Consider the following 72,089-nt stretch of genomic DNA (forward strand, 5'->3'; position numbering starts at 1 on the left):
ACAAGCTTTTGTTTACATCCAAACAATACTTAAACACATATTTTAGCAGCAACTCACATAACAATCATAAAATTCTGAGCAAGCATTTTTCACATATATGCCATTTTAACATCCTACCCATTCATTGGCCACTGTTTGCCACATATATCTATATATAGATCAAAATGTAATCAAAATATCAACCAACATATCCCCCAAATTCATGTGAGGTAACTTATCAATTACATATCACTCAACTCATTTTATCATTCTGGACATGGAATGTTTGCATTAAGATTCCACAGCTTCAAACAAACCTCTTAGTCAGACAGGGCTGGCAACATTTGCTTGCTTGAGCACCTTAAGATCTCTGAAATATACAATTAAAATATACTCATCTTTAAGTTCTATCACACAGTGGTTGTCCACTCTTTGAGGTCCCTATTTCAGTCCCTAAGTGTGGAACAATTATAAGCACTTCTTTCTCCTTCCTATATGCAAGGAAGGGGTTAATAGCTTCTGAGCAATTTATCTTAAGGCTGCTTGACTCATTTTAGATTTTATTACTTAACAGCCTTGTCCCGTCCTTCTTTAAACAATGAGCTTACTATAATTTAAAATGCTAAATGCATCAAACCTCCTTGATAATAATTTACTCTCAGTAGATTTCATTTTGAACTCCACACTTCAAAATAACTTTTGATTAAGTTCTTTAGCAATGTTTCAGTGCATAACCAAACTGAAGTCAAAGCATTTCCCTATACTCCTCTCACACTTGTCTAAAGTAGAATAGAACCTCCAATTTAGTCTTCTTTTAGCTCAAAATTTTGCTATATACCTGATTAAATTCCATCAACACCATTCCAATTTAGTATTTGTAAAGTTATTTCCTCTTTTGCAAAATACCAATTTCTTGGTACTTGTATTATTAAACCCCATGCACAGATTAACCACTTTAAAAACTTCTTGTGTGTCATATGATTTCTTATTGCTAGTTCTGACAGCACATGCATTAAAATAACATCCTATTTGAAAAAATCCCAAGTTTAAATTCTAGAATAAATTCTTCTCAACAACATAACAACCTTTTCTGGATGACTTTTACATCTATAAAGTAGCCAATACAATTTCTGTCCTTATAGAATAAACATTCCTCTCTGTGTCAGGCTGGCTATCAATAACATTTAGACAATTCTCAACTTCATTGAAACCATTATGCATTGCAAGGTCTAACAAAACAAACCTCTAACCATGAGTTTTGTGCTCAATAAGATCTGGCTAACATTTCACATTTAACTAACAACCAGTAACCACAATACATGAAATTAAATTTGTACCATATCAAAATCATTAGCAATCCTCCCAAGTTGCATACATCAACCCTTAGAATCAATTTTAAGTGAAAATTGCTAGATGTGGAGTAAAAACCTCCCTTTTCTGCTCTGAATCTTTCTTTCTCTTTTTCACTCTTTTGGGGGCCCAACCAAAGGAAGAAAGAGGAAAAAAATCATTGAACAGGTCATTGTTTTTGTCCTCTATTAAGGATTTTTCACTGTGGGAAGTTTAAGCTTGCAACTCCTACCTTTTTACATAGAGATGAGACTGTGACAAAGACAATGACAAACAGAAACATACAACTTTGTGGCAAGCATGCTTTGAGAGGAAACCCATAGGACATACTCTCTCACACATTCACACACCGTTGAACCCAAAGGTTACCCAGAAGTCACTGAAATATGTCTCTTTAATGACCTGGCTGAGGGACTAAAGCTGCGTCCAGGAACCCAACAGCCTCCACTGAATCTGGATTTATAGAACAGAATAGAACTCCATGGCAAAACGGTACACCAGGGAAAAACAGAACTCTAGGGCCCAAACAGAACTTCAAGACAGAATCTTCAAGCAAACAGACTTCTAGAGTAAGACAGGCCCTGGGGCAAAACAAAACAGGACTCCAGAGAAACAGAATTAACTTACAGAACAGAACAGAATAGATGGTTCCAAAATCAGCCTAAATTTTGCTCTAAATCTCAAATGCCAGAACCAGGGGCGGGCTCCGGAGAGGACACCATTCACTTCTGTCGATTTCTGACCCAATCCCTCCTGGAATTGGGAACTGCATACTCTCCAAGTCCGCACTCAGAAACACCCCCGAAGGGGACAAAGGTTCAAGTCTCCTTCACAGGCTCTGGCTTAGCAAAAGCTGTCCAAGTAGGCTTTGGGTTACTACCCAAGCCGTTTAGTCGTATGCCACGGGCCTAGAGAACTCTCCCACACACAAGCACACACACACACACACACACACACACACACACGCACACACACACACAGGCACTCTTACAGCAGCCCTCTCCGAAGTCCTTACCTCCTGGTCCTTGGGCTCGAGATCTTGCTGGGCGTCTCCAACTGAAGTGGTGCACTTCACAAGTGAGTTCAAGCACCCAGAATTTCAATTATTGGAACCATGATTTATTAATGAAAGAACAAAAAAAAATCTACCAGCTGGTAGATCTACTACCTTCCCTTGTGGAAGGGTGCATCAGACTGGCATTATATGATAGCTTATATATGTTACAAGATACAAAGTTATTTCTTTTTACACATAGACTTAATCAAACAAACCTTATCACTGACACAGGAATGTGGGGTCAGAGATGAGGAGACAATCCTCAGATTTATGTGGGAGCTGTTATATAGGAGCTGTTTATTTTAGTTACTTAGCCCTAGTCAGCCATATGTTATCTTGCTTCCATCCTGATCTCTTTGATAGTCCTGAAATTCCTTTGTCTCCTGCCCCTTTCTAATTCACATCCCCCCAGATGAGTAGAAACTGATCTGCTGTCTGCATAAACAGCTCGACTTCCTGGGGAAGGGAAGCCAGGTCTGTTCCCTAAAAAATGCTGGCAGGGGTCTATCTGCTTTGTCTACTTTTAATTTTTCCATCTTGCCCCTTTTTGGACTTCTTCATATACATATGTACATACACATATTGATTATCTCATTTGATCCTGAAAACAACCTTGGGAGATATAGATTAGATGAGTCTCTGAATACTAGGAGGCTTTGGTTTGAAGTATAGTAATAATGTAAGAGCTAGGTAAAAAACAGGTTGAATGTAAAGAAATTAGTTAAGGGTGTTTTCTAACAGGATGACTTCAGCTGCTATAAACTTGCTAAATGGAAAAGATTTATTTGTTTATTTTTGAAAGGTTGGAAGATCATTGGAAGAGTGAATCCTACCACTGGTCCAATGATCATCCTCTAGTGCAATCTATAACTTGAAACCTGGGAAGCCTATCAATGATTCCTGGCCTTCCTCTATTGCTTTCTCTGGTCTGCAAAACAAAAACAGAAAGAAAAGAAAGATTTTCTCAGGAATTCAGATGCTTTGCTAAGACAAGAGAGCTGGTTGAAAGCAGATTTGACAAATAAAAATCTGTTAGAAATCAGTTGGGTGGGAACTGTTTATATTGACCAGAGTCAATGCTGAGAAATTTTTCTATGAACTCTGCTGTGCTGGGAGAAGAATCTTGGAGTCGATTGGACAAAGCAGAACCCTTGATATATTCAGATTTGAGGAATTTGGGAGTTTTCCATCTGGAAGGTGAACTGCTATTACTGTAAAGGTCTAGATCTTATTTCAGTCCCTTGTTGAAGGTAACTGAACAAAAAGAGCTGGTCATTGCTTCTTTAGCTTAAGGACAGAAGAGGAGGGTATTTGTCTAGCAGGAATCCCAAGGGTCCCAGTTCAGAATTATGTCTTGAACCCCTTTATTAGAGTCTTTTTTTAACCCTCACTTTCTGTCTTAGAATTGATACTAAATATTGGTTTTAAGGCAAATGAATGGTAAGGACTAGGCAATTGGGGTTAAGTTACTTGCCAAGGGTTCATATAGCTAAGAAGTATCCCAGGCTATATTTGAACTCAGAGCTTCCTCTCTCTCTCTCTCAAGTGTGTGTTCACTCTCTACCTGGAGATTATATGCTGACTCAATAAAAGTGTGACTCAGGTCTTTGGATTGATCATTATATTCTGACATTTGCCTTACAGAGAGTAGCTATCATGATTATTCTTGTTTTTACTGGATCATTAAGCACATATTTTGTGTTTAGGAATAATGGAGTTATATGTCAATATATGTTCTAAAGACAAATACACATCTGACACAAAGAAGTAGGGGGGTTACTTTTTACAACTCTGGTTAGGGGAAGCTTTTATTACCAAATAAGGGGGAAGTGGAATGGACTATTTTGATTGCATAATCTAAAATATTTTTTTTTCATCAATAAAACTACTGAAGTTGAAGTTAGAGGGGAAACAGTTAACAGGAAGGGGAAATTTTTATCAGAAAGTTTTTCTGATAAAGATTTCATAGCCAAGGAACTTACTCAGATTTGTAAGAGAATTTGTAGAGAAAAGACTAAAGGTTAAATAATTCAAGCAGTTTTCTTTTTTAAATATTGTTTCTTTTTTAAACATTATTTACTTTTTATCCTTTGAATTCCAAATTCTCTTCCTCCCTCCAACCTCTTCCTCAGTCACTGAGAAGGAAAGTAATACGACATCAATTATATGTGTGAAATCATGCAAAATATATTTCCACATTAGCCATGTTACAAAAAATAAAAATAGAAAAAGCAAGAAACATAAAGAAAGTGAAAAAATACATCAATCTATACTCAGAATTTGTCTGGTTTCCTTCTGGAAGAGAATAGTATTTATTTGGATCATGAATCCTTTTTTTGTACATATAAATTCTTATCTTCTTTCTTTGTTCTCTTTGAGATATAGACCTCTAAGTGGTATTGCTGGGTCAAAGGGTAAGCACAGGTTTTGTTACTATTGTTGTTTTTTTGTCTGCACAGTTTGATAGTCCTTTGGGCACAATTCTAAATTGCTTTCCAGGATGGTTGAACCATTTCACTGTACTAGTAGTTCATTAGTGTACTTATTTTTCTCATCCCCTCAATACAGATGGCTCAGGATTGCTTTAATTTGCATTTCTCTATACTCAGTAGTGACTTAGATCATTTTTCATGACTCTTTCTGAAAACTATCAATTGAAGAATGGCTCTTATTTTACAAAATTGACTAAGTTCTATACTCAATGTGAATTTCAGAAATGAGACCTTTATCTGAGAAACTGGATATAATTTTTTATATTGCTTTATTATCTAAGATTCTTTTGTCAGAAGTAGTTTCCCTGATTATCTCTTTCAATTTGGTCTATTTTTGCTTTTTCTTTAGCTGAAATCATGATTGCTCTTCCTACTTATTTTTTTCTTCTACTGAAACATATTAAATTATGCTATAGATTTTTATTTTAACCCTGTATTTTCTTTCTGTTTCAAGTATGTCTCTTATAAATAACATATTGTTGAATTCTTCAGTGGACAGAGTACCAAGCCTGAAGTCAAGAAGACTCATCTTCCTGAGTCCGAATTTGGCCTCAAACACTAGTGTCTGTGTGACTCTGGGCAAGTTACTTAACCTTGCTTGCCTCAGTTACTCATTTATAAAATGATCTGGAGAAGGAAATGGCAAACCATATATTTGCTAAGAAAAATCCAAATGGGAACACAGAGTTGGACATACCTCTAGTGACTTAGGATAACAACAAATTCTATCTCCAGCGCTCAGTACATGGCATATAGTAAGCAATTAATAATGTTATATTCATTTGCAAGATTGTAAGTCAGATGGTATGAAGTATCAGGTCATGGGAAATAAAGAGATTGAAGAACTGGAAGGCCAAAGGGTTCAAAGTAGTTGATGTTTCCAAAGCATATGCTGAATTCCTCTGGTATAAAGGATAAAAAGAAAGACTGTGATACTTTCTAATTTTTTTTAAAGAATGGGGATTATGTTTTCTAATGAGTTTTTTCTGATTCTATTGAAATAACCATATGATTTTTGTTGGTTTTTTTTGTAATTAACATAGTGAATTTTGTTTATTGTTTTCTTAATATTGAGTTGTTTGGATTTCTAGTATTAATACAGGATGGTTATAAGGTATGATCTTTAATATGTTATAAACTATTATAGTTTTATGGTCTATTTTCTCCTCTGTCATGTAACTTTTCCTTTAAGAATTTAGATGAACTTTTTGGTTTACTATTGATATTAATTAATTTTCTATGGTATTTTTAGAAAAAAGTAATTTCTCTGTTTATCTCTTTTAATTAGATCTAATTTTGCTATTGTATTATCTGACATCAAGATTGCTACCTCTGATTTTTTAAAAAATCCATACAAGTTTTACAGATTCAGCCCTTATTTTAAATTTCTTTGTACTTTTCTGTTTGAAATACGTTTCTTGTAAATTTCTTGTAAATAGATTGTTGGATTTTGGTTTCTAACCTATTCTGTTATCTTCTTCCATTTAATATATGAGTTCACCCCATTCGTTTTCACAGTTAAACTATATACTATATAGTAGATGTGAATTTTCCTCAATCTTACTCCTTTATACTTTTCCATGTCTTTTTTCCCTATCCCCTCTTTAAAAGCCTGTTTTATTTCTATCTTCCTTTAAACTACTCTCCATCTTATTCCCCCCTCATCCTTTTTACTAACTCTCTTTCCCTCCTATTTCCTTATACATATTTTATATCCAACTGGTATGCCTGTATATTCCCTCTTTTAACTGATTCAAATGGGAGTGAGGTTCTAGTGTCATCTACTCCCCCTACCCTCACTCTTCCCACTTTTGCAGTAAACTCCTTGCAATTCCATTGGAGAAACATTAAAAACTTTCCCTATGAAATAAGAATGAGCACAAAATGTCTATACCATTATTTGATATAGTATTAGGATAGGTATACACAATTTAGATTTCTGAGAAAAAAAAAATTCAATTACCAAAGATATCACCTTAAAGGGAGATTCCTGAGACTGAACCTAGTTCATGTAACTCTAGAACTTCCTAATAATGCACCAAAAAGTTAAATTGACTACTTTCAGCATAGCATGGTTCACATAAACTGGAGGGCTTCAGTACTTGAGAATGCTGTGGGGAAGTTCTTGAGCTCTGTCTCAGATGATCTTTTCCAACTGTGAAATGCCGCAATTTTAAAATTTGAATGAAAATTATAGCAAAATCCTCCTTTGTTACTCAATTTAAAGAACATTGAACAGAAGCTAAAAATGGAGGACATAATAAAACTGACCATTTATATGCCTGTAAAATTGACAAGAGGCAGTGAGCTGAAATGGCAGCAATCAGTTATATTTAGAATCAAAGGTTTGAGATTATTAGAAACTTAAAGGTCATGCCTGACTGGGTATTTTATACACACACACACAGTTATAGATATGTTTCTAAGGATAGATATAGAAGATGTATCCACATATCTATATTGATCTAGATCAGATGATATAGATGGATGATATAGAGATATAGATAAGTGATGTTGATATATAATCTATATGTTTCTTTGTCTCTGTCTCGTTCTCTGACTCTTTAACTGAGACCCAAAGATAATATGCTTATTGCCACCTAAATAGTAGACACCAAAACCTAGATTCTAGTCCAGTTGTTTTGACTTCAAATTTAGGTTATTTTAAACTATGCAACAGAAATACATTCTTAACATCAAGTAAGGGATAGTAAACACTATGATGGGTGATCCAGAGAATTTATAATATAGGGACAATAGAGTAAAACTGATACACTGGGTTTTAGTTTCATCTGTAAAATGAATATAGCAATCTCTGTCACACCTACTTCAGAGTTCTTGTGAAAAGCAAATGAAATAATGAAGAGTGCTTTGTAAATGCTTTGTAAAATAACTACTAGTTATTGCTATAACCACTCATTCATTTTTCAGCACTTGCTTTCATTTTTCCCATTGTCCCTGGATTTCTTCCAGCGTTCCTAGACCATCACAGATTACCACTGAGAAGTCTCTTATTCCTCAGAGAGAAAGACAAAAACTATCCATATCATCATCTTAGTTATCCAAACAAACAGCCTGCTATTAATTACTCCTTTGAGGTCCATTTTAAGGTAGCTGTCAAGGGTTCCATTTGGGATGCTATCCCTTGTGGGGCTCTTGCATCTGTCAGGAAATCTGCTTTGCATAAACCAAAACTATTTAGCACCCTGTACTTAATATGCAGAGTCCACCATTCAATTTAGGCCAATAGATTCAAAAGGGAAAAAAAAAAAGTCTTTTTTTGGTACATTTTTCTTCTTCTTCTTTTTTTTTTTTGCTTCAAAACAGATTAAATGCAATGGTAAATAGAGTGAGTATTTCTGGACCTTTTGCTTTATTTATATAGTTTTTATAAGGCTTGTTAATAGTCAAGGAGATGGATTAGCTAAAATTGGAAGTTTTTTTCAACCCATACTCCAAATTAAATCCCACTCCATAATCCTTGACAAGAGGTTATTTGATCTGAAGACCTCTAATTATGAAAAATCCTCTGCTCAGATAAGTAGATGGCACAATATGTAGTACATACAATAGACAGGTTCAGAAAGATTTGGACTTAAATCTTATCTTGAACATCCACTAGTTTTATGACTCCAGGTCAGTCACTTTATCTCTATCAGACTCAATTATGTCTTCTGCACAATGGGGGCAATAGCAGCTTTTGCAGGATAGGGTTGTTGTAAAGATCAAAAGAGAAAAAAAAACTTAAAATGTTACATAAATATTAGCAGTTTCTATTACTACTACTACTACTTCCTGAAGCAGTTAGTTGAATTTTTGTATGGTTTTAGTGTTAGGAAATTTCCCTCGATTGAGCCTAAAATTCCTTCTGCAACTTTCATTTATGGTTCTTTTTCTTCTTTCTGAGGTCAAACAGAGAAAATTTAATCAGACAAATTATTGTCTAACTCTTTTTCTTCTATCTTATACTTAAAAGTCATTTTTAAACCTATGGGTAACTGCTGTCTTTTTTTTTTTACTTTTAGATTTAATCTTAGTTTCAAGCTTAGTTGCTTGGGATCCTGATTCTGTCATCAATTATATAGATTATCCCTACCAAGTTAGTGCCCTGTCCAGATTTGACAAGTTTCACATAATTGATAAAAATATTAAATAGCACCATGGCCAAGCACAATATCTCCATTGGAGATCTCCTGACTAAATGACAATCTAACAATTAACAACTACTTTTTGAGTCTGGCTATTCAGCAGTTCCAAAATCATTCCAATTGTATTATGAACTATTGTCCATTTCTCTTTTTTCTCCCACAAGAATATTTTGTCAAATATTATCAAATATAAATAACAAGATGTATTTTGTTAAATGTTTTGCTAAAATCTAGGCAAAATATTTAGTGTTCCCTCAAATTATAAGTTTAGTATAATCCTATTGAAAATGGAACTGTTTAGTGTGACATTACCTGTGTGACAGGAAACACATTACAGGACTGGAAAAAGGCTAATGTTCTGATATTCAAAAAAAGAGAGTGGAAGTGGCTATGCATTACAGGCTTGATTATAGCTTGCTTGACTGTTTCTCTGTACATTGGAATTCCTCCAGTTCATCATTCCTTTCAGCACAATAGTATTCCATCACCATTAGATACCACAATTTGTTCAGTCATTCTCCAATCAATGGACACCCCTTCATTTTCTAATTTTTTTGCCACCACAAAGAGCTCAGCTATAAATATTCTTGTACAAGTGTTTTTTTTTTTTTCTAAAAACCCTTACCTTCCATCTTGGAATCAATATTGTATATTGGTTCCAAGGCAGAAGAGTAGTAAGGGCTAGGCAATGGGAGTCAAATGACCTGCCCAGGGTCACACTGCTGGGAAGTGTCTGAGGCCAGATTTGAACCTGGGACCTCCCATCTCTAGGCCTGGCTCTCAATCCACTGAGCTACCCAGCTGCCCCCTACAAGTATTTTTCCTCATTATCTCTTTGGGGTACAAACCCAGCAATGGTATGGCTGGATCAAAGGACAAGCATTCTTTGTAAATGTATGTTCTCATTATCAATATTTTGGTCCTCAAACTTTACCCTAAACTTCCTACTCAAGCCATTTTAGTCATCAAATAAACAAGCAAAAAGACATTTAAATAGAGTTTTTAAGTTATATCTTATGATAGCCTTTTTAAAAAATTTCTTACCAGGACTCTTAATTGCTATAATTTTGATTGAATTCATTTATCACTAATTGATTACTAGAGTGTTTTTAACTGATTTTATCAGATTTTTTTTTAATGTGAGAAACTATTATAATATCCTTCAGAGAGGGAGAATTTAAAATCATTCATCAACCATTTCACTCATGACCAGAAAGTTCTTCTCACCCTTTCTTTCTTTTCACATGAATTTCCTTTTCAGAGGATGAAGAACTGATATGCATTTTTTATATGTTAGCCTTTAATAAATTTACAGACTGTTAGAAGCTAAGCAGAGAGAAAGCATAAATCTATTCCTTGCTAATCTGTTCTGGTTTTATTTCACTGACATAGTCCAAGCTTATTAATTTATATAATATACATATTATATAAATATATATGTAATAAATTATAAACATGTAAATTGGAGTCATTATTGATCAAGTAAAATAGAAATATTAAGAGCAATCCATTTCCATTCCTAGTTACAAATCATTCATCCTATTGATTGTAGACAAAGAAAAGTCATAGGATTTAGTGATATAAATTACTTTAGATGTTGTTGAGTATAATCCCTCATTTTACAAATGAGAAAACTAAGGACTATTTGAACCTTGGTACTTTGACCAAGCATTTTTTCTGCTATAATATTGTGCCTTCTGTGTTATAAACTATTCAAATATTGTTAGTTTGTTTTCCTATCCAGTCACCTGCTAATCTTTCCCAAAGTTTACTTTTTTCAGAATCAAATGGATAAATCCTGAAATGGATCCTAGATTTGCTAATAGTTGGCATTTCAATTTAAGAATATATGTCTATATTAATTACCACAGTATAAGATGTAAAGTACCCCTTCATTAGTCAACCTTAATTTTGATTTGGTCATTACCTTTCTATAATGTTTTAGGTTTAAATCTTGTCCAGAAAGGGAAATGAAATTAATCAGTATTTCCTAACTGATGTCAGGATGAATTGGCCTTTCTTGACATGTGAAGGTGAGTAAATCAATTATATTTCAATCCTCTATACTCCCTATATTCAATTGCCCATATACCAAGTTTCTTATTACTCTGCTAACTAGACTGAGCCCAGGACCAGATCCTCAGGGGTCCATTCCCCTGCTCTCCTGGACAGTGAAAGTAGGGAGAAAAGGAGGAAGGGAATAAGAATTTATATATATATATAAGAATTTATATAAGTGCCAGGCATTGTGCTAAATGCTCTATAGACATTATCTCACTTGATCTTCTCAAAAACCACTGGGTGATAGGTGATTTATTATTTCTTGGATTTTGCTTTGTTTGGTAATTTTTTAATTTATCTGACTCTGTGACCATATTTGGGTTTTTCTTGGCAAAGATATTTGAAGGGCTTGACATTTCCTTCTCTAGCTCATTTTACAGATGAGGAAACTGAGGCAAACAGAGTCAAATGACTTTCCCAAAGTCACATAGCTAGTGTCTGAAGCCAGATTTGGGCTCAGTAAAATGAGTTTTCCTGATTCCAGGTTCTAGCCACTAAGTCACCTAGCTGCCCAGGAACTGGATTTTGTTATTATACAGAAAAATTATTCATTTTGATGGTTTATTTTCTAGTCTGTGATTTTACTAAAGTAATTTATTCTCTCAATTAGTATAATCATTGATTATGAATTCCAAAGAAGCATTTTATTTTCTCTTTGCTTATTTTTATCATTTTAATTTTTCTTTGAATTTTTACCACTGCTCCAATTTTCAAAACTATGCCAATAATAGTAGGAAGAAAAGAAAATTCTTGCTTTATTCCTGTATTTAACTAAAAAAGTCTCTAATATATGTTCATTGAATCCAATTCTTGCTTTTCGTTTTAGATGAATGCTTTTTTTCATGATATTAAGAAAAGGTGCCTGTGTAACTGTACTTTGTAGGGATTTTAGCATAAATTGGTGTTAGTCTTTGTCAAAGACTTTTCTAACTCATAGAAAGATAATATAGTTGAAGATTTTAAGTTTTTAATATGACTAATTATGTTTCTTGTTTTACTAATCTTGAACCATCCAACTTAGTCATGATTTCTTGAATGAATCACTATATTTTATTTAATAGGGATTTTATTTTTAAAATTTTAATTAATTTTCTTTAGTGATATTGATTCTTCCATGATTTAGTCTTCCCTAGTTTAGGTATTGTCATAAAATGAATGCAGAAGGCTTTCTTAGTTTTTGAGAATAATTTATGTAGTATAGGTATTAATTTTTCTTTGAAAGTTTGAATTTGTCTTTTGAATCTATCAGTAATAAGAAGTTCTCTCTACTTTTGTACTTACTTTCTAGCTGTTTCTTTTTTCTGAGATAGCAGTATTTAAGATTTCTTAGCTTTCAGTTAATATTTTTATATTTGAATTTTTTAAGGTATTCCTCTATTTTTTTTCTTTTCTCAGACTTGTTAGCATGTAACTGCATATGGTAAGCTCAGTTTTTCCTGTTTTTGAAGTGATTTAACATCTTTTTAATTAGATTGACTAAATATCTCTCAACTTTATTAGTCTTTGAAAAGAAGTAGCTTTTATTTTAATTTATCATTTTGATAGTTTGTAGTTTCTAATTCCAGTTTATCTATTCCTATTCTATTATGGATAACTCTTCTGTTGCATTATTTTGTTTATTGGTTTTCTGCTCTAAAATGGATATTTAATTCCTTTATCTTTTTCCTATATTGTTAACATATATTTGTAGGAATGTAACTTCTCACCTGAGGACTGCTTTACTGTATCTGAGAAATTTTGGTATGTTGTTTCATCATTATAATTTTCTTTTATATAGTATTAGTTGTTTATATTACTTGTACTTTCACCCACTCATCATTTAGTATTTCATTGTGGGAGTGTTATTTGTTTGTGTGCCTTAAATAATTTACAACTTTTATTGTATTATACTCTAAGGAATATATTTTCTCTTCCTTTCTTTTTATATTCATTTGCAATATCTCTGTACCTTAATACATGGTAAATTTTTGTAAAAGTTCCATATGGTGCTGAGAAATATATACATATATATGTATATATGTATTAGCAAACTCATTTAGAGGACACAATGAATCCTTTAGCACTAATTTATCCAGCATTTTGGTCAATTTAGTATTTTCTTTTATTTATACTTTTTAGTAGATTTGTCCAAAACTAAAAGAGTAACATTAAAGTCTTTTGTTATTGTGGCATTATTGTCTATATAGTACCATCATTCATTTAAATTTTTCTTTATATGTTTAGAAGCTAAGACAATAGGAATATTATATTGATATTGGTTTGCAATCTATTGTTCCATTCAGCATAATGTAATTTCCTTGTCTCTTTTTATATTGAAAAGATTGTAAATCCTACTTTTGGGGATTCATCTAATACAAAATGGATTTTATTCTAGACCCTCCTTTTTTCCCATGTCTTTGTTTTGTAGGTACATTTCTTATAATAGATTTTTTTTTCTTTGTGATTGAATCTGTCACTATTTTTCTTTTATTAGATTATTTAATCCACTGTTATTTGAAGTTATGAGAGTTAGGTCATTTCCGAACATTATTCATTGGAAAAAAAGATCATTTTCTTTTCCTCACCCCCCCCTCCCACCACCTATCCCATAGCCGATGCACGATTCTACTGGGTATCACATGTGTTCTGATTCAAACCCATTTCCATGTTGTTGGTATTTGCATTAGAGTGTTCATTTAGATCTTTCCTCAGACATGTCCCCTTAACCCCTATAGTCAAGCAGTTGCTTTTCCTCAGTGTTTTTACTCCCACAGTTTATCCTCTGCTTGTGTATAGTGTTTTTTCTCTTAGATCCCTGCAGATTGTTCAGGGACATTGCATTGACACTAATGGAGAAGTCCATTACATTCGATTGTACCACAGTGTATCAGTCTCTGTGTACAATGTTTTCCTGGTTCTGCTCCTTTCACTCTGCATCACTTCCTGGAGGTTGTTCCAGTCTCCATGGAATTCCTCCACTTTATTATTCCTTTGAGCACAATATTATTCCATCACCAACATATACCAAAATTTGTCTCATTTTCCAATTTTTTTGCCACCACAAAGAGCGCAGCTATGAATATTCTTGTACAAGTCTTTTTCCTTATTATCTCTTTGGGGTACAAACCCAGCAGTGCTATGGCTGGATCAAAGGGCTGACAGTCTTTTATCGCCCTTTGGGCATAGTTCCAAATTGCGCTCCAGAATGGCTGGATCAATTCACAACCTCACCAGCAGTGAATTAATGTCTCTACTTTGCCACATCCCCTCCAGAATTCATTACTTTCCAAAGCTGTCATGTTAGCCAATCTGCTAGGTGTGAGGTGGTACCTCAGAGTTATTTTGATTTGCATCTCTCTGATTATAAGAGCTTTAGAACACTTTTTCATGTGCCTATTAATAGTTTTGATTTCTTTATCTGAAAACTGCCTATTCATGTCCCTTGCCCATTTATCAATTGGAGAATGGCTTGATTTTTTGTAAAATTGATTTTGCTCTTTGTAAATTTGAGTAATTAAACTTTTGTCAGAAGTTTTTATGAAGATTGTTTCCCAATTTGTTCCTTCCCTTCTGATTTTAGTTACATTGGTTTTGTTTGTACAAAAACTTTTTAATTTGATGTAGTCAAAATTATTTATTTTACATTTTGTGATTCTTTCTATGTCTTGCTTGGTTTTAAAATCTTTCCCCTCCCAAAGGTCTGACGTATACTATTCTGTGTTTACCTAATTTACTTATAGTTTCCTTCTTTATGTTCATGTCAGTCACCCATTTTGAATTTATCTTGGTGTAGGGTGTGAGGTGTTGATCTAATCCTAATCTCTCTCACACAAAACTTCCAATTTTCCCAGCAGTTTTTTATCAAACAGTGGATTTTTGTCCCAAAAGCTGGGATCTTTGGGATTATCATATACTGTCTTGCTGAGGTCACTTGCCCCTAGTGTATTCCACTGATCCTCCTTTCGATCTCTTAGCCAGTACCAAATTGTTTTGATGGCTGCTGCTTTATAATATAATTTAAGATCTGGGACTGCAAGGCTCCCTTCCTTTGTATTTTTTTCCCATTATTTCCCTGGATATCGTTGATCCTTTGTTCTTCCAAATGAACTTTGTTATATTTTTTTCTAAATCAGTAAAAAAAAATTTTTGGAAGTTCAATGGGTATGGCACTAAATAGATAAATAAGTTTAGGTAGAATGGTCATTTTTATTATATTGGCTCATCCTACCCATGAGCAGTTAATGTTTTTCCAATTGCTCAAGTCTAGTTTTAGTTGTGTGGAGAGTGTTTTGTAGTTGTGTTCATGTAGTTCCTGTGTTTGTCTCAGGAGATAGATTCCTAAGTATTTTATTTTGTCTAAGGTGATTTTGAATAGGATTTCTCTTTCTAGTTCTTGCTGCTGAGCTGTGTTGGAAATATATAGAAATGCTGATGACTTATGCGGGTTTATTTTGTATCCTGCAACTTTGCCAAAGTTTTTTATTATTTCAGTTAGCTTTTTGGTTGAATCTCTAGGATTCTTTGACTAGACCATCATGTCATCCACAAAGAGTGATAACTTGGTCTCCTCCTTGCCTATTTTAATGCCTTCAATTTCTTTTTCTTCTCTAATTGCTACTGCTAGTGTTTCTAGTATGTCAAATAATAGAGGTGATAGTGGGCATCCTTGTTTCACTCCTGATCTTATTGGGAATACATCTAGTTTATCCCCATTGAAGATGATATTAGCTGATGGTTTCAGATATATAGTGTTTATTATTTTTAGGAACGACCCTTCTATTCCTATGCTTTCTAGTGTTTTTAATAGGAATGGGTGTTATATTTTATCAAAGGCTTTTTCTGCGTCTGTTGAAATAATCATGTGATTTTTGTTGGTTGGCTTGTTGATATGGTCAATTATGTGGATGGTTTTCCTAATATTGAACCAGCCCTGCATCCCTGGTATATATCCTACTTGATCATGGTGGATGACCCTTCTGATCACTTGCTGGAGTCTAAAAGTATCCTATTTAAGATTTTTGCATCTATATTCAATAGGGAGATTGGTCTATAATTTCCTTTCTCTGTTTTTGACCTGCCTGGTTTTGGAATCAGTACCATGTTTGTGTCATAAAAGGAATTTGGTAGAACTCCCTCTTTGCTTATTATGTCAAATAGTTTGTATAGTATTGGGATTAGCTGTTCTTTGAATGTTTGATAGAATTCACTTGTGAATCTATCAGGCCCTGGGGATTTTTTCTTGGGGAGTCCTTTGATGGCCTGTTGGATTTCTTTTTCTGATATGGGATTATTTAAGAAATCTATTTCTTCTTCTATTAGTCTAGGCAGTTTATATTTTTGTTAATATTCATCCATATTACCTAGATTGGTATATTTATTGCCAAATAATTGGGTAAAGTAGTTTTTAATGATTACCTTAATTTCCTCTTCATTGGAGGTGACGTCCCCCTTTTCATCTTTGATGCTCTTAATTTGCTTTTCTTCTTTCCTTTTTTTATTAGATTTTTAATTAGATTGACCAGTACTATGTCTATTTTGTTTGTTTTTTCAAAGTACCAGCTTCTAGTCTTATTTATTAGTTTAATAGTTCTATCATTTTCGATTTTATTAATTTTTCCCTTAATTTTTATGATTTCTAGTTTGGTTTTCTTCTGGGGGGTTTTAATTTGTTCACTTTCAAGTTTTTTTATTTGCATTTCCAATTCATTGATCTCTGCCCTCCCTAGTTTGTTAATTTATGCACTCAGGGATATGAATTTTCCTCTGATTATGGCTTTGGCTGCATCCCATAAGGTTTGAAAGGATGTCTCACCATTGTCATTTTCCTCCTTGAAATTATTAATTGTTTCTATGATTTATTCTCTAACTAACCAATTTTGGTGTTAAATCATATCATTTAATTTCCAATTAATTTTTGATTTGGTTCTCCATGTACCCTTACTGATCATTATTTTTATTGCCTTATGATCTAAAAAGGCTGCATTTATTATTTCTGCTTTTTTGCATTTGTTTGCCATGTTTCTGTGCTAGTGTATGGTCAATCTTTGTGAATGTGCCATGTGGTACTGAGAAGAAGATGTATTCCTTTTTATCCCTATTTATTTTTTTCCATATGTCTATCAACTCTAATTTTTCTAAGATTTCATTCACTTCTTTTACCTCTTTCTTATTTATATTTTTATTTGATTTATCTAAATTTGATATTGGTTGGTTCAAATCTCCCACTAATATGTTTTTACTGTCTATTTCCTCCTTCAATTCTCCTAGTTTCTCCATTAGAAATTTGGGTGCTATACTATTTGGTGCATATATGTTGATTAGAGATATTTCCTCATGATCTATAGTCCCTTTTAACAAAATATATTTATATATATATATATATATATATATATATATATATATATATATATATATATATAAAATAACTTCCCTATCCCTTTTAATCAGGTCTATTTTTGCTTTGGATTTGTCAAGATATCATGACTGCAACTCCTGCCTTCTTTCTATCAGTTGAGGCCCAGAAGGTCTTACTCCATCCTTTAATTCTGACCTTGTGAGTGTCTACCCACCTCATGTGTGTTTCTTGAGGACAACATATGGTAGGGTTTTGGATTCTAATCCATTCTGCTATTCGTCTACGTTTTATGGGTGAGTTCATCCCATTCACGTTCAAAGTTATGATTGTCACTTGTGGACTCCCTGGCATTTTGATATCCTCCCCTAATTCTGACCTTTCTTCTTTAGCTGTAACCTTTTAATCCAGTGATTTACTTTAAATCAGTAGCCCTAGTCCCCTCCCTTGATATGTTTCCCTCTCTAGCCCCTCCATTTTTGTTCCCTCCCTTCCCCCTCTTCTTCCCTCCCTTTTTGTGTTCCCTTCCCCCCCCCCATCCCTCTTGGTTTTCCCTTCTCCCTTACCCTGCTGGATAAGATAAAATTCAAGATCCCAATGGATCTGGATGCTCTTCCCTCTCAGAGTTGATTTCACTGAGAGTAAGGTTTAAGTAAAAACTCTCTTCCTCTCCTTCTTATAGGAGAATTCTTCCCCTCATCTTCCCATGTGTATCTTTGTGTTAGAAAATTATTCTATTTAGTTTTTTTCTATTTCTTGGAGTATATCTTAGTACCATCAAAGATTCTCCCCCTCCCTTTTTCTTTCTATCCCCCCCTTTCTCCATATCATCTTGATGCCCCAAACCTACCCTATGCGTGATTCTTCTTACTACTCTAATGATGCATACAATTTTTGAGAGTTGCACATTACATTTTCCCCACATCTTAATATATATAATTTGATATAAATGTAGTCCTTATAGAAGAGAGTTTGAATAAAAGAAAAAGATAACATTTTTCTCCTTTTCCCTTTCCTTCATATTTACCTTTTCATGTTTTTCTTGGTCTTTGTGTTTGGATATCAAACTTTCCACAGAGCTCTGGGCTTTTCTTTACAAACACTTGGAAATCTTGTATTTTGTTGAATGCCCATACTTTCCCCTAGAAGTATATAGTCAGTTTTGATGGATAGCTGATTCTTGGTTGAAGACCTACCTCTCTTGCTTTTCTGAATATCATGTTACATACCTTTTGGTCATTCAGAGTGGAAATTGCTAGGTCATCTGTGACCCTGATTGGTGTTCCTTTATATCTAAATTATCTTTTTCTGGCTTCTTGTAAGATTTTTTCTTTTGCTTGGAAGCTTTGGAATTTGGCAATTACATTCCTGGGAGTTTTCTTTTGGGGATTTAGTGTAGAGTGTGTTCTGTGGACTCTTTCAATGTATATTTTGTCCCCTTGTTCTATAATCTCTGGGCAGTTTTCTTTGATGATATCATGTATTATGATATCAAGATTACTGTTTATTTCTGGCTTTTCTGGTAGACCAATGATTCTCAGATTGTCTCTCCTTCCTCTGTTTTCCAGGTCTGTCACCTTTTCAGTGAGATATTTTATGTTATCTTCTAATTCTTTAGTCCTTTGACTTTGCTTTATTAATTCTTGCTCTTTTGCAAGATCATTGTCTTCCAGTTGCCTGATTCTGACCTTTAAAGATTGGTTTTCCTTTTCAGTTTGGTCTGACCTGTTTTTTGAGGCTTCAAGCTGTTTCTGCATTTGCATGTTTTGGTCTCTGAGATTGCTGAGTTCCTTTTGCATTGTTTCCCATTTTTCCTACCAGAAGAAGGCTTCCATCTTTTTGATAATTTCCGATTTGAATTCTTCAAGAGTTTGTGGGAAATTTCCATTTCTTTTGGTAGGTTTTGGAGCGTTTGTGTGTGTTTCCTCTTCTATCTACTCTGTGTTTTGTATTTTTGCTCCATAAAATGTGTCCAAAGTCACCCCCTTCTTCTTGCTTTTCTTGGTGTTTGGAGGCTTTTGCACTTCTGTACCTTTTGCCATCTCTATCGTTTTTCTTCACATTTTTAGTCAGAAATATTTTAATTTGAGCCCAGGAGGGTTACCTGGCTCTGTTCTGTTGTTAAGTTTGAATTTTAGTCCCCTGGGAGCAGTCAGTTTGTGATCGATAAGGAAGGGTTTTCAGAGGTCTGAACTTTTGCTGCTTCTAAGCCGCCATCTTGACCAGAAGTCCAGGTTTATATTTTTTACAAATTTCATCAGTCCTCCTAAATTGCTGGTTTGCTTGTTTGTTTGTTTGTTTTTTCAAATTACAACCTTTTCTCTTATTTCAGACAATTCTACTCCAAAAAAATTCCCTTCCCCCACTTCTTATTACTTCTTTCCCTAATTTTGAAGTTTTGTTTAACTTACCAGTTCTTTGATCTTTCTATTTTTTTACCTAGTTATTTTAATCTCTCCTTTCTGCCCCCTCTTTCATTTCTACCCTTCCATTTCCTTTGTTTAAATTTTTTTAAAGTTCTACACTATTTTTTAAAACAAAAGATTTCTCTCTCCTCATTTTCTTCAATATTGTCTTCCCTTTCTCTTTACTCAAGACTTAGTCTTTTATAAGTGTTGTCCCAAGGTAGGAATTTTCAGGTGTCCCTGATTACTTTTGCCCTCCTTCAAGGTAATTTTTTCATTTGCCATTTTGTTTCTGGTTTTATGGTGTTTCACTTTTCTGGATGTCAATTGCTCACAGGACCTTGGGTTTTCCTTCTGAGGTGTCATTATTGTTCTAATTATGAAATTCTTGCAAATAATTTTCAATGGAAGCATTCTTCAGTGGATCGACATGCACTTTTTTCTTAATCCCCCTCACACACAATGCTGGGAAGAAGAGTAAGCAAACTGAGTTTCTCACTGTGGTTTCTAGATTCTTCTGCTGCTGCCATTACTGAGCAACTTATATTCCTCTGCAGTTTATTCCATCTTTGTATGTCACAAAGATAATGGTTGCTATTATTCATTGACCCCCAATTCATTCTCCTTCAAAGAATTGTCATACTTTATACCCTAATCTATGCCTTTATATTTAAGGATTTCAATTTTTATATTGTTGTCTCCACAAATAACCTTATCTTTTTTCAGTTTTCTCAGCTATAAAATGAGGATCATATAGTACCTATCTCCCGGAGTAGTTGTGAGGACCAAATGGTACATGTAAAGTGCTTTGCAAACCTCAGAGGCAATAATAGTAGTGGTAGTCTCTCGGTGACCAAGAATGACAATTGTCTTTGTGCATTATCACCTATTGATGTACCCTCATGTGGCTTTGAAGTCCAAAGATTGAGGCGCAAAGTTTGTGGCACATAGGGCATGGGACGCCAGTTGTTATGGGAGGTGCGGTTGTGGCCTGGTGTCGGTGTTCACGCGCAGCAGCAAGACATCGATGTCATCCATCTTTAAAGGTGGCGGCGGCATGGTTCATGTGGGTTCGCCAGCTGCTTCTGAAAGAGGCAGCAAGTTCTAGTTGCTTTGGTGTAATGCCAGCCCACTTCAAGTTTGACTTTAGCTGATCCTTGTATCTTTTCTTTGGTCGGCCTTGTTTCCTGAGTCCAGCGAACAGTTCACCATAGAATACCTGCCTTGGTATTCGCTGTGGGTCCATGCGGATGATGTGTCCAAACCATCGTAGCTGGGTTTTGAGGACCATTACTTCGATGCTGGTGGAGTTGGCTCTGTCGAGTACTTCCTGATTGGTGATTTGGTCCTGCCATCAGATCCTCATAATTGACTGGAGAGAGCATTGGTGGAATTGCTCCAGCCGTTTCATGTGCTTCCGGTACAGTGTCCATGTCTCACAACGTACAGGAGCAAGCTGAGGACCACTGTGTTATACACTTTGAGTTTCATCACAGTGCTTACACCTCTGTGTTGGAAGACTTTAGAGCGCAGCTGCCCGAGTGCCTGGCTGGCCTTTTGGATCCTGGCATTAATCTCGTGGTCTAGGGACCCATAGTTGGCGATGGTTCTGACCAGGTACTTGAAAGTGTTGACATTAGAAAGCTGTGTGCCGTCGATTGTAATGCACGGCTGGTTAGTTGGCCTCCCTGGTGCAGGTTGGAACAGCACCTCTATTTTGCTGAGGCTTATAGTCAGGCCAAACAGTTTTGTTGCTGTAGAGAACCTGTCCACAATGGTTTGGAGATGATTTTCTTGGTGGGCCATGAGAGCAAGGTCATCTGCGAAGATTGCTTCCAGAATGAGCCTCTCTGTTGTCTTTGTTTTTGCAGTCAGGTGGCGAAGGTCGAATAGTGAGCCATCCAGTTGGTATTTGATGTAGGCGCCCAGGTCTAGATCCATCACAGCATGTCGTAATACTTGGGTGAAAAATAGGTTGAATAGTACCGGAAGGAGGACACAGCCTTGTTTCATGCCATTGGAGATGTTGAAGCGATTGGAAGTCTCTCCACCAGATAGGACTTCCCCTGTCATGTTGACATGAAAGAGCTGGATCAGTTTGATGAATCTTGCTGGGCAACCGAGCTTGCTGAGGATCACCCACAATGCATCCCTGTTCACTGTATCGAACGCCTTTGTTAGGTCTATGAAGACAATGTAGAGACTCAGGTTCTGCTCAAGGCATTTTTCCTGCATTTGCCTCACTATGAAGACCATGTCGATGGTGCTGCGATCTGGTCGGAAGCCACATTGTGATTCAGGCAGGTTCTGCTCTGAAACAGATGACAGGAGTCAGTTGAGTATAACACAGGCGAGGATCTTTCCAGCAGTGGAGAGTAGTGAGATGCCTCTGTAGTTGTCACAGGCTGCTCGTGAGCCTTTGTTCTTGTATAGGGCTATGATGGAGGCATCTCTGAGTTCTGGAGGCATGTCTTCCTCTTCCCATATGCTGGTCAGCACTATGTGAAATGCCTGGAGCCCCTTTCCATTTAAGGCCTTGTACACCTCGGTTGGGATCCCATCTTTACTGGGTGCCTTGCTTGCACTCATTTGTTTAATGGCTTTTTGGACTTCCTCTATTGAAGGAGGGATGTCAAGTTGTTCAATGGTGCGGTTTTGGGGGATCTGGTCAAGGGCGCTTTGGTCGACTGAAGTGGGTTGGTTGAGAAGCTGACTGAAGTGTTCTTTCCACCTGTTGCTGATGCCTTTTTTATCTTTTATGAGAGTGTCACCGTCAGAGGATAGCAAGGGAGTGGTGGTGGGTTTCAATGGCCCATAGACAGTCTTGAGGGCACTGAAAAATTGTTTGTAGTTTTTTGTATCAGCAAAGCACTGGATTTCTTCTGCCTTTTTTTCCCATCGGTCTTGCATCTTCCTGATCTCACACTGTGCCGTGGGTTGGAGAGACTTGAATCTGTCCTTTTTAGGAGCAAAGCAATTCATTCTCCTTCAAAGAATTGTTATGTGAGATTTAAAATGGTTGATGTCTTAAACTGTAGTGAGTTAAAATGGTGGAAGATATAAATTGTGTTAGATATAAGAGAGGGTGAGTAAATTTGACCGCAGAAAATGTGTTTCACTACAGTGTCTTGGTTTTAAATTAAATATAAGGTGGTCACCAGGGAAATATTCCCAATTATTCAAATACCCAAGTCAACTGGGTTTTATAGAGATTTTAATTAATAATATAATGAGGAATTAGAGAAAGAGAGAAAGAGTAGGAAAGGAATAATTATGAAGGGCCTCAAGCCAATATGGCCTAGACCTGAGTTTTAAGAGAGAATCAGTCAGTCAGTCTTTTAACACTCACCACAAGGTCTGCCTAAACAAGGATTCTAGTGACACCAGGCCAGCTCCATCTCAGCTGACTTCACCAGAGAGCCTTCCAGCCAGAGACTGTTCCAAAAGGCCTCTCTCCAGAGCCTCCAGAGGGACAGACAGAGTCCCCTTACAGGAGCTCCAGCAAGACCTCCTTAGAGATTGTCCTCCAAGAGCTTCCCTTCTCCAGAGCCTCTCTCAAGAGATTCTTCCCAATCGATCCTCATCAGAGATCCTCCAAAAGGATTTCTCCAAAAGGATATATCCTCAAGAGATTCTGCTTTTTCTTATATAGGGGTTTTCCTCCCATGTCACCTCCCCTAAGTCCCTACATCTACCAATCACTGTAGATGCTTTCCAAAGGACTGCCCATCTAAATTCCTGCTAAGTCGACCAATCTCCTCAGTAAGTCCGAATCACAAAACAATGCTGCTGTGTCGACCAATCTCCTCAGTAAGTCTGAAAGAGAGAAAACACAGCTGAGTCAACTAATCTCATCAAGAGAAAACTTGCCCAACCCTTTTAGGTACCTAGCATCTCATTGTATCAATTCTAAAAACAGGCCTGGCTCAAAGAACTCCTTGCCTTATTAAGTATGGTTTTCAAGTACTTTCATTGTTTAGCAAGGAGTTTTCTGTCCTAAAGCAGTCTTAAGTATGGATGGAGTAGAGGTCCTCCCATTTCTGATCCTGGCGAGTTTTCTCACATCAAAATGGGGAATGTTTCTCAGTAGGGAATTTGTTCCAATTAAGAATTCCCCGATGGGGAAATTTTTAACATTCACAAGTCTGAGAGATTTCAAGATTTATACATACTTTACACCCTAATCTATGCCTTTATATTTAAGGATTTCAATTTTTATATTGTTGTCTCCACAAATAACCTTATCTTTTTTCAGTTTTTTCAGCTATAAAATGAGGATCATATAGTACCTATTTCCCAGAGTACTTGTGAGGATCAAATGGTACATGTAAAGTGCTTTGCAAACCTCAAAGGAAATAATGACGTGTTCATTACCAAAAGAAAAGTAGGTTTTGTGGGTTGGGCCCAATAAAACTAACATTTCCATTCTTTTTATACTTTACTCCTTTCCCTACATAATCTAGCCACATTGGTCTTCTTGCTTTTCTTCAAACATTACATTTTATTTCCTGACTGTACATTTTTACTGGCTGTCTTCTCTTGCCTAAATGTTCCTTCTCCTCTATTAGAATTTGAGTTCCTAGAGGTCAAAAATGGTTTTTAACTTCTTTGTGCCTAGAATATAATACATGCTTAATAAATGTTTATTGACTGACTGAGTACTAAATACTGGGAAACAAATTCAGAAATAAGACAATCCATGCCTTATATGAAGTTACATTCTAATGTTTTTCATTAGTCATACCCAACTTCTTGGCAAAGATACTGGATGATTTGGCCTTTCCTTTTACAGCTTGTCCCCATTTTACAGATAAAGAACTGAGTCAAATAGGGATAAGTGACTTGTCCAAAGTTGCACAGATAGTAAGTGTCTAAAATGAGAATGAAATGAGATCTTCCCAACTCCAGGTTGGTACTCATTGAACATTTTAATAGGGATATGCAAAACATATAAAACAGAATTGACCAAGGAAGGGAAGTTTTGGTCTGGGACTGATATATTCTTTACAACAACAATGGCAGGATTGATTGGACTATCCATAGAACAAAAGTGATAGAAAGTTGATTTGGTGGTGTGGGAGAGGGGTTGGTAATGATGATGATAGGGATGTGTATGTGGTAGCAGAATAGATGAAAAGATATTTTATTTGGATAAACCCTAGTTTCCAGGTAGATGTCTGGATGAATGAGACCCATTAGATAGATATATTAGATTTTGTTAGTGTTCAGAATGGAGTCACAAAGTCAACTGGATTAACTCTAAAAAAAGTAAAAGATTATGATATCTAGAGGTTTAGGGTTAGTTGTTCACTGTTCTTGGTGATGGTTGGGGGAGGGGGGAGAAGGAACAGGTAGAAAGATATCTATTTTGAATAGGTATTGATGTCCTTGTGGATCATGGTGAATAGACTCTCGATATGTGCCTATAGCCATTCCCTTTCAGCTTAGTTCTAATTTTAAGGAAGTTTTTTTTCTATTAAGCATAAATAAACTATTCTGCAATTTGCAATCTTTATTCCTAACTCTGTCTTTTTTGAGTCAAAAAGATCAAGTCTAATACCACTTCTACATGAAACCCTTTCATTTCTTTATAGACAGATACCAAGTATCCTCTAAGTCTTCTTTTTTCCAACCTAAGTCTTCCTAATTCCTTCAACAATACATCCTTGTATGTGTTTCAGTACATGGTTTGCAGTCCTTCCACTATTATGGTCATCATCTTCTGAACATTCTCCATTTTATTTAATTATTTCATTGGATGGTGGCAAGTAGTCATTATTCCATATCTTTCTTGTTTTGCTCTTTCCCTTTTACTCATCTTTTCCCTCACGTTTTTTTTTTGTCCAGAACAATAACTTCAACAAAACTACCTACCCCTGAAATAGTAAACTGCTCGATTTTTTTCTACATTATTTAACTACATAGTAAAGCATAATCTTTCCTTCCTCCTTTCCTCCTTCCTTCCTTCCTTCTTTACTCTGTAGGCATCCTGTGCATACCTCTTTTAAAAAAACAACCTTATCTTCTGTTTTAGGATCAATACTATGTATTGATTCTAAGGTAGAAGAACAGGGAGGACTAGACAATGAGTTAACTGACTTGCCACAGCTATGAAGTGTAGAAGGCCAGATATGAATCCAGGACCTCCCATCTCTAGGATCTCCCATCTGGCTCTCAATCCACTGAACCACCAAGCTGTCTGCCATACCTATTTATTTCTATACCTATTCTATGCCTACATAGTTCTATACCTATTATGCCCTCAGTTACACACTATAAACTCTGTGTGGGGTAAAGCTGTTTTTTTTTTCTTTCCCTTTCTTTTTATCTTCAGTACTTAGCAAACTGCCTGGTACATAGTAAATGCTTATTGACATCTGCTCTCTTCCTATAACTCAGAACCCTTACAAGTAATGGGAGAATTGAGCTCTATTAGTTGTGATTTACATGTTTATAACATCTTTACTGAAGAAAATGAAGGCTTTGATACAAGCTGTCACCTAAATTTTTATATTCCCTCAATGTTTTCATCTATAGGTATTTTTAGTGAAACTGAGCAAATGAAGGAAGTGAAAGTGGCCAATTCAAGTAGCTATTATCAGAAATAGATATAATGTAAGGTAAGCTAATATTTGACTTATTAATGTCTGTATTATATAAAAGAACTCTTATTTACATAATATGAACATTTATTTTGTGTACTATTCCTTACAATTCTTAAAAGAGTCAATTATTGCATTCAGATCGTCTGATTCCAACTCCAGTGACCTTTCTCTTATTTAGGTCTTTATGGGGAAAAAACAGAAGCTGAGAATCCTATTGAGGCTATTAGCTTGCTCTTATCGATTCTACACACTATAAACAAATTGTTGCTCCACTCATTTCAGTCAAGCAATAAGCCAATTCAAAGGGGAAAATAAATTAAAACAATTGTTTGGCATTATGCTTACAATATATTTGCTTATTATGTATCACTGTTTCTGAGTCACACATGTCAGGAAAGGAAATTAACATCCCTATGATTGTGTGCTCAATAACTTTGACCACTGACTCTATTGATTATAAAGTTATCCACAAAACAGTTGACTATGAATTATTTGAAAGGAATAAACTCCATAAAATATGGGGAATCTTGCTTTAGGCAAGGGAGACAAGATCATGGGAATTGTAAAGGGTTTTGACAAAGGTGATGATCATCTTTTCCCCCAATATAAATATGCCACTGCATAGAAGATATGATTATATTTTCTTTGAAAAGAAAATAGATTGATTAGGACAATTAAGCCAATCCAGTCAAATACTTTTTCCCATTAAATGAAGGAAGAAAAAACTGGTTCTGATCAGAACCTTTAAAATGATTGACCAGTTCAGGAAATAACTTGAACAATTTAGTCAAATGATCAGCTCTGTCTCTACATCATTCTTATTTTTATTTCAATGATCAATTGATTCAATCACCATAAAATAATATTCCCATTTCATCCATCACTTTTTATGCCCAAAAGCAATCTGTGGTTTTATGTGTCTCTAGCATTTTTCTTATTTGTTGGAAAAAACGTTGTTGGTTAGAAGAACCAAGAGAGACACATATATAAATATATCTGATGCATGAAGTGTATGCATCATTTCATAAACTAATTCTCTGTCCATATTTAGGTAACTTTCATGCCAAAATGTCATCATTATAATCACTAGTATTCTAATTTAATCTTTACTTTTTTTACTTCATCATATTCCCCTGTGCACTGATATTATTGCAATACCAGAGTACGAAGCCAAGTGGGAGATACCCAGAAAATGATGGAGAAAGAGAAGAGATAATCTCATAGCAAGAGCATTTCTAATCCAGTGTTTAGAAGTCAGATCTTCAGTTGATATCATAAAATTTACATCCTTATCTCCATTTTTTTATGAATACATCTTCATTTAATTATTATAAAACTGGTTATTACATTGTATGTCCAACAGTGCTTACAAGGCAGGATGAACCACAGCACTGTTACTGAGTTTGTGGTAATGGGGCTTTCTGGGCAACCTGAACTTCAGGGAATTTTCTTTATCATCTTCTTCTTCATCTACCTAGTGGCCCTACTTGGTAATGTGATTATTGTTATTGCCATCATTTACAATACCACCCTTCATTCTCCTATGTATCTTTTTCTGTTGGCATTGGGTGTGGTGGACGTTATCTGCACCTCCACCATCATCCCCAAAATGCTGGAGAACATGCTGGTATTGGATAAGACCATTTCTTATGAGGGTTGTATGTCCCAACTCTTCTTTTTCACTTGGTCTCTGGGAGCTGAGATGGTTCTTTTTACCGTGATGGCCTATGATCGCTATGTGGCTATCTGTTTCCCCCTGCGCTATAGCACCATTATGAACCGCAATATGTGCATGGCACTTCTCTGCACTGTCATGGCCATAGCTATTGCCAATTCTTGGGTACATACTGGCCTCATCCTCAGGCTGACCTTCTGTGGACCCAATACAATTAACCACTTCTTCTGTGAGATTCCCCCTTTGCTTGCATTGTCCTGTAGCCCTGTGAGGACAAATGAAGTAATGGTATTTGCGGCTGACATTGCCCTGGCCATGGGAGACTTCATCCTCACTTGCATCTCCTATGGCTTCATCATTGCTGCCATCCTTCGCATTCGTACCACTGAAGGTAAGAGAAAGGCCTTCTCTACATGCTCCTCCCACCTCTTGGTGGTGTCCCTCTATTATTCCCCTGTCATCTACACGTATATCCGTCCAGCTTCCACTTATAACTTTGAACGGGACAAGGTAGTGGCTGCACTGTACACTCTGGTAACTCCTACCCTGAACCCACTTGTCTATAGTTTCCGGAACAAGGAAATCCAAGGAGGAATCAAGAAAGTGTTTTCTTTTCTGAAATGTCATTGATATATGATGTCCATCCTCTATTCAAGAACTTTCTTGCAGAATTCTACAGACTATATCTATTCTTATGTCTCCTCAAAGACAAACCTACTCAAAACCCATTTTCCCTAATTATTCCATTACCTTGACATCCACAAAATAAGCTCTCCTTAGGGAAGAGAAAACACTTTAAGGTTTTTCCTTTATGTTGTTTAGACTTTTCTAGAGTCATGGTTAGAATATCATTCTATTTCTCAGCAGATGATACTTAGCTCCAAACCCTAAATGAATAAGGACACTGTATAGACTCCAGTAAATTCATACCATTAACCTTGATCTTTTCTTTGGAGTAATTTCATAAATGTTGAACTTTATAGCTTTGTTAATTTCTATATCTATAAGTTAGACTATATCTATTAATTTTCCACGTGAGGGATAGTAACCTAGTTATTGCCAAGAATCTTGGGTTCTTGGGTTCTTCATTTAAAAAATATCTACATACCTTTTGTTATCCTAATTTATAGTAAAGAAATATAAAATACAAGGGGGAAGGTCATTATTTCTCCTACCTATATAGACATATTTCCTGCTTTTTATATGTAAACACAAGTAACAAAATCTGTATAGGTGCTGAGATCACAGTTATGTCTGGAATATCTTTTATTACTATTCTTCTAAACTATGACATTACTTTTCATTCCTCTTTTCACTAGATCCTAAAATCTTTCCTTACAGGAATATTTCCTATCACAAAAGAAGTAATTACATCTCATAATGTGTGCTCTCCTAACTCCCTAATTCACAAATAAATTTATTCTTCCTTTGTATATGATGTAAACCCCACTGATGCAGCCAGACATAATGTAAAGAACTCTGTCCTGGTAGTTTGAAGAAATGAATAAAAATTCTAGCTCTGCCACTTCCTTTTTATGTGACATTAGGCCAGTCATTTATTTACCTTTGTCAGAGTGTTTCAATTTCTGCATTACCTATTTACAGGGGTTTGTGAGAGAAAAAAAGTAAGTAAAGCACTATATAGATGTAAGAAATTATTGTTATTATTACTTTATTATTGTATAATATATTGTAGAATATTCTGTATTGCAGAATCAGCTGTTATAGCAAATCAGAATATTTACTCTCCCCACAGAGATTTCCAATGTATTTTTATTGTAACATAGAAAGTTTATGTCATAAGTTTTATACTTGCCTTCTAAAATCAAAATTATAATGAGCCTTTGCTATAATCAAATTTTTTTCAAAAAGGAATGATATAAAGATAAAAAATATGGGACATGGGTTTTGGCCCCAAATCCTTGATTTCCTCATCTACAAAATAAAGGTTTTTGGACTCGATTTCTAATTTCCTTTACATTCTAATATCTTATAAATCTGTTATTTATACATTTGTTCATTTATTTCAAAAAGATCAAGGAAAATTTTATTCTATTTATGTCTCTTGGTACAACATTTATAACAGAACTATGCCTTAATAGATGGTTAAACTTTTTTTCATCATATAATATTGCTTGATTAAAGTTTAGAGCTGGTAGGGATATTAGAGCCCATCTAGTCGAATCCAATCATTTTATAGTTGAGGAAATGATGCCCTGAATGTTAAGATGGCTCTTTCAAAGTCATACACAGGTAGTAAGAAGTAGAGATGGGATTTTCAATAAAAGTTCAAATTAATACTGAATTTTAAGTTTTGTAAAGAACATTTTTCATAACAACCTTGTGAAGGGGCACAAGTGAAATTACCCTGATTGAGGAAACTGAGGTTTATATTGTTTAAATTATTTGTTCCTATAAAAGAAGTATCAGAAGAGTGTAGGGAATAAAGAACAAGTCTTAGAGTAAGTGAGATCTGGGTGTAAGTCCTCCAACTGACACATAATAACTGTGTGACCTTGAATATGTCACTTAACTACTTAGTGGCCCAGGGAACTCTTATAGACTTAGAATTGCTTAAAATGTGCCTATTTACATTAGAAGAAAAAGTTCTACACTAGGATTTCCCTGCATAGATTAAAGTAGATACATTTTTAGAAAAAAAAAACTGTCAGGAATGGGATTTTAAATTCCATTGCCATAGTATCACACTGGCTGTCAGTCAGATCAGTTATGAACTACCTCTTCCATTAAAGACAGATACAAAAGGAATCACCTACTGCATACAGAGCACTATGTTAGGTGCTAGGGGTGATTTTTTAAAAACTGCAATAACATGAAATTCTTTTATTTCTCTGTCCTTTCCTTTTAAAAATCAGTTTTTAGCGTCTTTAAGTAAGGTCTTCAGCTTTTTAAAATATATTAATTTGTCTAATTTTTATTGTCATGCAAAACATACTTCTATATTAGTCATTGTAGGAGCAAACTCATACATAACCAAAACCCCAAAATAAAACCAGGAATACACTTATTTGAAAGTCTTATAAATTTGACTTAGTTCTCTACAAATATGAGAAGACCCTTATTGGAGACATTGTATAAAATTTTTTCCCAATTTATTTCCCTTCTAATTTTGTTTACATTAGTTTTATTTGTACAAAAGCTACCTTCCTCAAAAGTAGAATGATCAAAAATGAAGTGATTGATTTGGAAGGCAATGGTTGCTGAGAATCTTCCAACTCTAATTTTTTTTTATTTTGCAAATTCTGTTCAGTTATTTTTTAAAAAATTAAAAAATCTTTTAAGGATATATCTAAAATCTCACGATTTTATCTTCAATTTGTAAAACAAGCAGTATAAATCACAACTAGGCATTTAACTAAACTATAGATTCTACATGGTCTCTAGTTTGAAAGAGATTATAAATTATACACTTTTGGGGGTGTAGTTAGTTTATGCCTGTCTAGTCTTCTCTGGGATGCTTAGTTTGGTGGTTAGAGTATAATGATGATGAGACCAAAGTTGCTACTTAATTGTATATGCAAAAGATAGCCATGGGCTTCCAAATTAACCCATATTGTATATTCATGCTAGCCATTTTGTATACCTGAGTAAGAGTATTATTGGTTCATGACAATTATGCTAACTCAACCCTGTGACTTGGAAAAAATCAAATTGCATATTAGATTGATTTTTACAAGTATGACTTACTACATCTACTTTTTTTAAATTGGAAATCAATAGTTTTGTCTTCATTCCTACATAATTACAGAAAGGACTCCTTTAACTGTGCATAAAAATTATATATACTTTGTGTCTTTTTAAACAAAATCATAATTATATGATGGTAAGTACGATGATTATCAACATTAATCCTGACTACATCATGTAACTCAAGTTGCTTACTCCATTCTTCTGGAAGGAATCTCATGAATCTAGGCAGTGTATAAAAACACTGCTTTTGGAGTCAGGAGAAGCTAGAGTTGAAACCATAGAAGACTTAAAGGGGTCAAAGGCCTAGATGAATGAATAATAACATTTTGTGAGGGAAGGCAGAAGAAGAGGTAAAAAGTCAACATATTATCATCAGAGAAGGGGATTTGAGTTCTTGGACATAAAGATAATATTTTTGGATGATTCAAAGATCAAGGTTATGATTATCTTTCTGTGTAGTTGAAATAGGGTAGAAGGTCCTCACTTCATGGTAAGTGCATAGATTGAAGAAATGAGTAATTAGGGTGTTTGAGGATGTCAATATGTATGTTGAAGTCCCCTAATATGAAGGCAGGAATTGGGGAGGAGAGGAAAAGTAGTAAGCCAGAGAGTGATTTAATTGGGAAAGGAAGGGGAGTGAATTAATGGTGTGTAGACAATAGCTACCCTAATTTAATTGTAAAGAAAAGAGATTATTGGGTGATAGAGGTAAGAGAAAAACCCGGACGTGGCAATGGGGGGCAAATAATATTCCAATTGTCCTACCCAATTTGAGTATCTTCCATCTTCTTCAAAGTATTTCCCACTGCACAGGGAGTCTGCCACTTCTTATTACTGCCTCATAATCAACCTCCTCAGGTGAAAAGTGGAAACAAGAGTATCTTTGACAATGCACTTTGTGCTTTCTTTCTGCCACTGGGCAGAAACTTTAAGTCAGAAAGGCTATTATCTTCCATCTCCCCCAAAGCAGTGAATTCCATTTTTGCCAATTCCAGACAAATTCCACCTCCTGCTACCATTGTGATCTCCCCTCTGGAATGTGGCCTGGTACAAAAATATCTACTGCAAAAAAGAGCAATGTGGACGTCAGGTCTTCCATCTCCTGCTGTATCTATCCTGTCAAGAGCTGGTTATGGAAGCCCTTCAGTGGGTTCTTAGGAGTCTGAGTTAAGCCACAGCTCTGGCTGGTTGTAGTGTGGAATTATAATTTATGCTCTTGCCAGCAGACTAAGTTCTAACTCTGAGAGTGTGTGAGTGTGATTATGAGCTAAAGAGTGAGAGACAAAACAAGAGTAGGGAGAGAGACAGAGATGCTGGGAGTCATCAGGCCATGATGCCTTGACAGAGTTATGTGTGGTAGCTAAGAAGGCCACAGAGTGGCCCTTGGCAAGATGTGATTGCCCACTCAATCCCCTTTGCATGACCTCTCTCATCAATATCCTTACCTATGGAATTGACATGATTATTATTCCCCCTAGTCTCAGAAGGAATAATGAAAGAGCAAAATACCTGTACCCTAATTCTCTAAAACATCACCAAAAGACCAGACCCTCAAACCCAATCCCAAAGACTATCATGGGTTAACTTTTATTTAGGTACATAATTCCCAGTAAAACTGTAGCTACAAGCCAAAGCCAGAACTTTCCCACTCACAGAAACTTATTCTCATGAAGCCAGCATACAAATCAATCATAAAGGCCCATACAAAATGTACAGGTACACCAAGCTTCATAAACCAGTAACTCACCAGTGCCTCATAAACCAGTAACTTGCCAGTGGGAAACTCCTAGTAAACCCTGAAAAATGATCAGTCTAATATTAAATCTGAGTTGTGTTCCTAGTACCCCTCAACCTCAATAATATGATTGTTGAATTGTCTTTTAATAACTTCTGATTAATTATTCCATTTTATTAAAAGTAATAAGTAATTTTCCTTGATTGTTTGTAAGCTTAAAACTCCTCACAGGGTAATGAGAAAATTAAGCCACCTGTGACAAAATCATTTATATTCTGTGAAACCTTTATGCTGTCTGTAATCACAACACAAAAATATAGAATGTTAATCAAGTGATTTGTTAAAAGTTAATGTATCCTTCCTAATCTTCCTAATTCCTTCCTAATCTTGTTAAACTTGTTAAACTAAGAAGGGAGGAGAAATGTAGTTTCCAAGACCTGATTCTGTTATTCCAAGCATCTCTATTGTTATTGATCAGGAAATATCTAAATCAGATCTTCTAAAGAATGGTCTGATTAGGGTGGAATAGTTTTGAAATTCAAAATCCCCCCTGAGGCCCCAGGAAGACTAGTCTCTCCGATGGGTCTTGTAGACATACCAGCTATGAAATTACAATAGTTAGAGATAAGAGAAAAATAGGAGAGATAGAGAGAGACAACAAAACCAATGTTTTGCTGGGTGCATTGACAAAAGCCAATTAGTCCCCTTTGGCATAAGAGAGTACATTCAAAATAAAGGTTCAATCAACCACACCCAAGGTTCATTCTGGATCTTCCTGTAGTGTAAGGGTTTAGGTATCTTTCTGCAAACAGTTCATTCTCTGGATTTAGGAGTTAGCAAGCTTCTTGTCTGAAGATCTACAGGAAGTTGCCATAATATAAGAAGGAAAGGAACTAGAATTCTGGGAAGGGTCATTCCTTTGTCTGATTTTTGTTTGTCATTCTCAGGGATATAGGGAACCCACATGATAGTCAAATTTTGGTGCTGGTATGAGTACTTCACAAAGAGTGTAGATACAAGGAAGTCCTATGACTTAATGTATGTCAAACGTCACAACCTTGAGTCCACATTAGTATTTTCTGTGTGCTCTTTTGACACTATTCAGGTTAAGTCTGTGCTCCTTGTTTTTATCCCATTTCCTGGAATCAGAGACAAACATTACTCATAGTCCCATAACATTTTATCAATTAATGGCAGGTTCCCACAGTTTAAAGCTTTGGGGTATGTATTGATATTATAGTCAGTATACACACACACACACACACACACATATTAAACTTATTTTACTGCAGAGAGAGAAAAAAATTTAATTGTATGTAACTTTAGTACAAGAAATGAGGAAAAGGGGGGAAATGAAATATTCTAATCAAAATAAGAAAAGCAAAAAAATAAGGAGGAAAAATCAGGAATTTAATGTGTTCTCAAAAAAACAGCATCCACTTCTCAATGGATTACTATCTCCAATTAATGTGATAGGATAGAGTCAATCAGTCTCAACAGAAGATGCTCAACAGAAGATACCTAGATTGGTTTCTTTCTTTTTTTTTTTGACCTGTGTGCTTTTTTGGCATAATTTGGGCTAAGTCTGTGTTCCTTTTCAGTCCTATTTCCTAGAATCAGACACAAATATTAATCATAGTCCCTTAATTTATTAATAATTGTATTAATAAATGGCAGGTTCCCACAGTCTAAAGATGTTTGGGTATGTATTAATATTATAATAAGTATATATATATTTATTTAACTTATGTTATTATAGAATAAAATTAATATTGATTTTATGTACCTTAAGTATAAGAAATGAGAATAGAGGAAAATAATGAAATATTCTAATCAAAATAAAATGAAAACAATAATAAAAATGGGGGGGCAGGGGGGAAGATCAGGAATTCAATGTGTTCCTGAAAACAGTATCCACTTGTCAATGGATTATTATCTCCAATGCATGTGATAGGATACAGTCAATCAGTCTCAACAGAAGATGCTCTCTTTACATGTGAGCAATGAATCCAAGAGTCCTACTATCCAATCTTTATAGATGTTGGAATGTTTAACAATTTTTGGAATGGTCCTTCCCAGGAAGGCTGGGTTGCTCCAATATGCTGGAAATTCTTAATATACACCTTGTCTCCTGGGTTCAGGTTGTGAAGTGAAAAGTCTAGTGGTCCGGCTTGTACTGGAGCTCCAAATTCATGGAGTTCACGCAGTTTGTGTTGTAATTCCTGTATATAGGATGCAATAGTATTATCTCCCCCTAATAGTGATGTATATGCAAGGGAGAAAGGCTTAGCCAGTATAGGTGGATGTTCAAAAAGCATCTCAAATGGTGAGATGTGTAGGTCTCCTCTAGGCCTGTTCCTAAGATAAAATAGGGCCAGAGGGAAAATTTCAGGCCATTTTAAATGGGTCTCAGTGCATAATTTGCCAAGCATAGTTTTAAGGTCTTTGTTCATTCTTTCAACTTGGCCTGAACTCTGGGGATGATATGGAACATGGAATTTGGGAGTTATCCCTAAGCAAGAATATGTTTGATTTAGGACAGAATCAGTAAAATGACTTCCTCTATCTGAATCAATATGTGCTGGCAGGCCAAAGCAAGGAATAATTTCTTTTAAGAGCACCTTAGCAACAAAAACCACTGTGGCTCGGATCGCAGGAAATGCTTCTGGCCATCTGGTCAGTTGATCTACTATGACTAGACAAAATTTATAATGTCCAGCCTTTGACATTGTTATGAAATCTATCTGTAGGTGCTCAAAAGCTATGTAAGCCAGAGGAGGCCCAATGAAAACTTTGCCCCGAAAGGCATGTTGGTTATATGCCTGGGAGGTAGAGCAGGCTGACACACTTTAGAGGCTATGGTAGTTATACCAGGGGCTATCCATACACTCTTAACAGAGTCCATGATGCCCTATGTGCCAAAGTGACCATTTTTATAAACAGATTGGCAAATTTGGTGATAGAAACTTCTAGGGAGCAGGGGTTTTCCTTCAGATGACACCCATACTCCATTAATCTGTTTTGCTTTGAATTTTTGTTTCCATTTCTTCACTTCCTTTTCATTATAGGAAAGTGATAAATTTAAATCATCAGTGGTTGTTAATGTTAAAATTAATTCAGACCCTTCTATGGCTGCTAGCTTTGCAGCAGTATCTGCTATGTCATTTCCCCTAGAGACAGGGTCAGTGCCACCTGTATGGGCAGGGAAATGAACTACAGCTAGGGCTTTAGGCAGTTTGAGAACAGAAAGAACTTCATTAATAATTTCTGCATTAGCTATGGATTTTCCAGCTGAGGTTAAAAATCCTCTCTGAAGCCATAACATTCCAACTGAGTGACAAATTCCAAAAGCATATCCAGAATCCATATAAATTGTTGGCTTTTTACCATTGGCAATTATACAGGCATGTTTCAGAGCTATGAGTTCTGCCCCTTAAACGCTAATATTAGAGGGCAGTGAAGCTAACCACTCAGTGGCAAATTTTGTCACTACAGCAACTCCAGTGTAGCGTATGCCATCTCTCATAAAAGAAGAACCATCAGTAAATAAGACCAGATCTGAGTTGCTTAAAGGAGTGTCCAAGACAAGATCATTTCAAGGCTTTTCTGCCATGGACACTAGTGTTTCACAATTGTGTAATGGTTCTCCTGAAGTAGGTAAACCTGGAAGCCACGTGACAAGGTTAAGGTTTGTACAGCATTTCAAAGTGATGTTTTCACTATTTAACAAGGTTATTTCATGCCTTGTAATTCTCTGATCCGAAAATGCCTGTGTTCTATGCCTTAGCAACAATGCTTCTACCTCACATGGGCACATAGTTGTTAATGGGCATCCTAATACCAGATCAACACCTTTTGTCACTAGTAAGGCTGTAGAAGCTACTCCTCTAAGACATAGTGGTGCTCCTGATGCTACTGGGTCCAATTGGGCAGAATAATGAGCAATTGGGCACTGAGAAGGCCCCAAAGTCTGAGTTAAAACACCTGAAGCTACTCCTCTTCACTCAGGTACATACAATGTAAATGGCTTGTTGTAATCTAGGATGCCTAGAGAGGGGGAAGACAGGATATTCTTTTTTAGATTTGATAGAGCTGACAAGTGTTCTGGCTCTAATTTCAGGGGTTCAGGGACAGAATCCCTTGTTAGTGCTATAAGGGGTTTAGTAATTTCCCCATAGCAAGGAATCCATTGTCTACAAAACTTGTGTTGCTCCTAAAATGGCTCTCAACTGTTTCTTAGTGGTAGGAGCACTTAAATTTTGAATATTCTCAATTCATTTGGGAGAAGTAAGTGGGCACCCACAGTCAGGATAAATCCCAAACATTCTACTTTAGGGAGGCACCACTGAATCTTATCCTTCGAGATCTTATGCCCTCTTTTGTGCAATTCCAAAAGAAGGAGTTTGCTATCTTCCTGACATGCTTCTGCATCTGTTGAAGTCAAGAGCAGATCTTCTATGTATTTGATTAATTTGCTATTTTTAAATGTGTTATTATCTGTGTCTTGGCTCAAAATTTGCACAAATAAGCTCGGGCTGTCTACAAAACCTTGTGGTAAGTGACTCCAGGAGTATTTTGGCCTTGCCAGGTGAAAGCGAAGATATGCCTGGAGTTCTCATGTATGGGTATGGAAAAGGAGGCTGAGCACAAGTCTACTACTGTAAAGTATGTAGCTGTGCTAGGAATGGAAGAAATAATAGTATTGATGTTGGGAACTAAGGAGTGTCTCTTTATAAAGTGATTGTTCACAGCCCTCAAATCCTGTATGTTTCTATAGAGGTGTTTGCCATAGGGCTCTCTTTTTGTTTTTTTAACCGGCAGGATGGGCGTGTTGAATTCAGATTTACAAGGGATTATTATTCCCTGTGCAATTAATGAGTTAATTACTGGAGTAATTCCTTCAATTGCCTCTTTTGATAGGGGATACTGAGCAATGGAAGGAGATGGGCTAGATCTAGTTTTTATCTGCACAGGAATAGCTGACTTAAGTAAGCCTACATCGGAAGAAAATGTGGCCCAAAGAGACTCCGGTATATCTTGAGGTATTACCAAGGTGGGATGCTCTTTTCTCTCCTGACTCTCTGAGAGAATTACAGGAAGTAAATTTAAAGATTCCTCAGGTACTTCCAATGATATGGAACCATCTTGGGAGCAAGTTATTGTAGCTCTGAGTTTGCATAGAAGGCCCCTCCCCAGAAAATTTAGAGGTGATTCAGGCATCAAAAGGAAGGAGTGTTGTACCTCTAGCGGCCCTACAGACACCATTCTAGGGGAAAGCCTTTTATCCCTTTGGGGTATTCCTGATGCTCCCATTACATCTCTGAGCCAACAAAATAAATATTTAAATCAGTGTCCTCTTTAATACAGACTAGGAAGCTCCAGTGTCTAAAAGACCATCATAATAGGTGTTACCCACCTTTAAAGTAACATGGGGTTCATTAGTATGGAGAGGTAGTGGATTGGGACAACAGGTAGTAGGACATCAGGGTCTGGAAAATCAAAGGTTGTATACTCTGATTCCTGTGCCCCAGCCCACCCCCTGACACCTTCATTGTGTTTGGGAAGTTCCTTGGGCACCCCCCTGAAGGGCACCCCCCCCCCAAGGGCCATTAGTACCTCGAGTATTTTTTGGACAAGCACCACTTAAGTTATATTATTGTGGAGTCATTTGGTTTGAGTTATCATTTTCCCAATATCTATTCCTATAGTTATCATTCCTAAAGTTGTGGTTTCCATTATCATTATTAGAGTTATTTGTATAATTATCACTTCTGTAGTTGATATTAAACTGCAGATTCCTTCTGAGTGCTTTGAGTAAAGTTCTACACTCTACCATTCTATGGCTCTTCTCACAGAATTGGCAGGTAATGGATGGATAACTAGATTCCTAGAGCGGGGCAAGTGCCATTCTTACAGGTTGTCAGGCCTCTTTCCAGTTTGGCAATCTTATCTGTTAAATGTGTCAATTGTTTCTCCATTTTTCCCATGAGATCATTATTCTCTTCCTCCTTTTCTTTGTTTCCCTTTAAAACATATAAAGCTGTTTTCCGTAATTCTTCAAGGTCCATCTCTGGTCATCTTGGACAATGTGTTCTAAAATAATCCCTAATCACTGTGCAAGAGTTATTGACAAAGAGCCTTCTAACTTGTCTTAAGTTATTTTCTTTAGATAGATCAAAATCCAGGTATCTACCCCCAAACTCGATTATTCAATCCATCAATCTGGAGGGTGTTTCTTCCTCATTCTGCTTAATTTTTTCAAATTCTGTCCACTTATATGTACTATCTTCACATTCCCTCATTGCTGTTAGGATGGCCTCTCTACAAGGGTATAATTCTAAAATATCCTCAGAGTCATTATTGTCCCATTCAATATTCTGAGATGTGCTTCATTGCGCCCCCAGGTTTTGTTGGCATTAGCAATTATTTTATTTTTCTCATATTCAGTTACAAAAGCCTATAGCAAGTTTTCAACGTCTTCGTAAGATTAATTATACTGAAAAAAATATTTCTGTCATCTTTTTTCTTACTAGAAAGGGATCTTGTTCATATGTGGGAACATTTTGTGTAAATTCGTGTATTTCTTGGGGAGTAAACAATATATTGTGCCTTAAAGTTACCAAATCCCCATTCTGTCCTATTTCCGGTACTTCTCTTAGAGGAAATAGGCCTCTAGTTGAATTTTGTGCCTGTGGGTCAGTTCAACTAGGACGAGTTTCTCTAGGAGGATGAGATCTCCTTTGGGCTGGGATTTGGTTTTCTGTAGGAGAAGGAAGATGAGAACCTGGGATTGCAGGTCAAGGGTTTGGGGGATTAAATTCAGTCAAAATTTGCACTACACGAGAGAAGCAGCCTGTTAACTGAGCTATAGGGAAGGTGTTTTCCATCTCTATTTCGGGAAAGGAAATTTCCTCATTCAAAGGTTTAGAAACAGGTCTATTTCTAGTAGGGTGGATGTTTGCCAATTGATCCTGTAAGAAACATTTTAAATTTTCTAATTGGACTTGCATGTTCTCTTGCATTTTATCCTCAAATTTTTTTGGTGTTTTTCTGAATTTCAGCTTCAAATGATCTTTTTATGTTAGCATCTCTAAACCCAGTATTGAGGAGTACAAAAATTACATTACCTATTAATATAAAAAATTGGAGGTATGCTGTTTTCTCAATGTCCCTAATTCTTCAACTGCCATATGAATGTCAAAGAATGTAGTAATCATTTATACATATATATATATATATATATATATATATATATATATAAATTATTTTCTAAAGGTCTTCACAAAACAGGTGGGGAGCAGGACAAAGCCAAAACTTTCTACAGGTTTTTCCCACTCCTAATCTAGGCAGTTGTTCCCTAGGGGAAAGGAGATTTAGAAACAGCTCTCCCAGCCAGAACCTTAGGGCCTTTTGCTAAGATTTAAAACAGCTGTGTTCTATCTAATTTAAGGAGAGAGGGAGAAAAGAAAAAAAAAATCCAAATTTACTTACCTGAATAGCTGAACAAAATAAACTATTAAAAAAATAGTCACAGTAGAAAAAAAGTTTAGGAACGTTAAGATGATTGAGGGTATTTCGTCACAACTGACATGGTCAGCCAAACTGTTAAGGGTGAAATTATGGTTGAGACTGAAAAAAAATCTAAATTTAAGTGGTCACCAAAGGAAATCCCAAACAATAAAATACCCAAGTCAGCTGCCAAATTTTATGGTGGTTTAATTACAACAGGAGGAAGAAAATGTAGAACCTTGGCTCAGACAGAACTTGTGCTATAAAATACTTTTATTTTTGTCTTTGCCAAAAATTTAATTTTTCTAGGCATAGAATGAGCTGATTATCATAAAGGTAACAGTGAGGTTTTGAAAGGTCAAAACTGTTGTAGGGGAGACCAAGGGTACCTAGGGCTGGTTCTTCCCCCCTGGTTTGGATTACTTGGTCCAGGCCTCTTGATTGATAGAATTCATAGATCCTTTTCTCTTCACTGTCCTGCAGATAGGGCACTAGGGCACACTATGTCTTGCATGACCTGCTCCAGTTTGAGCAACAGCTAAGTCTCATGAATATGTTGCACAAGAGTTGGCATTTGTTAGTCTACAGGTATATCATCACTATGTAACTCTTACAGAAAGTTGGTCATGGCATCCACAAAGTAGCATGAGCATATACAGTTGATATGCTAATTCAGATCCTAGATCTCCACTCTGAATTCCTCCTCACTCTGTTTTGCATCTACATTTATACCCTTTGAAGTTGTTTCTTCAGCCTCATCTCGATTGCCATTAGACAACCATTCTGGAGGGCAAAATGGAACCATGCCCACAGGACCATAAAACTATTGTTATAATTAAAAGTAATCTTGGAGGCATATTAAATTATAATTATTTATTAGTAAGAGAAAGAGAAAGAGAGAAAGAAAAATATCATCAGGTTGCCCTAAATACCAAAGTTTCCAGCTACTTTTGCACTAAGCTTCTGGTTCCCATTTAAAAGGGCAGCGGGGGTGCCCAGGAAGTCAGATAGCCTGGCCAGATAAAATAAGGCTAAAAAGGCCAACCAAAGAGATAACTTCCCTCAGGAAGAAACCAGGCCAAAATAGACTCCTGCTCCTCCTTATCCCCATCTTATATATGGCCAGTGACATTACTCCTAATCGGCTCTCTGATAGAACAGTCTTAGTCAGGAGTTCTGTTCTCCAGGCATGCTACCAGGCTCATCATCTGCCTGCCCATTCTGGTGGTTGTGCAGTCTCCTGATCACATGACTTGGTAATCTTTCTTAATGTGCATATGTCAAGGGGCTATATTTTTATGTTAATTTCACACACTATGCATACCCTTTGATTCAGCAATACCACTATTGGTATCCCAAAGAGATCAGAGAAGGACCCACTTCTACAAAAACACTCCTTTTCTTATAGTGGCAAAGAATTGGAAATTGAGGTGATACTAGTTCAACAATTGGGGAATGAATGAATAAGCTGTGGAATACGGTTGTAATGGAATACAATTGCAATATAAAAATGATGAACAGGATGAGTTAAGAAAAAGCTAGAAAGACTTAAATGAACTAAGGCTAAGTGAAGTGAGCAGAACCAGGAGAATATTATATACAGTAATAGAAATATTATCTAGTGAACAACTGTGAAGGTCTAAACTATTATCAGCAAAAGAAGGTTCAAAGGTGAATGAATTAATAATAAAAAATGCTATCCAAAGCCAAAGAAGGAATTGTCAGAAATGGACTGTAGATAAAAACACACCATCTTTCACTTTATTTCCTTCATGCATTTTTTATTGTATGTGTGATATGTGTCTTCTGTCACAGCATGGGTAATATGGAAATATGAATTGCAAGAAAGCATTGGTAAAATTTATATCAAACTATTAACTGCTTTGGTGAGTCAGCAGTTAGTTTTACCTTCCTAATAATGTTAGTACCTTGAGGGCAGTTACTGCAGTCAGTTATATGCAGGTTGCTGTGAGAGTTATTAGTTGTGAGAACAAATCCCTAAATCTGAAGTAATTTTTGAAAATATTTTCTTTTTCTCAATTACATGTAAAAACAAATTTTAACATTCATTAAAACAAATTTAGGGGGCAGCTGGGTAGCTCAGTGGATTGAGAGCTAGCCCTAGAGATGGGAGGTCCTAGGTTCAAATCTGGCCTCAGACACTTCCCAGCTGTGTGTCCCTGGGCAAGTCACTTGACTCCTAGCCCTTACCACTCTTCTGCCTTGGAGCCAATACACAGTATTGACTCCAAGATGAAAGGTAAGGGTTTAAAAAAAAATTTTAGTTCAAAATTTTCTCCCTCTTTTCCCTCCCCACTCCCTGAAGCAGTAAATAATCTAATATAGGTTATACATGTGCTAGCATGCAAAATGTATTTTCAAATTAGTTATGCTGGGGAAGAAGATATATGTCTTAAAAACCATGAAGAAAATAAAGCAAAAAAAAATTATGCTTCAATTTGCATTCAGATTCCATCAGTTCCCTCTATAGAAGTAGATAATATTGTTCCACATGAGACTTTTGGAATTATCATGGATTACTATATTGCTGAGAATAACTGTTATTCACAGTTGATCATTGTATAATATTTGTTACTGTACTCAATGTTCTGCCTCTACTCACTTCACTTTTTATTAGTTCATATATTTTCAGACTTTTGTGAAATCATCCTGCTCCTCATTTCTTATGGCAAAATAATATTCCATTACAATCATATACCGCAGTTTGTTCAGCCATTCACCATTTGACTGATATCCCCTAAATTTTCAGTTCTTTGCCACCACAAAAAAAAAAAAAGCTGCCATAAATATTTTGTACATGTAGGTTTTTTGCTCATTTATTTATTTGTTTGTTTATTTTTGTGGTACAGACCTAATAGTGATATTGCTGGATCAAAGAATCCAGAATGATTGGATCATAACTCTATCAAAAGTATATTAGTGTCCCAATTTTTCCATATCCCATCTAGTATTTATAATTTTCTTTCTCTGTTATATTAGCCAATCTGATTAGTGTGAAGTGGTACCTCAGAGTAGTTTTAAATTGCATTTCTCTGATCCAACTATTCTGGAAGGCAATTTGGAATTATGCCTGAAGTGCATTAAAAGACTCCATTCCCTTTGATCCAGTTATCCCGCTGCCAGGTTTGTACACGAAAGAGATAATGGAAGATGTATGTACAAAAATATTTATAGCTGCATTTTTTGTAGTGGCAAAAAATGGGAAAACGAGGGAGTGTCTATTGATTGGGGAATGGCTGAACAAATTATGGTATATGATGGTGATGGAATACTGTAAGGAATGATGAACTGCTTGATTTCTATACAAAATGGAAAGAACTCCATGAACTGATGCAGACTGAAATGAGCAGAACCAGGAGAACATTGTATACAGAAACTGAAACATTGTGGCACAATCAAATGTAATAGACTTTGGTACTAAGAGCAAAGCAATGATTCAGTATAATCCTGAGGAATTTATGAAGAAAGAATGCTATCCCGATTGAGAGAAAGAACTGTGGGAGTAAAAAATGTAGAAGGAAAACATGATTTATCATTTGATTCTATGGGTTTATGATTGGGGTTTTGTTTTTAAATATCTGTCTAAAATATATCCATTTTGACCTTACCTTGGTATGCAATATGAGGTATATAATCAGAAGGTGTCTATATTCTCTTATAATGGTTTTTTAGGGGTGTATGGGGTGCTCAGGGAGGGGTGGTATCTCTGGTATGGAGGGCTTGTTGTGCCCTCTTAGGGCAGCTCTCCAGCCTCTGACACCCACCTGACTCCCAGCTCTCACTTGTGGCTCCCAGGAGCTGCTAGCATGCGGCAGCGGCCACACCCCAGGCAACGGCTTCGACAGGCCGGCTAAACCTTGTGAGGGTAGCCATCGAGTTGTAGACCCCTGGTGAACCAGGGCTTTGCTCACCCAGCATGTGAAGACTACTTCAGCTGAACAGATGGAAGAAACCAATAAGAAGATTCAGTGGCTGAGATGGCGACGCAGCAAAGCACTGTGGAGTGCTTAGGGCGTGTTGGAGCACAAAGGATAACACGGCCATCCAATGCAGCTGAGGAAGTCTCCAGGTGTAACGACCTTTCAAGCCACTGGACCCAGGCTTCCAATGCCAAGAGAGTGGGACTGTCTCTGTGCATCGACTTTTCCACTTAAATCTCATTTTTCACACTCATCTATACACCATAGATGAAAACGCACAAAGACAATCGTCATCCTCGGTTACCGAGAGACTACTACCACTATAATGTTTTTTAGTTTCCTAGCAGTTTTTGTCACATAGTGAGTTCTTGTTTCAAAAGCTTGGATTTTTGGATATCAAACACTAAATCACTATGGTCATTTACTACTCTATATTGTATATTTAATCTATTTTACTGATCCACCACTCTATTTCTTATCTGTATCAAATTGTTTTGATAATTACTGCTTTATAATACATTTCAAGATTTAGTACTGCTAGGCTACCTTCCCTCACATTTTTAAAACTAATTCTTTTGATAATCTTGTCTTTTGTACATATATTATTACATAATACATTTCCCTGTTCATCATGTTGTACAACAATTATATATATTGCCTATACTAGAGAAAAATTCATGAAGGAAATAAAATGAAGAACAGTGTATTCCAATCTGCATTTAGATTCCCTTGCAGTTTTCCTGGATCCACCTTGTTGATAATAGCTAAATCAATGATCATATAGTATTTTTGTTACTATGTAAAAAATCTCTTGGTTCTGCTCATTTTACATTGCATCACTTCATATAAATCATTTCAGGTTTTTTTGATCATCTTTGTCATTTCTTATGGTACAATATTCCATTATAATCTTATACCACAACTTCTTCAGCCATTCCCCAATTGACAGATATCCCTTCAGTGTCCAGTTCTTTGCCACCCCAAAAAGAATTGTTATAAATATTTTAGAACATAATTTTTTTTCTTTTGCCTTCATAACCTTAGGAAATAAACTTAATAGTGGAGTTACTGGGTCAAAAGGTATGCTCAGCTTTATAACTCTTTAAGTATAATTGGAGATTATTCTCCAAAATGGTTGGATTGGTTCAGTTTTACCAAAAACGTATTACTGTCCTTGTTTACCTTCATCCCTTCCAACATGTAATAGATAATATTGAAGGGGTTTATTCGATGGGTAAATGATAACTAATAGATCAGTCAGCTATCTTCCTTTTGCCTACCCTCTTCCCTCTATACCTCCCATCTTCCCTCTTCCAGCCTCCCTCCCCTTTGCTTCCCTTCAGCTTCCCCTTCCCCTGTTCTTCTTTAGCTTCCCTCTAAGTCACTCAGGGTGAGCTATGATGTTTCAAATGATATAGTCTTTACCTTCTTTTATCTCAAGTAAGGATTTTATTTGGGGAAGACAGGAAAGGATAGAGAATGGAGGTAAGAGAGTTGGAAGTTTCCCTATTATCTACAGTGAGCCTTAGGTTGGAGGATTCTGAGATAAATGGCAATTCAGTCACTACCATGAAACAGAACAAGTCAGAGAGATGGACTATCGTCCTTCTTCTTCTGCCTTCAAATCAGTCAGGCCACCTCCAACTTGATCATCCCAAGTCCCAGATATAAACCCAGCTTATTCCTTCAAAGTCACCACCATCAGCCAAGAAACCCAAGTCAAGTCAGCAGTTGGCTCTTGCCTTCAACTGTTTCCTGGTAACATTCCAAATGGAATCTTCCTTTAATTGACAGCTGATCAACCTCCAACTTTTGTCCTTTTGCATGCCTTATAATTTCTCTCTTCCACAAATATTTATCATTTTTCCCTTTTATGATTTTAGCCAATTTGGTAGGAAATAATTTTTCAGTTGTTTTGATTTTCTCTGATCAATAATAATTTAGAACATTTTTTCATATAATCATATATAGCTCTGATTTCATCATGCAAATACTGTCTATTCATATCTTTTAAACATTTATCAATGAGGGAACAGTTCATGATTGTGGGTTTTTTAATGAATAATCAATAACTAAATATTATATTTTATAACATTTTATTAATAATAACTAAAGCAAAAGAACTGCCTGACTTCAGCCCGGTTGCAGGTTCAAAAGCCAAAGAGGGAGTAGTTACAGCCACTTAAATACAACACACAAAACGTGGGGACGCAGGAAAAGGAAAAAGGATTCTAGCAATTCAGAAAAGAACTTGGGGGTAATGTAGTTTTGTTTAGGGGTTCAAGAATTTATAACTATACATCCCCCCATGATCCTGCTGGGGAGACCAGTCTCCCCAAAAGGATCATGGAAACATAACTAACTTATAAATTGCAATAATTTGTAGATAAAAGAAAAAAAAAGAACAAAACCAATGATTACTGAGTTGACAAGAAGCCAATTTGGGGGCAGTCCCCTTTGGCATAAGAGTATGCATTCAAAACAAAGGCATTTCAACCTCCCATAATTCAATTCACATCCCAAAGTTCACTCTGGATCTTCTGGTACAGCATGTGGTCTCTGTAGGCATCTGTCTTCATGGGGCATTCTGGATTCTGGGAACAAGTTTCTTATCCTAAAATTGCTTAAATTTAAATCAAAGTTCACAACAATAACTTGGCCCCGCTGAGGTGAATAATAACAAACACAGGTATCACTCAGGGATGCATGGCTGTGTTATGAGATAGATGAATCAATTTGCCAAAGTAAATTTAAAAAAAAAAACATGAAAAAAAATCTAAATAAAAGAGAAAAATAACTTGTGGATGAAATACAAAATGCAAAAGTTTTATGTCTAAAAAAATCTAAGTAAAGGAAAAACAAACCTATAACAGGTCCTTGAATCAGGGCCTAATTAAAATGATCTAAGCAATTATGCATTTACCCAATCAGTAGCCAGGACTACAGAAAGTTTGCCACACTATGAAAGACAGAAAAGAGACTAGATTACAGGAGCCAGGTAGGAGCCAAATTTGAGATACTTGATAGAATGTGGCTCAGAGGAAGACCTACCTTTAACACATGTTAAACAGCCTTAACCTCAAACCCCAAACAAGTTCAAGTCCTCTTGTCTTGGCTCAAAATTACATCAATCCCACCAGGATTGATTGGTCTCTTTGACTTTGTGCTCTATTGGCACTATGCTGTTTAGCTTTGTGCTTCTTTGGCACTATGCAACGGCTCTTTTTGTATTATCTTGTCCTAGAATCAGAATCATTAAGCAAAGTCCCATAATTTTTTAAAAAACAATCAATGGCATCATTGTTATAGTCTAAAACTTTTTGGGCATGCATTAATATTAGAGCAAATGTTTTTAAAACTTATTACTGCAAAATTAAAAAAAAATAAAGAAAAATCTTCTCAATACTGGTGACATGTGCTTCAAATACAAAAAGGAGAGAAAAAATAGAACCCAGATACTATATTGCACATGCAATAAAAAAAATCAGAGGTTATTTTCTTAAATGTTTTAAAAATCAAAAATATATAGCTTAAAATCAGTGACACACTGTGTCAGCCATGTGTGAGTACAAAATGATTTTCAGAATAAAACAGTAACACAGTAGATAATGTACATTCAAAGAAGTATCAAAGTCCCCAAAGTTCACAATAGCCCAGTTAATTACAATAGCAAACAAACCCATTATCATATGTCACATAAGTTATTTTATGACATAAAAAAAACTATGAACTGATGGATATTTGTCGCAATTTTTACAGATGTAGCAAATCTTTGAACCTTGACAAACATATTTTTAAACAAAGTTAAACTTATTTGGGTCTAGAACATCATCAAGAAATCTAGGTTTTGGGGGCAGCTGGGTAGCTCAGTGGATTGAGAGCTAGCCCTAGAGACGGGAGGTCCTAGGTTCAAATCTAGCCTCAGACACTTCCCAGCTGTGTGACCCTGGGCAAGTTACTTGACCCCCATTGCCTAGCCCTTACCACTCTTCTGCCCTGGAGCCAATACACAGTATTGACTCCAAGACGGTAGGTAAGGGTTTAAAAAAAAAAAGAAATCTAGGTTTTTCTGCTGGAAGTAAATTAAAATGAAGAGTTTTGCAGGAGCTCTTTTTCTGACTTCCTGATTACATATAAACACCTTAAACATTTCTTTGTTTCTCTACTTTTAATACAACATTCTTTATAATATATATATATATATACTAAAAAATCATCTATTCAGAAACTACTAGTTTCTAAAATTATTTCTGAAGACCCTTTAAAATTACAATTAAATTCTTAGCTTATTAAATTCTCTAAAGGTTGTATATAATTTAAGCAGTATTGTTGAAATCCATCCATCATCATCTATGTGACAATTTACAAAGGCAACATGTAATCTTCAATGGATCTAGTGACAAGGGTTTTAGGCAAGATGTTCATGGGCTTTATATATTTTGTTCTTCAGCAGAGGTAAAGGTACAAATTAAAGATCAATATAAGCAAAACATAGTAGCTTAAAATGATTCAGTATCACAGAAAGATATTGATTAAATTAAAACAGATAAATAAAAAAATTAAACCTTAAAGCGATCAATAAATACAATAATATAAACCATTGAGGAGGTGTAGACAGGCCGTGCAGTCAAAATCCTTTTCACCAATCCCAATAGACTTGTTCGCTATTATAGGAGGAGAATAAACTCAAAATAGTTAGCAATAAACTTCCAGGTCTCTTTGAAAGTTTCCTTCCCCTCCCCCAGTATTTATTATCCATTTAGATTTCTTTTGTCAGCACTGAATTTTTTCATAGCAGCACAAGGCAGAATCTCCAACTCTGAATGTTGAGAGCAGTTATCAGGACTTTTAGAACTTTGTCAAAATATTTCATGTTGGTTTGTAATTTAAGCAGCCTAGCTTGTGGCATATTCTTGAGACTGAAATAAAGTGGGAAATCTCCAATGAAAATAAAAAGTCCCAGGATAAGAATTCAACAGATCCAAACTGCACTTTTTATCTCTACCAACTCAAACTGATGTTTCAGAGTTTCAAGCATGCTTTGCAATAGCATTTTTCCTGAAAAACGCTGAATGGGGTTGTGAGTCAAGAGAAAGAAGGGGTGGGAGGGGGAATCAGGCTAATTCCCCAAAACTGACTTTAAATCTACTGATTTGGAACTAACTGCCCTCCCTGTGAAAAACCTTTAGTAACAGACTTCTAAAAACTAGGACCAGGCTAGGCACATGGAGGGTGGAAAGGGATTGGGGTGTAAAGATTCATCACCCTCTGTGGAAAAAAAAAATGGCTGGGATTGGCAGGCTCTGGTGGCAGGTCTGGTCTCTGCAAGAGGAGGCTCCAAGCTGGGTGGAGAGGAGTGAGAAAATCTGGCCAACCCGATGGACAGGAGAAACAGCAGGCAGTAGCAGGCGGCAGGGAGGGGCTGGAGCACCGGCACACCCTGCCACGGATCCTTGTGGTGGGCAGCAACCAGGCAAATTTACTATCTTTAATGTAAGGTTATCTGCTCAAAAATTTTTTTTGAGAATTTGTAATCCCTTTGTGGTAAGCCAAACTGTGGGTTTTTAAATTATTAACCAAGAACTAAATATTACATTTTATAGTTTTATTAATAATAACTAAAGCAAAAGAACTGCCTGACTTCAGCCCAGGAGCAGGTTCAAAAGCCAAAGAGGGAGTAGTTACAATCACTGAAATACAATCACGCAAAATGTGGGGACACAGGAAAAGGGAAAAGGATTCTAGCAATACAGAAAAGAACTTGGGGGTAATGTAGTTTTGTTTAGGGGTTCAAGAATTTCTAACTATACATGATTATATATATCTGACAAAGTTCTCTATATAGTTTAGATATGAGGTTTCTATCCAAGAAACTGTAAGGACTTTCTCCAACTTTTTATTTCGTTCTAATCTTTGGTTATACTTGTACAAAATCATTTAAATTTGATGAATTCAAAATTATTCATTTTACATTTTACAATGCTTTATATCTCTTTTTTGTTCATAAATTCTTCTTGAATCCTTAAGTCCAATATGTAATATATTGTCTGTTTGCTTATAATTTCTTCCCTTTAGCCTTTGGTGTAAGATATTGGTCTATATCTAGTTTCTGCCAAACTGCTTTCCAGTTTTCCCAACATTTTTTACCAAATAGTGAATTCTTATTCCAAAAACCTGGATCTATTTAACTTTGTCAAACACAAAGTTAGTATAATTTTTTACAACTGCTTGTTGTATGTCTATTCAGTTTCACTCATCTACTTTTCTGTTTCTTAGCCAGTACCAGATAGTTTGGAATATTAATTCTTCAAAATATAGTTTGAAATCTGGTTCTGCTAGACCTCCTTCCTTTATGTTTTTAAAAAAGAATTTTCTTTGATATTCCTTACTTTTTTCCCCCAAATGAATTTTGTTATTTTTTTTCTAGTTCAAGAAAATAATTTTTGGTCATTTAAATTGGTTGGCATTGAATAACTAGATTATGTAGTGTAAAAATGGAGATTTGAACCCCGGACTTCAATTCCCAGAAGTCTTTGGTAGTTCCCAGAATTCCCTAAACTCTCACCCTGAGTCCTCACCTGAGTGCGAGAACACAATTTGTATTTAAACTGACTCCTCCTACTTGCCTGCGCGCTCTCTCTCTAGGCACACGGGGCTCTCGACCTAACAGGCAAGATGCTGCACATGCTTTCTTATTTTGTATTTTCTTTATTTCTTAATCTTTAATAAACCTCTAAAAATATATACTTTTAGTAGAGAAACTAATTTTAATTGTTACAGTAGTATTGTCATTTTAATTATATTGGCTTTGCCCACACCTACATAATGAATATTTTTCCAATTATTTATCTGACTTTATTTTTATGAAAAGTGTTTTATGATTATGTTCATATAGTAGTTTCTGGAAGATACACTCCTAGATACTTTGTTCTATTAATGGTTAATTTAAATGGATTATCTCTTACTATATCTTCTTGTAGGACATTGTTATTGATACACAGAAATGCTGATGCTTTTATACCCTGGTATTTTGTTAAAATTACGGATAGGTTCAATTTTTTTGTTGTTGAATCTAGGATTTTCTCTTTATATATATATCATCACATTATCTGTGAAAAGAGTTTTATTACTTCTTTGCCTGCTCTGATACCTTTAATTTATTTTTCTTCTCTTGTTTCTATTGCTAAAATTTCTAGTACAAGATTTATATTGGTGATAATGGGCATTCTTCTTTTATTCCTAATCTAATTGGGAAGGCTTCTTCTCTCCATTACATAATGTTTACTGATGGTTTTAAATATATATTTATTCACCTAAGCAAAAGTTCAGTTATACCTATACTTTCAAGTGTTTTTTAACATAAATTATGTTGCATTTTGTCAAAAAAAATTTCTACATCTATTGATACAATCATATGATTTTTAAAATTCTTTGTTGATGTAGTGAATTATGTTAATAGTTTTCTTTATTTTAAACTATCCCTGCAAACCTGGTATAAGTCCTGTTTGGTCAAAATGTATAATCTTTGTGATACATTGTTGTTGTTTCCTGGCTATTATTTTATTTAGAACTTTTGCATCTGTATTCGTTAATTAAATTTTGACATAATTTTCTTTCTCTTTTTTCTTCTCCTGTTTTAGGTTATCAGCATCAAATTTGTTTCATAAACTGAGTGTGGCAGGACACCTTTACCAATTGTTCTAAAGAATTTGCTATTAAAATTAAATGATTCTTAAATGTTTTAAATTCACTTGCAAATCCATCCAGTCCTGGTGCTTTTTTCTTAGGAAGTTTTTTAAATATCCTGCTCAAATTTCTTTCTTTTAAATAGGTTTATTTAAATGCTTTATTTCCTCCGCTGTTGGTCTATGCAATTTATAATTTTCTAATTATTCATCAATTTCATATTATTAAATCTGTTGGCATATAATTGAGCAAAGTAACTCCTAATAATTGCTTTTATTTCATCTTCATAAGTGATAAATTGACCCTTTACATTTTTAAGGCTAGTGATTTGGTTTTCTTTTCTCCTAATAACTAATTAAATAAATATTAATTAACTAATTGATAAATCATATTAGCCAATGACATCTACTTCAAGGGTTTGTTTGTTTTTTATAAAACCAACTCAGTTTTGTTCATTAATTCAATGGTTTTCTTACATTCAGTTCTGTTAATTTCATGTTTAATTTTTAGGATATCCAATTTAGTTGAGAATTTAAAAAAAAAATTCTTCTAATTTATACCCGATTACTTGATTGATTCTTTCTCTGTTTTACTGATATAAACATTCAGAGATAATTTTTCTCAAATGTTGCTTTTGCTGTTTCCCATAAGTTTTGGTATGTGGTCTCATTATTTTCATTTTTCCCTAATAAAATTTGTTTCTATAGCTTACTCATTCTTTGAGATTAAGTTATTTAATCTCCAATTAATTTTTCTGTGTTTCAGAATGAGGCCCCTTTTAAATTATCTTAATGCATTATGATCTGAAAAGGATGCATTTATTTTTTTTTCTTTTCTTCATTCAATTGTAAAGGTTTTTCTCTTAAGATATAGTCAATTTTTGTAAAAAGTATTACAATTTTCTCTAGATGTCTTTAATATCTATCTTACCTAAAATTTTATTTCTTTCCTTAACAACTTTCTTATTTATTTTTTTGGTTAGATTTATCCATTTCTAAGAGGGGAAGATTTAACTTCTCCACTATGGTAGTTTGGTTATTTCCACCTTTAAAATTTTGGATGCATATATGTTTAGTATTAATAATGGCTTCATTGTTTATTGTACCTTTTAACATCCTGTAGTGTCCTTATTTATTTCTTTTTAATTGAATCTATTTCAGTTCTAACCTTTTCTAAGATCATTATTGCTACCCTTGATTTTTTTTGTCAACTAAAGTATAATATGTTCTACTCCATCCCTCTATTTCTACTCAATGGGTGCCTCCTTTTAAATGTGTTGCTTGAAAACAATGTATTACATTTTTAATAGGAATGGGTATTGTATTTTGTCAAAAGCCTTTTCTACATGTGTGAGACAGAATTGAATATTCTATTCTCAAGATGAGCATTCAGCTCACAAAGGCAAGTTTTTTGCCTTTTGTTGATTGAGGACTCTGGGACAAACTTAGGAGGGAGACTGATGAAGGACAGAAAGGGCAATGAACATCTCAGTTGCACCCCTTCTCTCATCTGAATTAACTTAGAACCACAGGTGTTTTGACTGTGGGATGGGGGTAGGGGGCACCTGACAGGGGAGGGTGAAGGAGCCTTATGTATATGTTGCCTGCTTGCTGCTTAGTGACACTTCTTAGCCTATCATTGAAGTGCTCTCTTTCATGAAGGGGAAATAAACAACTGCCTCTTTTTACTCCTACCTTCTGATTCCAGGTCTTGTTTATTTGAGTGAGTCATCACTTTTATGTCACATATACATCAACAGAACTAATATGATTTTTTGCTTTATTTTTTATTGATAGTTTTGTTAATATAATATAATATACATCATAACATAAAATAACATAATGTAATTTAATATGAATCCCAACTCCTCATAATGTATAATCATTGTGATATGTTCTGCTTGGTATTTTACTTTAAAATTTTGCAGCAATATTCAAGAGTGAGATTGGGCTATAATTCTCTTTATTTTGGCTTTTATTAGTTTAGGTGTCAACCTCATATTTGTGTCAGAAAAGAAATTTGCTAGGATTCTTTCTTTGCCTATTTTTCCAAATAGTTTATATAGTATTATAATTAACTGTTCTTTAATTTTTTTTTTTTGCAGAATTCCCTTGTAGCTTTGGGGGTTTTTCTTAGGGAGTTCATTGATAATGCTTAAATATTTTTTTTAAGTTTATGTTGAAAGGGAACTAGGCCAACGAACCCGGTGTAGATAAGCACCCTTCCTAGGCCAACAAACCCTGTGTGATAACCACATTGACCTCTCCACCCTGTGTGATAACCACATTGACCTCTCCACCCTGTGTGATAACCATATTGACCCTCGGTAAGCTCCATGGTCAGCCCCAAGGGTATATAAGCCTGCCTTAAAAGTTGCTTGAGGAGGAACTCCCTTTGGGCTCCTCCCTGCGCGTGTGAAGTGTGTTACAATAAACTACCTCTCTGTGCTGATTGCATCGTCTGTTCTGTTCCTTTGGACCCCTAAACGGACCCTAACATATGGGGGCTCGTCCTCAGGGAGTCCAGGAACCACAGACGGAGAGCGGGAGACCTACGCCGAGCAGGTAAGCCTCCGGGACCCCTATTGGTTTTTTTGAAACCGAAACTGCGGGGTTCTGGGATTGAGTGTGTGAGTGAATGTGAGAGAGTGGCATACTTTAAGGCTGGAGGAAAACCCCGTGAAACACATAGAGGCGAAGGGTGGCACACTGTGTTCCTGGTCGGGGCTTATACGACACACCTGTCCTAAGTGTCACGGGTCCACTCCGTTCCGGAGTGAGGGCTTGCCCGCGACTCGGTTGAACTCCAGACCTGTTTCTGAGTGTTGACTTGGTGATACTGTGGTTCTATCTCCCCGCGAGGGGCCCAGCCGGGAAACCAAGGAAGCGAGAGCCATCCCATTCACCCCTCCCGCTACCCCTCCCAACCCTACCTGCTAGTTTCAGTTTCTACCAAATCTTGGTTCGAGTCCTTTCATAGTGTCCTGAGTTCGAGTCTCATCTCGACACTACAATAAACGGGCTGTTGGATACGGGAAGAGGTGCCCTTCCCTTCCAATGCATACCCCACAAAACCCTGCAGGTACTGGCCCCAGGTTCGAGTCCTATTTTGGTTGTGGGGCCACAGTTTTAGGTTCAAGTCCTTCAGTGGGTTTGAGTCCCACTCGTTGTGGTACGCCGGCGCACCGACTGAGGGATGCCTCACTCGACCGCCAGCACATGGGAAAGCCCAATCTCAACCTTAATTTGTTTGGGCTATTCCCCCGCCGCAGGAACACTAACTCGGCTGACGATCCCCTTGAATTCCTTCTCACCACGCGTGGCCTTATATCTCTTACCTTCCTTTCTCTCCTTATCTGCCTTCTCATTTTTCTTACTACTTTCACTAAACAAGAATGGGAAACTCTCAAAGCCAGCCTATTGACCTGGTCCTCCAGCATTTTGGGGATTTTAAAAATAGGGCGACGGGCATGGGATTAGAAGTGAAGAAAGGGAAACTCCAAACCTTCGTTAACGTGGAATGCCCCACATTTGGAGTAGGCTGGCCCTTTGGGAGTACGTGGGATAGAGCCGTAATTTCAGCCGTAAGGGCAAGGATCCTCCTTCCGGGGAAGGAGGGGCACCCTGACCAAATGCCGTACATCCTCACATGGCAATCCCTAGCCCAAGATCCCCCGCCTTGGCTCCAGCCCTACACGGACCTGATACAAGCCTTGGCACTCACCCTAGACCAACGAGCCGCCGCCACCACTGGGGACAAACAGCCGGACCCCTCGGCACCCCCCATCCTCCCATCCCCTGAAGAGCCTCTATTGGATCTTCCCCTACCATGCCCCTATAATCCACCAGCCCCCTTTTACCCCCATCCCCCGGGGGAAGCTCAAGCACCACCTCTGGGACCACCCTCTCCTCCCCCAGCCCACCGGACAAGGGGACGCACTCCCCCGCAGGAGGAAGCTGCACAACCATCCTCCACGGTGGCCCTCCCTGTCCGGGCAGTGGGGCCCATGGTCCCGAGAGGACCATTAATGCACCAATACTGGCCCTTCACCTCCTCTGACTTATATAATTGGAAACATCAGAACCCCCCTTTTTCGGAACACCCTCAGAAACTTATAGACCTCTTGGAATCTGTCTTCTTAACCCACAGCCCCACTTGGGATGACTGTCAGCAGCTCCTTCGCACCCTCTTTACCGGCGAGGAGGGCGACCGCATCCTAATAGAAGGGCATAAGTTGATTTTAGGAGATGATGGCCGCCCCACCACTGACAACGTGCGGCTTGAGGCCGCCTTCCCCTCTAACCGACCTGACTGGGACTTCTCCACAGAACAAGGTAGGGAGCATCTTCAATCCTATCGCCAGAATCTCCTAGCAGGCCTCCGTGCAGCAGCACAGAAGCCTACTAATTTGACCAAAATTGGGGCAGTTAGACAAGGGCCAGAGGAGACCCCGGCAGCCTTTCTAGAACGATTGCAGAACGCCTTCCGGATCTACTCCCCTATGGATCCCGCCGCCCCCAGTAATCAAACCGCCATTTTATTAGCCTTTGTTAACCAGTCAGCTCCCGACATCCGGAAAAAGTTACAAAGGGTAGATGCCTTCACAGCACAATCCCTGGAGGAGCTCTTAAAGGTGGCAGAAAAGGTCTATAACTCTAGGGAAACCCCCGAAGAGAGGGCGGAACAGCTCAGGCAGGAAGATTTGCTTAGGCAAGACTGAAAACTCTCTGAGCAACGCTCCAGAGAAGACCGGGCACATAGACAAATACTTAAGGCCCAACAAGATACCACCCGCATATTGGCAGCTGTCCTTCAGCCTCCACCAACCCAGGCAAACACCACTCCAGAGGATTCTTGCTATACCTGTGGGAGGCCAGGTCACTGGCAACGTGAATGCCCTCACAGAACCTCCGGCACCAGAGGAAGGCGGAGGAGGCCCCCACCTATGATCAACCGACCTGGTAGGCAGGCTCTGTCCTTTAGCGATAGGGACTGATGGGGACGGGACTCGGGCCCCCTCCCCGAGCCCTGGGTAACTGCTCGTATTGAGGGGACTGCTGTTCCTTTACTTATAGACATGGGGGCAGAACACTCAGTTCTCAAGCAAACCTTTGGGGATGTCACCTCTAAGTTTTCCATGGTTCAGGGGGTAGCCGGCTCCCGCCCATTCCCCTGGACCACTGAACGGACTGTGGACCTTGGCTCCCACACTGTTTCTCACTCCTTTCTGGTCATCCTCGATAGCCCCGCGCCCCTTCTGGGCCGGGACCTCCTACACAAACTCGGCGCCTGTATACGCTTCCACCAGGACTCAGTATCGATCACAGATGCCGAAGGGACTCCCCTCACCATTCTTACAATGGCCCTCCAAGATGAGCACCGCCTTTTCTCCGCCCCCATCTCAAGAGACATTCCTCCACACATCAGACCCTGGGTAGAAGCCTACCCAGGAGTATGGGCAGAAATTTCCAGTGTGGGGCTAGCAATTCACCACGCCCCGGTAGTGATCCCCTTGAAGGCCGGATCCATGCCAGTGCGGGTTAAGCAGTATCCCATGCCGTTAACAGCACGACAGGGCATCCAACCACATATTGAGAGACTTATGAAAGCAGGGATACTAATCCCCTGCAAGTCCCCATAGAATACCCCCCTCCTGCCAGTCAGGAAACCCGGATCCGGGGATTACCACCCAGTTCAGGACCTTCGGGAAGTTAACAAGCGAGTGGAGGACATCCACCCCACTGTCCCCAATCCCTACACCCTACTCAGCAATCTACACCCCTCGCTCACATGGTATACCACTCTGGACTTAGAAAATGCCTTTTTCACACTGCCCCTGGCCCCCGTAAGCCAACCCATTTTTGCCTTTGAGTGGCGCTCACCAACGTCCCAAGTCGTCTCACAGATGACCTGGACCAGACTCCCCCAGGGACTGAAACTCAGCCCGACACTCTACAGCGACACACTAGCGCATGATCTGGAAGAATTCCGCTCCAGCCATCCGGACGTGACCCTCTTGCAGTACGTAGATGACCTCCTCATCGCATCACCGTCCGAAGAGCAATGTAAAGAAACCACTCATGTGCTCTTACAATGCCTCCAAGGTGCCGGGTACCGGGTCAGTGCCAAGAAAGCCCACATAGCGCAAACCGAGGTAACGTTCCTAGGGTATCACCTCAAGGGAGGCTTCTGGTGGCTCACACCAGCAATGACCCAATCCATCCTGGCAATCCCCACCCCCTCTTCTCCGAGAAAAGTCTGGGAATTCCTCGGCACGGTAGGACATTGCCATCTATGGGTTCCCGACTTTGCCACCATAGCGAACCCCCTCTACCAGGCTGCTAGGGAGTCCAGAGAATGGACCTGGACACCAGAAATGGACTCTGCCTTTCGGAGACTCCGAACTGCCATGCTGAAGGCACCAGCCTTAGCCTTACCTGACCCTGAGAAGCCTTTCTTCCTCTTTGTGGATGAAAGACAAGGGGTGGCCAAAGGAGTCCTCACCCAAAGGCTAGGACCATGGGATAGGCCAGTCGCTTACTTGTCCAAAAAGATGGACCCGGTTGCGTCAGGGTGGCCAGCATGCCTCCGCATAATTGCGGCAGTTGCCTTACTGGTCAAAGACGCAGACAAGCTGACCCACGGCCAGGCACTGACGATAGCCACGACCCACGCTATAGAGACGGTCCTACGACAGCCTCCGGTCAGATGGCTCTCCCATTCTAGACTCACCCATTATCAGTCCCTGCTTCTCAATGAACCCCAAATCACCTTCAAGGTTACAACAGCTCTAAACCCAGCCACCTTGCTATCTTCAGGTGAGCGACCAAGCTTCCACTCCTGTCAAGAGATATTGGTGGAAGCGATCTCGGCCAGGCCAGATCTCAAGGACACACCACTATCCAACCCAGAACTTGTTTATTTTACTGATGGGAGCAGCTTCATCACTCCTTCCGGGGCCAGGGTAGCAGGGGCAGCAGTGGTCGATGAGGAAGGAACCGTTGTTTGGGCGGCCAAGCTCCCGGAAGGGACATCAGCTCAGCGAGCCGAACTTCTTGCCTTAGAAGCAGCCCTACGGGCGGCGAGAGGGAAACGTGTGAACATTTACATAGACAGCCGCTATGCATTTGCCACCTTGCACGTTCATGCCCCCATTTACCGCGAAAGGGGATACATAACATCCACTGGGAAGCCAATAGCACACCTACATCACATCCAGGAACTGTTAGGGGCGGTATGGGAACCCCGCCAGATCTCCGTTATACACACACCGGGCCACCAGAAGGGAGACTCCCACCCGGCACTGGGAAATAGATGGGCGGATGAGGCCGCCAGGAAGGCAGCAATTCAAGCCCCAATGCCCTCAGTCCTCACCTTTACCTCATCCCCCGATGACCTCCCGATCCCGACCCCTCCCTCGGAACTGGCCCAGTACTCAAAGGAAGACCGAATATGGGTAGGGAAACAAGAGGGGGCAGCTCCGAGGGACCACGAGGCATTCTCCCGGGACAAGGAGGGCAACCTCCTCTTGCCCCACCTAGCAGGCTGTCTGCTAGCTACCCACCTCCACTGCCTCACTCACTTAGGACACCGCAATCTCCGGGAGCTTCTGCGCAAGGGGCGGATAAGGTTCCACGGCATGGACTCCTTCCTCGAGGAACTTGTCCGCAAGTGCACCACCTGTCAGCTTGTACAGCCTGGGAAATGAACCCCAGCCCCTGGAACCCGCCTGCGAGGAACGCGACCCTGCGAGCATTGGGAGCTTGACTTCACAGAAGTAAAATCAGGGAAATCCGGGTACCGGTACCTCCTTGTCATGATCGACACCTTTACAGGATGGCCAGAAGCCTTCCTACAAAAACTGAAACCGCCCAGGTAGTGGCCAAAGACTTCCTAGAAGATATCATCCCCAGGTACGGGTCGCCCGCTTCCCTAGGATCAGACAATGGTCTGGCCTTTGTCAGCCGAACCATTCAGCTCTTAGCGAAAGGCTTGGGGGTAAACTGGAAATTGCATTGTGAATATAGGCCCCAAAGTTCAGGGCAAGTGGAGAGAATGAATCGGACCCTAAAAGAGTTTCTTACTAAACTCACCTGGGAGACTGGCCGGGACTGGGTGACCCTCCTTCCCCTTGCCCTTTTTAAAGCTCGTAATACACCAGGCCCCCTATCCCTCACCCCTTACGAAATCCTTTATGGCTCCCTACCCCCTATACTCCCCTCCGCACCGTCCCCCGAGAAGGTGCCTCCCCACCTTCGAGAATTTGTTCTCTCCCTGTCTCAGATATATACGGATCTGTAGCCACGTCTTCGCGCCAGGTTCCAGCCGCCCCCTGCTGAGCCACACAAACTCCAACCAGGCGACTGGGTGCTGGTCAAGAGACATCGGAAAGAAACCCTCCAACCCAGGTGGAAGGGACCGTACGTGATCTTGCTGACTACTCCCTCAGCTATCAAGGTAGACGGGATAGGCCCGTGGATCCACCACTCGCACGCTAGACCAACCGCAGCACCGGACCCAGACTGGCAAGCCAAGGTCCACCCTCACAATCCCCTGAAGCTGACGCTTAGCCGAACCTAATAGCTGGGAGGCTCCACCTCCTCTCGCTAACCATAGTCCTCCTCCTTCGTAACATCGCATTCACCTCCCCATCCCTGACGCAGTGCCCAGTGGGATACACTCTCATACGCAGTCGAGACCACGGCTCAAGTTGCGCAGTGTGGTGCAGCACCCAGAACTCCGCAACACTTGTTCGCTACCCAGAAGTATGCCCCCCTTAATCCCCTGGACACCCTTTCCCAATGCTTCCTGCTTGACCTGGGACACGGGAGGTTGCGTCGCCTGGGTGGGGCCTGCCGAGACCACCGTTCCTGCCGAGACCACCGTTCCTGCCGGGACCACCGTTCCTGCCGAGACCACCGTTTCTGCCGAGACCACCGTTCCTGCCAAGACCACCGTTCCTGCCGGGACCACCGTTCCTGTCGAGACCACCGTTCCTGTCGAGACCACTGTTCCTGCCGGGACCACCGTTCCTGTCGAGACCACCGTTCCTGTCGAGACCACCGTGCCTGCCGAGACCACCGTTCCTGCCAGGACCACCGTTCCTGCCAGGACCACCGTTCCTGAGGAGACCACCGTTCCTGTCAAGACTACCGTTCCTGTTGAAACTACCGTTTCTGTTGAGACTACTGTTCAACTGGTCGGCGCCATTATCCCCATTGAGGTCAACACCCCTGCTCTTGGAACCGTCACCGCGCCTACCATCGCAACCTACGGCACCCCCGTACCCGAACCTTCCACCCGAACCAGACCACGGAGGGACGCGAACCCCCACAGGATGGTCACTTGGACCTTTACGTGCCTATACGTTTATTACCGGCCAGCCGGGTGGACCACCACCCATACCAAGTGGGTCACCCTTGCCACCATCACCACACCACTGACCCCGACCTTTACAATCAAGGTGTGCAAACTATTCCCTTACAGAATCAGTGGGCCCAAGGGCCCCCCGTGCCTATTCCCTTACAGAATCAGCGGGCCCAAGGGTCTCCCATGCAACCAGGGGAGCGCCGGAGGGTCATATTACGTATGCCCTAGTCACAACCCGGAAAAGACTTATTGCAATTCCCCCGGCCAGTTTTACTGTCATTACTGGGGCTGTGAAACTGCAGTAGCAGGTGATAGTACCTCCTGGGCCCCACCAGAACAGGACCCCTTTATCAGACTTGCCTGTCACCCCTTACTCCATCGTTGTACCCACCTCAACTTTATGGTCCTCCAACCGACAACTGGATCCTGGTTCCCTGGGCGAACTTGGGGCATCAGAAATATGTAAGGTGGGGAAGAGATATTGGGGCCACCCTCAGGATTACAAAAAGACTGGTCACCACCTCTCACAGCATAGGGCCGCTGCAGAGTCAGCCCTGGCAACCAAAGCCCAAGATTAGACTTAGGAAAGCAACACCTGGTCCCCTAAAACGGAGGGACCTACCCATGCCCACCCCAACCTGCAAGGTAGACACGTGGTTTCAATATGCCAGCTCCTCGGGCACGGGAACCGCTATGGCTGTTATCAGAAACCTTACGGGGCATTACATCCGCCCCTATGTAGGATCTTCGTCGGCGTCAAACCAAAGGCTCCTCAAGATACTGGCCAAATGGATGCCCGCCGCCCCCCCCCCATATGGGACCCCTACACACCCCCCCCCCCCGAGGTCCACCGCCATGGATATTGGGTCCCTACCCCCTCTGCTCCTCACGGCTATCCCCCTCCTTGTCATAACCAGGACCTGGGTTTCGACCATCCTGATACTTCCCTTACCCCTCACCCTCGCGGCTGGTAATTTGAACCCCAGACTGGACCCGTACCTCGACTTACTCAATGGTACCTTCCTGGCCCTGAATAACACTTGGCCAAATCTTACTTCCTCCTGCTGGCTGTGCCTTACCCCATCCTCGTACCTCTCTGGGTATGGCCAAAACCTGGCCCCCTCCAACATAACCATACTCGACCCAAACCACTCCAACCAAGATTCTAATTGCAATTGGATGGACACCACCGTTGGGGTAACTGTGGAAGTGGAAGGAAGGGGACTCTGTGTAGGCCAATCCAACCTCACCAACCATGGGACCTACACTGCTCTCTGCGCCACTAACATGACCCTGGATCCTTCACGTTCCAACTCACTTCTCCGACCTCCCAACGGTACGCGGTGGGTATGCTATTATTCCGGACTACAACAATGTGTCTCCGTTGCATACCTGAGCACGTGCCAGGATTTCTGCCTAACAGTAGTTATTATCCCTAACGTCTTTTACCACCCAGAAGACGAGATCCCCACAGCTCTGGAACATGCAACCCATCGCCAGAAAAGGGCAGCCGTAGGCCTGACTATAGCGGCTATCTTAGGGGCAAGAGGAGCGGCCATAGGGGTAGGAGCCCTCGTCTACCAACAAGTTGGGTTACAACCCGTCCTGGCCTCAATGGATAGCAACATTAAGCGTCTTGAGGACTCCATTAAGTTTCTAGAGCAGTCACACAGCTCCTTAGCCGAAGTAGTACTACAGAATAGACGGGGACTGGACCTCCTCTTCTTTAAAGAAGGAGGCCTCTGTGCCGCATTGGGGGAAGAATGCTGTTTCTATGTTAACCACTCTGGAGTGATTCGTGGTAACTTAGCCGCCATCAGGAGAAACCTTGAAAAGAGGCAGAGAGAAAGAGAGTCTAACCCGTGGGCTACACTATCTTCCCTTAGATGGTTCGAGTTCTCCCCATGGCTAACCAGCCTCATTGTCACGATCGGGGGCATCTTACTCGTCGTCCTACTCCTACTTATTGGGGGCCCACCCCTAGTCACCCTGATACTCAACCTCCTTAGAAGACAAGTACCACTACTCCTAGCACAGGCACTGCCCAAAGATTTACAGGCCCAACCACCCCCAGCCATGATAATCACCCAACAACCACGGACCCCAGGAACTCCAAGCCACTGAAGAAAAAAAAAAGTGTGGAATGAAAGGGAACTAGGCCAACAAACCCGGTGTAGATAAGCACCCTTCCTAGGCCAAGGAACCCTGTGTGATAGCCATATTGACCTCTCCACCCTGTGTGATAACCATATTGACCCTCGGTAAGCTCCATGGTCAGCCCCAAGGGTATATAAGCCTGCCTTAAAAGTTGCTTGAGGAGGAACTCCCTTTGGGCTCCTCCCTGCGCGTGTGAAGTGTGTTACAATAAACTACCTCTCTGTGCTGATTGCATCGTCTGTTCTGTTCCTTTGGACCCCTAAACGGACCCTAACAATGTCAGTTGGTAGAGAAAGAGCCTGACAGAAGCTACGGTAGAGCTTTTATAAAATTACATTATGTAGAGGTCAGTCATAAGGACATTAATATAATTAGACAGACTCCAATAGGTGATTGGTAGTATCTAAGAGAAGAATGGTTTGATACCTATACCAGCAGATGAGTCAATCTAATTTTCAGAACCCAAAACACAAGCTTTGGGTGAGCTCAAATTTGGTTTCCTGGGAGCACCTCTGAAGTCATCTTGGCATCTACAACAAGCTCTTTGGTTAGATAATTTTCTAGTCACATAAAACTAGGTTCAATCAATATTAATAAAAGATAATAAATATTTTCTCCACAGGATAAAATGAGGTAATATTTGATGACATCAGCTTAGTTATTCTCATTACTGACTCTCCAAAAGGTTGAACAAAGAATTCCAAAGACTGAATGAGCTGAATTTACTATGAACAGTTTGCCAAGCTCCAGAAATTTGCCTCTAGGCTCTGAAGAACTGAATTTGAAGAAGATTCTTAACTCTTATGTACCTCTGATGGCTAGAAGGGATTAGCTGGTACAATCAAATCTTAAGTAATTTTTCAGTCTTCTTTGATTTACCCTAGCCTTTGGATACCTTCTCTGTCCCAAGGGTTTAAGTCACTTGCCCTTCTTTTCCTATACTCCCTAAAGTGTGTGTATATATACCCCCATGTTCTGCAGTTCAATTGAAATTCTCGGTAATTATATGGTTGTTTTTTCCAGAAACACAGTCATCTCAGGACAGTTGGATATATGTGTTGTCTGTAATCATTTGTTTCCCTTGTTCTGATTAAAATTTTTTTCTATAACCACTCTAGTAGTTATGATTATTTTTCAGGTTGGCATGTGGGGGAGGGGGTATCTCTGGGAGAATGCACCTTGCAAGAGAATTCTCCAAAGAACAATAGAACTTGGAAAACTTATATAATGTCAACTAGAAAAAACACAGAACTATTAAATAATCACAATCACTCTTTAATCAAGGGAAAAGGGGTTAGCGCTACCAAGTGCGACAACAGAGCTGCTCCCTGAGACTACACAGAGTCTGGACGCCCTGGTCACTGACCCCTGGGAGTGCCACCAACTCAGGATGGACTCCAAGGAACAAAAGAATTTGGGGAACCTATATACCATTTGGGAGATCCAGGGGCAGGGAAAGATGATTGATATCACTATGGCTACAAGGAAAATGGGAGTGTTTAAACTACCCTGACAGGATACAATCAAGCTTGGGAAAAGAATCATAGCTAGAGGCTAGGGTGTAAGAGAAGGGGCTGCTTGCAATAGATACTAAAGGATGGTTCCTGCTCAGGTGTGGATCTTCCTGGGAAAGGTTCTAATACAATAGGGGAGACTACCTAAAACAAAGAGGGTCTTTAGCACATGCTGAGTCTCACCCACCTAGGATTGTCATTCCCCTGAGGGTCCCCCACTAGAAGAAGGAAACTTCTAACTTGGGATTCCCTTCAGGGTAGATTCCCATGGGAACAGGGAACAAGTACAAGCTTAGGGGTCTCCAATCTACAAGCTAGTCCTGAAAATTGGGGTTCATCAGATCTCACTAGGTAACAAGTTTGGGATTCCTAGATTCCATGTTGACAATAACATTTGGGGAACAAAAGAACAGAGAAGTAGGATTGATTGGCATTACCATGACTACAAGGATAGGAAAAGTTCAGGGAGAAGCTGATGCTTTAAATGGATACAAAAGGGAAACATTCAGTCAAGGGCTGGGCTATCAGAGAGAGGGCTCTGATACAAATGGGAGAAACTACAAAAGTACAAAAGAGTTCTTAACATTTGATTAGATCTACTTTAAGATCTATTGTTCTGTTTGAAATAGGTGGATCCCTAAGGGTGAGTTCTCTGGGGACCAGGGCAGACTTGGGGTCTCCAGATTTCAAGTTGACCCTGACTTTCTTTGATGCTATTAGTCCAGTGGTATAGTATAATTCCTTATATATTAAGTAGGTTTCATGGATACTTCCTGGCAGGTGCTTAAACATTTCTTGTTCATTTTAGTTTATTGAATTTTCCAAGAGTCCTCAGAGCTGAAAAACTACAGAAGTCCAAAAGATTTCCTCCAGTATGGAGAGTCTAAACTTCCCTCTGGCTCCTCATCACCAGCTTCATTGGTTGAGAAGAGGATCCGAATGTTTTCTGACTGTACATTTTGCCTTCCATCTCCTGTTGGGTGTATCAACATGAAATTTAGGAATCCCAAACTTGTGGCCTTGTGGGATCTGATGAACCCCAAGTTTCAGGACTAGCTTATAGTTGAAGACCCCAAAGTTTGTACTTGTTCCCTGTTCCCATGGGAATCTACCCTGAAGGGAATCCCAGGCTAGCAGACTAGATTGTGTGGGGGACCCTCTGGGGAATGACAATCCTAGTTGGGTGAGACTAAGCATAGCTAAGGATCCTTTAGTGTCCATTGTAAGCAGCCCCTTCCCTTACACCCTAGCCTCTAGCTATGATTCCTTTCCCAAGCTTGATTGTATTCTGTCAGTGTAGTTTGTACACTCCCATTTTCTTTGTAGTTATAGTGATGTCAATCATTTTTCCTTGTCCCTGGACTCCCCAAATGGTATATAGGTTCCCCAAATTCTTTTGTTCCTCGGAGTCCATCCTGAGTCAGTGGCACTCCCAGGGGTTAGTGACCAGGGCGTCCAGACTCTGTGAAGTCTCGGGGAGCAGCTCTGTAGTCAGAACCTAGTAGCTCTGAACCCCTTTTCCCCTTGATTAAACAGTGATTTTGACTATTTAGTAGTTCTGCGTTTTTTCTACTTGACAGGTGAAACTGTTTTGGAGAGCAAATTAATGCAGCAAGAACAGACACCCAGAAGTCTAAACTATAGGAATATTTTCTAATATTCCAGAAGTCTAAACTATAGGAATAATACCTTTATTACCAACTAGCCGGGAAGCCCCAGAGGGGAGTCCCATGTAACAGAGGGGTAGGTGCAGAATTTGTAGAGGTACAGAGGGACAGGGAAACCTTCCTTTGTCCACACCAAAGGAGATAATTGGTACATTTAAACAACCACATTCATGTATATTTCTTATAAGGTTGGCAGAAGCAGGCACTAAATTAGAGAAGCAGAAGTGGTTTTAAGTAATTCCAATGTTTTATCAATGGAGGCATTTCGTCCTGCCATAAATTTACCACTAGAACATACTGTGTCTGAGTATTTGGAGGAAGCTGCAGCTTTCAGGAAACTAGCAAGCCCTGCCTGGAAATAGGGTTTTTGTCTCCTTCCCTGCAAACTTCCTGGACATGCCTGGGATTATGGGTTTTTGTCTAGTTCAAAACATTGTGCAGTGAGGGAAGACTGGGCTGGATATCTTCAATCTACTCCAAAGGACTTACCTCTACCACCTCCTTGCCATCCTTCTCAAGTGAAAAGGGGACCCAAGAGTTCCTTTGACCCATAAATTATGTCTTCCATCTCCTGCTGGGTACAGCATGTTCTACCTAGATCTTCCTTTTAAACTCTTTGCTGTCACATGATAACAAATTAGTAATCTTGTGTGGGAACTTGAGGTGAATCTCAGGTTTGGGATAGGTACTCTTTGCAAGAATGTAAGACTCCAAAATTTAGCTTAAAAATGAAAAGAAAATTAATAATTTAGAAGTCATGTTTGACATGGGCACTGTACCCCAGAAACCCAGGCCAACTATTATCAGGGAAACTCCCTTGCCCTTGCATCCTTGTGACTCTTAACCTAGAAACAACCAATGACCCCACCTAGGCTCCTAAGATGTTTAACCTCTTTTGTCCTCTAGATTTAAGATGGACAAAGAGATGAATCTTTATGCCTCCAGGCAGGCCCCAGTCAGATGACCACCACACCCCACCAAGTGCCTGAGAGACTAACACTCTATAGGTCAAGTCCACACCAGGACATAGCATCTAAAGAGTATATAATCCCCAGAACTGATGTCATCTGGGGGACAGCCCTTCCATCCATACCATCCCCATGGGGGAACAGTCTTTCCTTTCATGCTGTCCTCCCAAGGAACTGCTCCCCATCTTGCTATCCCACCTTGCTATCCTCCTTGGCCACTCTCAACATTACTTTCTAAATTAATAAATCTCTTTTTTGTTTTAAGCTAAGTTTTGGAGTCTTGCATTCCTGCAAAAGGTATCCTTCCTGAACCCCAAGGGTATCCTTCAAGTCCATATCAATGTTGAAATGGCCAGGAGATAGTGCATGTGGAGCACTGCTTCATAGAGGAGATGTGTTCTGGGCTTTATATACCCTTTTGACAACCAGGTCTATGTGATTAGAGAAAAGATGATGATGGTATTGTCAACTGGAAAAAACACAGAACTATTAAATAGTAAAAATCACTCTTTAATCAAGGACAAAAGGGGTTCAGAACTAATAGGCCTCAGCGCTAGTAGGCCCTGACAACAGAGCTGCTCGCCACAGACAACTGCACAGTCTGAGGATTGAACTCTGACCAACCTGTTCACTGACCCCTGAGAGTGCCACCACTCAAGATGGACTCCAGGGAACAAAAGAATTTGGGGAACCATTTGGGGAATTCCAGGAACAAGGAAAGATGATTGACATCACTATAGCTACAAAGAAAATGGGAGTGTTCCAACTATACTGACAGGATACACTCAAGCTTGGGAAAGGAATCATAGCTAGAGGCTAGGATGTAAGAGACGGGGCTACTTACAATGTATACTAAAGGAAGGTTCCTGCCCAGGTGTGGATCTTCTTGGGAAAAGTTTTGATACAATAGGGGAGACTACCTAAAACAAAGAGGGTCCTTAGCACATGCTGAGTCTCACCCACCTAGGATTGTTATTCCCCTGAGGGCTTTCCACTCAGTCTGAAACTGATAGCTTGGGATTCCCTTCAGGGTAGATTCCCATGGGAACAGGGAACAAGTACAAGCTTAGGGGTCTTCAATCTACAAGCTAAATATGAAAATTGGGGTTCATCAGATCCCACTAGGTCACAAGTTTGGGATTCCTAAATTCCATGTTGACACCCCCACACACACCTTTTGGTCAAGAAATAAATGAATTTACATGAAATATCCACACATATGAACAAGATCCCTTTCTAGTAAGAAAAAAGATGACAGACATATTTTTTCAGTATAATCTGTCTTACAAGGATGTTGAAAACTTGCTACAGGCTTTTGTAACTGAACATGAGAAAATAATTGCTAATGTCAACAAAACCTGTGGGTGAAATGCAGCACATTGGCCATCTCAGGATCTCAAATGGGACTATAATGACTGAGGATCGTTTACAACTATACCTTTGTAGAGAGGCCGTCCTAGCAGCAATTGAAGGAATGTGTAGACAGTTCAGATAAGTGGAAAGAATTTTTAAAAATTAAGCAAAATGAGGAAGAGACACCCTCTAGATGCATGGACAGAATAATTGAGTTTGGGGACAGATACTTGAATTTTGACCTATCTAAAGAAAATTGCATAAGACAAGTTAGAAGGCACATTGTCAATAAATCTTGCAAAGTGATTAGGGATTATTTTAGAACACATTTTGCCCAAGATGGCCAGAGATAGACCTTGAAGAATTGCGGAAAACAGCTCTATATGTTTCTAAGGGAAACAAACAAAAGGAGGAAGAAAATAATGATCTCAGGCAGGAAATAAAGAAAGTATTGAGATGTTTAAAAGATAAGATGGCTAAACAGAAAGTGGGTATCATACTCAACCAATGGCACTTGCACCTCTCCAGGAATCTAATTACCAATCTGTTACCTGCCAATTCTGTGAAAAGAAGGGTCACACAGTATGGTAGAATGTAGAACTTTACTCAAGGCAATCAGAAGGAATCTGCAGTTTAATAACTATTACAGAAGTGATAAGGGTGTATGGGGTGTTCAGGGAGGGGTAGTATCTCTGGTATGGAGGGCTTGTCGTGCCCTCTTAGGGCAGCTCTCCAGCCTCTGACCCCCACCTGACACCCAGCTCTCACTTGTGGTTCCCAGTAGCTGCTAGCATGTGGTAGCGGCCACACCTCAGGCAACGGCTTCGACAGGCCGGCTAAACCTTGTGAAGGGTAGCCATCGGGTTGTAGACCCCTGGTGAACTAAGGCTTTGCTCACCCAGCATGTGAAGACTGCTTCGGAACAGGCGGAAGAAACCAATAAGAAGGTTCAAAAGCTGAGAGGGCTAGGCAGCAAAGCACTGTGGAATGCTTAGGGTGTGTTGGAGCACAAAAGACAACACGGCCATCCAATGCAGCTGAGGAAGTTTCCAGGCGTAACGATTTTTCATGCCACTGAACCCAGTCTTCCAGCGCCGAGAGAGTGGAACTGTCTCTGTGCATCGACTCTTCCACTTAAATTTCCTTCATGCACAAGTGTCTTTGTGCACGCTCATCTATCCTAACCCCATACACCATAGATGAAAACGCACAAAAACAATCATCATCCTCGGTTACTGAGAGACTACAACTATACTATACAGAAGTGATAATTATAGAAATAACTCTAATGATAATGATAATGTAAATGACAACTTTAGGAATGATAACTATAGGAATAGATATTGGGGAAATTATAACTCAAAGCAAATAACTCCACAACAATATAACTTAAGTGGTACTTGTCCAAAAAATACTCAGGGTGCTAATGCCCCTCGGGGGGGGGGGGGGAGGTGCTCTTCAGGGGGTTCAAGGAACTTCCCAAATACAATAAAGGTGTCAGGGAGGGCTGGGGCACAGGAATCAGAGGATACAACCTTTGATTTTCCAGACCCTGATGTCCTATTACCCATTGTCCCTATCCACTTACCCCCTATACTAAGAACCCTGTTATAGTTAAAATAGTTGGTTGTCATAAACTGTAATAATTAAAATGGTTGAGGGTCATAAACTGTAGTGATTAAATAGTGGAAGATATAAATTGTAGTAGATATAAGAGTGGGTGAGTAAATTTGACCGCAGGAAATATGTTTTCACCACAGTGTCTTGTTTTAAATCAAATATAAGGTGGTCGCCAGGAAAATATTCCCAATTATTAATATACCCAAGTCAACTGGGTTTTATAGAGAATTTAATTAATAATACAATGAGAATTCAAAGAAAGAGAGAGAGATAAAAAAAGGAAATAAATGAGAAAAGAATAGGCCGGCCCAGGCAGCCCTGGCTAACCCAGGCCTAAGACCTAAAAGAAAAGATCAGCCAGTCCTTAATCACTCACCATAAGATCTGTTCAAGCAAGGATTCAGGGGGACAGAGTCTCCCCAGAGGGAATTCCAGCCAGAGTCAGCCTCCCTTGAGAGACCTCCTTAGAGATTGTCCTTCTCTCAACAACCGCCTTAGAGACTGTATCTCCAGAGACTCCTTTTTTCAGCTTTTCCTTTCCTTATAAAGGGAAATTTTTCCTTTGTCACCTCCCCTAAATTCTTACATCTACCAATCACAGTAGACATTTTTCAAAGGACAGACCATTCTTAGTCCACACCTAAGAAGGTGTGGATTTTTGAGTAATTCACACCAGGAAAGCTCTGAGTAAGTTTCCCAGTTCTTTGTTCCTTGTAAATTCACAAGTTGCTTGACCTTTATGGGTACTTAGCAACC

General features: G+C 38.7%; 1 protein-coding gene and 1 long non-coding RNA gene across 3 annotated transcripts; both read left to right on the plus strand.

Moving 5' to 3' along the window:
- Window positions 1-487: 487 nt before the first annotated feature.
- Window positions 488-52,749, plus strand: LOC130456845 (uncharacterized). 2 transcript variants are annotated; one of them, XR_008915869.1, is made up of 6 exons: window positions 488-2,406; window positions 10,972-11,059; window positions 12,483-12,507; window positions 12,778-12,827; window positions 26,361-26,443; window positions 52,640-52,749. It is a non-coding gene; the product is annotated as an uncharacterized LOC130456845 (long non-coding RNA). The 2 variants fall into 2 exon arrangements; XR_008915868.1 differs by lacking the exon at window positions 12,483-12,507 and having other exon boundaries at window positions 489-2,406.
- On the plus strand, window positions 27,807-28,733 carry LOC100011278 (olfactory receptor 13G1-like). The gene has a single exon (XM_001365063.5). It carries the CDS (start codon window positions 27,807-27,809, stop codon window positions 28,731-28,733), a length of 927 nt encoding a protein of 308 aa, XP_001365100.2.
- Window positions 52,750-72,089: the final 19,340 nt, after the last annotated feature.

This window comes from Monodelphis domestica, chromosome 2 (genome assembly GCF_027887165.1).
Source record: "Monodelphis domestica isolate mMonDom1 chromosome 2, mMonDom1.pri, whole genome shotgun sequence".
In the NCBI taxonomy this organism is placed as follows: domain Eukaryota; kingdom Metazoa; phylum Chordata; class Mammalia; order Didelphimorphia; family Didelphidae; genus Monodelphis; species Monodelphis domestica.

What these genes read in the sequence shown, in the direction of transcription:
- LOC100011278 (XM_001365063.5), top strand. Translation starts at nt 27,807, where the DNA reads ATGAACCACAGCACTGTTACTGAGTTTGTGGTAATGGGGCTTTCTGGG.